Genomic DNA, 64999 nt, shown 5'->3' with positions numbered 1-64999 from the left:
TAGGATCAGCACAATCCAATCAATCAATCACTCACTTGGCCCTGTTACACAGACTGATTAATAGCAGTATGTTTAAGTCTAACCATAAATTCATAAATTAGAGCAAAGAAACTGTTACTATGTTTAAACTTGGTTTTATACAAGTCCTTGCCCAATGAAAACATGTAATCAAATACACATAATCCCACAAACAAACACATATAGATTTAAAATAGAGTCAGAGAGCTCCCGTCAACTGAACAGCTCCCCAGCATTTGGCGCACACTGCACACTGCACACTGCACACTGCACACTGCACACTGCACACTGCACACTGCACACTGCACACTGCACACTGCACACTGCACATGTAAAAACAAGCAGCCCCCTATTATCTGCACACAAACCAACACAAGCAATGCTAGCCGTAGAAAGAGTCTCTCTTGTGTCTTCTGAGCACTGCTTATATCCCCATCTGCTCCCGGTATGACATCCCGTGATTGGTCGCAATGCTCAGTCCAATTAGGGTTAATAAGAGCCAATTCAATCAGTGACAGAGCCGACTGGCTCATCACAGTACTACTATATTTACAGCATGACATAACAGCGCGGCGCTGGAGCGGGAAAGTGCGCTTCTTTTTGCACATCGTCTACATGCGCGAAAAGCCTGGACACTTGGGCTAAAAAAAAGACAAAAATAGAAAGTGTGAAATATGAACGTTAACATTGTAGCGCAAACATTGGGCTTCGAGCCACGTGTAACAGACAGTGCGATTCAGAACAAAGTCAAAAATAGCTTCTGCACAACAATACAACTCTTAGCTAGTAAATTCATGTGGAAAATGGACGCCCCGTCTACAGGGCTGCGGCAAGTCGTGGCCTATTTGTTGGGGAAGGATGTTGAGCTCGGTTTTCCAAACGAGCCGCTGCATATTGACCTATGTCTATTGTCTAAATGTCTATTTATTTATTGATGTATTCATTTATTTATTTCAACATGTATTGATTCATTGATGATTTTCTCTGTGTATTCATTTTTAATTCTGGCATGGATTATCCTGCATACAAAAGCAAAGGCCCGGGACAGTGCGAGCATGACTTATACAGCGCAGTGCAATCATGGTCGCTGCTTGACATCGTCCTGCAAATAAAAAAACATTGGCTGGATGTCAAGTCACACATTGCCGGGCCAGACCTCGAACCCGGATCCTCCGGATCGTCACCCTGCTGCTCTCCAGCTGAGCTACTCCGGCAACGGAGCATCGGCGCGGAAGGGCGCTATTAAGTGTGCGCTGTTTCTGCCGTCACTCATCTCCTGCAATGCCGTGTTTATGTGAGAGCTGTGACGCGCTGTAGCAGCAACTACATGTTTACTACATCTCATCTCCTCTGGGGTTTCAGTGTTTGTGAGACGGTGACACTAAACGCTGAAGTATAATGTCGGCCAATAAGCGCACTGGACACCGCCCACTGGCTGTGATTGACACAGCGGGCTTGTATGACGTCATTCACTGCTACAATGATCGAGCGCAGAAATACACCGTGGTCGTGCAAAAATGCTTTTTCTACTCTTGCGGTTTTTATTTTACACTACAGGAATAAATAACTAAACCAATATTAAATACATAGATACATGTCCCTGCCGATTCATTGAACATGTAGCACTATTTGCACATGCATGTATTTATTGTCTCACATTAGAGATGAGATGTAGAAAACATGTAGTTGCTGCTACAGCGCGTCACAGCTCTCACATAAACACGGCATTGCACATGCCTGTAGCCAAAGTCCGTTTTTTTGTCTTCATTAAAATGATCCTTTACAGGAGTATTACATGCGAAGCCAAGGCCGGCCCTATCGGAATAGGCAAATGCTAGGGGCGCCCGAAAGAGTGAACATTTGTACGGAGGTTTGTTGCACTCAGTGCTTGTTATTGTGTGGAACCAAGTCACAGCAATTCCTGGTTATTAGCCAATAGGATGTGAGTGTTAATATGGGATGTCCTGTATAGAGCTGCTGTTAGGGAGTCAGTCAGTGAGTTGACTGCGCGCAGATTCCCTGCTCTCTCTGCACTGGGCAACAGCGGCACTTTGTACTGTCAAAAACAACACAAACACAGCTATTGGGTTTTGCTGATTTCTATACATAAGCAGCTAAAATTGGACATTGTCAACCTCGCCTCTAAAATATAAAAGTGCGCACACGACCGGGGGTCACGGTGCCATAGCTTGTGTTCACCTAGAAACTCGTCCGGCAGCGGCGGACGCAGCGGATTTCAGTGCAGACGCGTTTCAGGAGCGACACGTTTCCATCACACCCACCGGCACCGCGTCCAGTTTGCATATATAATGTTGCTTGATATGGGATTTTCCGCTGCTGATGTGTGGTTGTGAAGCAAAGATATGTTTGAGTCCAAATCTGCCTGATTTCATGGAGATTTTGAGCTGTTTTTTGACTTGTCTCCAGTTGTTAACATCTTCCCCAGAACCCGCACCCTGAATTACTCAATCGTCTTCGCCCTCATTTTTCAACACTAATTTTGTGCAGTGCACAGTGGGACAAAGGGAAATGGTACAGACTTGAATCTAATAAGACACAAAATGCTTGAAAGTTTCTATTATGTTTATCTATATGACTACAATAATCTTTAACAAATTAAAATGTAAGTGGTCTGAAACCGTTTTAATACAAATATATACATTTATTTAACCAGTTGATTTTTGTACTTTGTGAAATGAATGTACTAAATATAAGCAACGGGGTAAATGACTAATTCACAGATTTAGTCCATGTCTGGACCTTGACTATACCTTGACCAAGAAATGTGGACCCTGACACAACATAATTGACTACCCCTGCTGTAGAACATTGCTACATTATGCATGTTGCACTAAGGTGTCTGTAATATCGTTTTTTCGTGCAATACTTTTTTAATACTGTATTTATAATTCATTTTATGTCACTTGTTTCTTTAATACTGTTTTTATACTGTTTGTGTGGGGGTTTTGTTTCTAAAATAAAGAAGATCTCAAAGACATAAAGCTATGCAGTCTGTGAGTGTATGAACACAATGACCCTGCGATGCAGGGGGCACCACTTAAAATCTTGCCTAGGGCACCAAATTGGCCCTGTGCGCAGCAACTGACGTTATGCAAACGACATCAAGCTGGATAGTGAGTATGGGGTGAAAAGAGCAGGAGAGACGGGAGAGAAAGCAGGCAGCAGCGTCATTGTCGCAGAATATTGAACATATGTTCAAAAACACTGCCAAACAGGGTAAGGTTGTTATATTTACTACCTAATCTAACAGTTGAGATAGATAACGCTAACTACGTGCTAGCAAACAGTCGTCAACTCCACGCAGAAGGTAGCTAATGTTTTTACTCGTGTGTGTCTGTGTCTGTCAGATTACACAAAAACTACAAGACCGATTTTCACGAAACTCAGTGGAGGGGTGTAGCATGGGTCAAGGAAGAACACAGTAAATTCTGACCATTATCCATCCAGTGGGACTAGCTAGCTACAGTGACCGATTCAGAAGATTTTTACCCTGAATATGTGTGATGTGTCGGCGCTCCATTCACGTGTGTGTGTGTGTGTGTGTGTGTGTGTGTGCGCATGTGTCTGTGTGTCTGCGTGCGTGCATGCGTGTGTTTGGACTGAAAAAGGTGGTACATGATCTTGGTAAGCAATTTGACAACATTGTAGTAAATATTTTCGGTGCATCAAAAAGCGTCCTCGTTAAGATACCAGCAGACAAGCTAATCCAGCACAAATTAGTGCATAAAAAGTAACCAAAATGAAGTATTTAAACCTCATAATTGAATACAAAATGAGGGGAAAAACTGCAAAAAGGTCCACTTTTTGAAAAAAAGAACCCCCCTTCCACTAGGCTGGCTACGGGCCTGTTGCAGGAGATGAGTGACAGCAGAAACAGCGCACAGTTAATAGCGCTCTTCCGGGTCTTTCCGGAGTTGCCCGAGTAGCTCAGTCGGGAGCGCGTCAGACTGAAGGTATGAAGCCCCAGGTCCGATCCTTGGCTCTGGCAATGAGCTACACTGTTTCCACTTCCACACTTTTACTCTGCACAACAATCTGACGCAGAGCAACCATGATTTTACAGCAAAGTGAAATCATGGTCACTCTGCTTCAGATTGTTCTGCAAAGTAAAAGCTTTCATTTCATGTTGTGTAAAAAAAGTGCAAAAGTCCAAAAGTGTCTTGACAAGTGTTGAAATTAAAGCTAGACCCACGCTAACGCGATTCTTTAAATCCCAGACGATATTTAAAATGGTGGGCTGCTCACATTTAACGACAGGCAGGATTTCACGGAATTTAGGTCTTTTGCATCATGATGCCCCAAAACAACTATTGTTATTTGAGGTATTTGAATCAATACTTATGAAAGTCAAAATCAAAAACTCAAAATAATGTAACTTGTTTTCGTGGATGTGCTCGACTCTCATTGGCTGCTGCCGGTCTCGGACCCGAGTCGCATCTTTAATATGAATCGTGTTGGATCTGCTCGCCTGCCTGGCGAGCTGCAGGTTTGAGCAGAGGGCAGCGGCTCATCGGTTAGGCCCCGACCTGCTGCTTTCTGTTCAACCGGACACTCAATGACTCCATTGAATGAACAACCGGCTTAGATTGTACTTTTCAAATTGTGTAAAAAATAGTTGGTTCTTTAATATGTTATTCATACAATTCTATGCTTAACTTAAACCCTCTACAGTTAAAAATAATGAAAATGCTCTGATTAAGGTTCAATTAAGCAATCGAGAGCTCTGTTGGAACAGATACCACAGGCAGTGCCCATCTTGCCCATCTTGCCAAAGACTATCAACATCAATATTATTAGCATTAGTAATGTAACTATTCTCAATTTCCCAGCTGAGCTCACAGACACTTTCACTGACCCCCCCTCCTTCCTGGGGGGTGAATCCCTTCCTAATTGATAGGGTATTTCTGTTAGTGAAAGGACTATTTCCATACAATATCATGCCTTTAGACTTTAAACTATATCTCATTCAATGATTTATTTATTTTACATTAAGTTATACCTTCAGTAACTTCCTTATTTTCCCTCATATTCCATTCAACCACCTTCACAACTCTCATGCTGAAAGTGGCAGCACATGTCTTTCACACATATCAAACTCCCTTTTTCCAGCTTCCCAAGCCTTATCAACTCTTAAACCCCTCGTCAACTTCCTCAAACCTTCCTCAACATCGCTCAGACCCACTAAATTGCTCTGTATCCTAAAAGCTGTTCTTTCTCCTTTTCCTAATTTCTTACAAGAAAATTCAAGTTATATTTATTGACATGTATTATTACTATTTATACACACATTTCACTCCATTATTTTAACTAAAATATTTACTTAACAAAATATCTTTTAGAAAATAAGCCTTTTAATTGATTTCAATAATGATTCCCAGGTACCTCAGGAAAACAAAGTTTCAAAAAATGTGTCCAGTCAATGATTTCCCCAATGAAGAGTTTGCGTGGGCACTAAGACTGTCCACCTGCGCGGCTCATATGTCCTTATTGTGTCAACTTCCTCCTATTGAAGTCCAATCTACACCGGTACATGTTCAGAAGAACTGTTCCCGAAACTAGGTTGAACTGATCAATAGTTAATTTCTTACCTACACATTGTATTTAGGGATCTTATATCTGGGAATTTCAAAAACTCTTCATTGTGGAACTCACAGCTACAAAACGACCCTTTAATTTCCTGGAGTATCTGGTTATCTATTGAAGACTCTGTATAGGAAGTTGAAGAAAGTGTTTTGTGATAATTATATAATGTTTTATATTAATACTAGCATTAGAAGTAGTTTGTATACAGACTGAGCAGATTAGATTTAGCAGCACAAGTAAAGGGTCAACAAGGTTGATTTGTTAGAAACTCCTGTCAGAAATGAAAGATCACCCAGTGCCGAAATAGCCTACAGATGTCTGCTGAGAATTTGTTTATGACTTAATCGTTTCTCCAGATAGGCAGGAATTGTTTCTGTTAACGAGCGATTGACACTAGGTAAATGACGACCGTGGGATCGCATCTTCCTAGTGCACATCAAAGACGGACATCTGCTTTGGATCCATCACCTCTTCACGGGAGGACAGATCATAAAACGGACCCGGACCTGTATCTTCTGATTGGATGAACGGCCATAAGATGTTACGTCATTTTCCTATAAAGCTGCACTCATGTTGGTAAACATTAAGTCTCACTGAAGGAATTATTCCTGACGTGGGGCTTCCGAGCGGCTTGATTAAAGTTCTATTTGCTTTATCTCCACGATTTCTCCACTGATTTCCGAGACGGTTCTACATCTATGTATTCATATCTTCACCATATTTTACTGTTTCCTCAGATTCCCATTTCAGAAATTAGCTCAAATTCAATTTTCAACATTTTATTTTGTATTTCTGGGTTGTAAAATAGTATTTTATTTTTATTTTCTCCTTTAAATGGTTCAATGTTAATTTAGCTCACTTCTTCAATGCTTGTCATTTTATATTTCTATAGTATCCTTCAAATTCGTACCCTTTGACTACTTCACTCATCTTAAATCCAAGGTCTAATTTATTTCAGGTATTTTATGCTGGCCCCAAACATTTTCTGAAAATAAGACTATAATATATCACTATTCTGTTTACATTCTCCTGCCTGGATTTTACATCAGGCTGTCAGGGCTGCACCAGAGTGCTGCTCCTGTGGATGTCAGCCTTTCATTTCCCTTTAATTTGACTTTATAGAATTTGTCCATAATATGATTTTTAACAAACAAATCCTTGTCCTTCTGGGTCTTAGACGACACCATTACTATTTATTTACTTTATTATTACTTTATTTTTATTATTTAGTGTATATTGTGTATTACTTTAACATTATTCTCATAATAGAATATATAATTTATTTATAATTTGTGATGCCTTATGCACTCTATATGCACTCTATATACAGTTAAATGTTTAGATCCAGCCTGGAGCTGAACCTCTGGAGCCACTGGGGAGCTGTTCAGTTGACGGGAGCTCTCTGACTCTATTTTAAATCTATATGTGTTTGTTTGTGGGATTATGTGTATTTGATTACATGTTTTCATTGTTTAAACTTGGTTTTATACAAGTCCTTGCCAATAGTAACAATGTCTTTGCTTTAATTTATGAATTTATGGTTAGACTTAAACATACTGCTATTAATCAGTCTGTGTAACAGGGCCAAGTGAGTGATTGATTGATTGGATTTTGCTGATCCTATTAGCTATATTCCAATCAATTGATCTAAAACAGCAATTAACCCGTTTTTTTTTTTTTTTTTTTGGCTTGTTGTGAATTTTGGCTTTACATTGAAGAGTTTGTATTGTGTTCTTTTTTTAGTTGAAATTGCTGTTGGAAGATCGTATTTTTTTTTCGCCACACTGCTCGGCCGCACCACTCACACTGACTGAATGTTGTGTTGAGGTGTGTGTGCTGCACCAAACGGGAGCACCGGGACAATGTCATCATACGCAGCACATCAACACAACATTCATACTTTTATTCTGTCTTTTTTTTTTTTTTGGCTTGTTGTGAATTTTGGCTTTACATTGAAGAGTTTGTATTGTGTCCTTTTTTAGTTGAAATTGCTGTTGTAATTGTGGTAACTTATATTGGTGTGTTTATTGTATGGTTTATCTGATGTTTATATTGTGGTTTCTTTTCACTTACATTGGTGTTTATTGTATGGTTTATTTTAGTATTTCTTTAATGAAGGTCAATTGCGGTTTTATTATAATAATTGGTCGTATGTATTTGAGGGAGAAATTAACTTAACTGTTTAATGGATATTGACTTTTTATGGATTGTTTAGTGATACTGTGATTGTTATTCTATTTGCCTAAATTGCACATTGTGTACCCAGCGTATTAAATTGGTTATTAAAAAGACTTGGTTATATACTTCCTCTTGGCTTTTCACTCTCCCTTTACATCACTAATTTTAGCTTCCAGGGTTATTCGACCGGACCGTCCGGTAAACCAAAGGTGGTGGCAGCTACACGCTCCTCTGTCAAATCCAGTTAGGACACGACCTTACTAGGACAGGTTTCGTTTCAGTACATATTGATGATCCTGTACTGTTATCCTAACCAACAAAGGCAGATGTGACAAATTAATGCATAACAATAATATTAGTAAATTGGGTTTGATGTATAAGGTGTTGTAGATTATGCAATAGATCTCAACGTAATTTACTGACAGACATCACTCTTTATCACTTTCACTTTTGAAGGAACTGCTTTGTATTCTGTGTATTGTTTTATTGTAGTGCTGCTTCCTTTCTTGGCCAGGTTTTACTTGCAAACGTGATTTTATTCTCAATGTAAGCTCAAAGTCAAATAGTTTAAATAAGAAAACAATGTATTGAAATGAGAACATCATGAACCTGTGTAATTGTGCTGAAGGACAAGCACTGAAAGCAGAGAGAATTTTGTGTTTGGCATTGAATAGCCTTAAAGAAAACTATGCCGTTTTTGGAAACTTTCATATTTAAGTTGAATGTAGGCAAAAACATTCCAGTCACTCTGAAGAGAGAATACAGTTTACTGTTCGAATAAGTAGCCCCTGAATTGAAGATAAAAATCAAAAGTGCTGTTCGTAATTAGTTTACACTTTTACATCAGATGTCTTGTTTTTGCGTTCCAAATTGAGGAGTTGTGGCATATAATGTAAATGAAGTTACTTCACTAGTAGTGCGATTTCTACGTTGTGTATGTGTGTTTGTATATATGAACTCATACATTTTTTAAAGATTGTATTTGGAAAACAAATTCAGGTATAGCACGTGTCCCCCTTTTGAATGGGTTCTATATATAACATTTTAAAACGAATGGTTCTGTATAGAACGCTATGTTTGGGGGTTCTTCATGTAACCCCTTTGAAGGGGTTCTACATAGAACCATAAAGGGATCCACCAGAGCGATTACTCGAGGAACCCTTTATGGTTCTGTGCAGAACAATATCTTCTAAGAGTGTGGAGTGTCGCCACACAATTTCTCTCAGAGGGCTTTTGACCAATGGCAATCCAATCCTGAATGACATCACCACTATCCTGTTGTACTTTATGCGAGAGATGTATTAAGTAGTTTATAATGAGAAGAATAACAATAATCACCTGTTTTTCATAGTTGCCTATAGGTTTTGTATCCATTGTCTCCTTCATATTAGGAAAGGAAGTTGATCCATAGCCTACTCAGAGACAACTGAGAGTTGGTCTCTGAGCAGCAGCACAAAGGGGTCGAGTCTCTCAATGTCCGTGTGTTGGAGATATTCCACCATATTGGTCCCAGCCTTTAAAACAATGTTAATGAAAGGTACTCACAGTCATTTTAAATATTACATCCTGTAGTGTTTCCTTTCAAAATATAATCTTATTATGACTTGAACTAAATAAATCCTTTGACCCACTAATACCAAATTACAGTTAGGGGGGCCACAGGTGTGATTTGAAAATACGATCTTCCATGTCTTTCTGTTGTGTTTTGACCTGGGGATCTGTAATTGTCCAAGTGGCTACTGCACATGTACTTATTTAATATTAAATGTGTTATTTAATTAGGCTTGGTTCTGGTGAGCATGTACAAGACGTCAGCTTTTTAAATAACTGTGTGTATTGGATCATACACATTTTAGAAATACTCTCTCAAACTTCCCGCATTGGTACCTCACCAGGGAGGTAGAAAAAAGCAATAGCATTGAAAAAGTGTGATTGTAGTTCTGCTCTTCTGCAATATATTTCTACAAGATCAAGAACGGGCTCTGAAAACACTGAGGGTACAGGACGAGGACAGCGAAGCAATGAGCAACACTTGATACAGGATAAGAGCAACGGATACTTAGAATTTATAGGTGTAGGCCCCGTAGTAAAATATTCCCATCCGTTTTCATGGTACAATACTTTGATAATGACCCCCAATAGTCTTTCAAATGCCTGAATATCTGAAAAACATTTTTTTTTTCTGAATTGAAAACCCTAGCTGGCTATGCATTCGTTTGGCACCATCTAACATTTCGGAATCTGTGCATTCTTTACCCTTCCACAGGCGGTACACACTGGCAGCAAAACATAAATTGTTACCTTGGTTTATGTCTATTATTTTACAAAATAAAATACCTTTTAAGCGCCTCCGCGCACCACCACCACCTTGCATATTTCTAATCACAGTGACCGTTATTCGCAAACTCAAATGTGATAGAATTTTGTTGTGACTTTGTAGTAAATTAGCTATGCTCTCTAAGAAATCCGCAGCGTCCAGCTCCCCCACATTTCGACTCCTCGATTAGAAAGGATTATGTAATGACCCCGAGCTCGGTCTCAGCTGTACAAAATCATTAGGACCCACATTGTGTGATATTTCATTTAGCAATCCTTGCACAGCTCCATGCACAATACGGACAGCATTCATATAAGATTGTACCAGATCCAGGTTCACAAACCTGAATTCTTCATAAAACTCCATACCCCGAAACCTATTAATTTCTCGGTCATAGCGACGAATAATCTCCAAAAACCCCCGAGGAGGGTCCCCGCCAACGCCACCCTCAGCCATTTGTTCATCATTTTCATTATTCATCTCTAACATTGCAGCATCACCACCCCCGATCTGATTATCATTGTTATTAGCTACCGATGCTAGTTCCTTAGATACATCCTGATCTATATATTCCTGAATTTCCAAGTTTACCGGATGGCCTCCCGTCTGGAGAGTGTGCAACAGTGTCTGTGACCGTGCTAATTGTGACACATTTGTTCTAAATTTAAGCCTACGCAGCATTCTTTTCGCAGCATTAATTTTATTTCGCATTACCCCCCTAATTACACAAGCAGACTGACAGATTTTGTGCTTCTCCTTTTTCATTGTTTGTCAATTGTTGTTTTCAGAATTGGTTGTTTTTTGTAACAACCCTTCTCGATCTTGCAGAGACTGATTGATTCACAGTGTGAATTACAGATTCATCAAACTCTCATCAGAAACGGGGCAATTCCCTATTTGTTTTAACAAATTTGTCAAAACATGTATTATGCACTGAGCGGTGTTTAACGCCTCCACAAGCTGACTGCATATCTTGCTAAACACCAGGGCCCTACAATCACCAGGGGTCTGTATGTCAACACAGGGTGATTGATCACATTTCATCTCAGTATCCCCACTAGTGGTGGCTTTAACCGTGCTTTTACCCCGTTTACCTCTTTTTACAGTAGCGGAGCTCGGTCGGTTCACTTTCACACATTGCACCCCCACATCGGTGGTGTCGTGTGCCACCCGGTTTGTCTTACTCAGGGCTTTTCTGGGCGCTGTGTTTCCCCTTTGTGTGACTGGTGGCTGTCTCCCCCGCTGTAGAACGGACCTCCCTTTATCAGCACGATCGGATCTCTTCACCTGTTTTCCACTTGACAAGCCTCTCAAGCAGGGCAATGCAGGCTGTGCCGCATTTTTAGCTATAATAAAACAAACATGTCAATTACACTTTATACAGTGACTTTTCACTACATTTCGAACAAATACAAAATATAATATTATTATTATTATTATTATTATTATTATTAATAACATTGGTAAAAACGGTGAATGTTACACACCTCCATTCAAAGTTTGCTCTGTGACTTGGGGTGGGTGGGGGAGTGCTTAGTTATGTGGGTTAAACAACTGTCAAATCAAAAAACAAACATTGGTCCCATAAATGTACACAATATAATGTTTTAGAAGATGTAATTAATTTATAATATGTAACAACTTGTTCTATGGCATACCATGAAATCTGAATAAAACTGGCCATTAAACACATTGCTTTGGCCCACCTTCAGAACACGTGTCTCCTGCGGTTTGGAAGGCGCTGTTCGGGACGTAGGCATTGGGGGTTGCGAGTTCCACTCTCCGTGGTCCCCTGCGGGGTGCTCGGCCCGACAGTCTCGGCTCTGTTATTCTGTGCTGTAATATCTCGGTTCTCTCTCACCTTAAATTATACAAACCATGAACTATGCATGATATACTAACACTTTTAAACCAAACTCTATTACTATAAAAAACATTCTTACCATCAATACATGATAACGCATTTACTAGCTCTTCCTCATCAAATGGACCCCAGTCAGATGCCATTATGAAGAGTGTGTCCCTTCATATATTATATTGGATGTGTAAAATTAACTGCTTGGAGCGGCTTATTTATGGGGGGGCAAAATGGTATTTCATAATTTTTCTAAGAATCACACAAAATTGTATTCCACATAACATACCAGGAAACCGCCAAAAATGTTGTTCTTATTACAGAATTCAGTTGGGGCGGTATGTTGGGGTGTCTATTTCACTCCGATAAAGTTGATCTCCAACAGACATCTGTATCTATGCGTGCTATGGTCATGGTCTCACGTTCAAAACAACGTGTACACACTGGGTGAGGTGACCATTTGGAGAGATAAATTGTTATCACATATTTGTTATGGACACGAGCCTAATGGGTACAAATGACTGTACCCACGTGGCACCCATACACGCACCCAACTCCGCCCACACTCCTCCTCCTCTGTAGAGCCACTGCCCCCCATTTACCCACGTGTCCCCACACACGCCCCCAACCCCACCCACACCACGCCTCCTCTGTAGAGCCGCCGGCCACCATTTACAGTATAAAGAGCATGCTGGTAAACACAGAAAACATGTCACCCGTTCGGGACAGAACAGGTCTGCGGTAACTGGTGGAAACCCCCATAGCGCACTATGGCTACACCAGCTAAGAAGACACCCCCTAGCGACCACGCTGCTGATGAAGATGCGGGGGCACCTAACACAAAATTAAGATGGTCGGAAGACAGGGACCCAAAAGAGGTAACACTTTATTTTACTTTAAAAACGTGTTTAGAATATTATTATTAATTTTAAACGTATGCCGGTGTTTACATGCTGTTAGGCCGTATGTGTGTATATATAAATTTCAATGCAAAGTGAATTTAAATGCATGTTTTCTTCTTTGTATGTTTATCAAAAGAATAGTGTCAGCGCTCCTCCTCCGAGCCCCAGGGATGCTCTCCCAATGTCTGATGAAGACGAAGGTGTCAACACTGGTGATGAGTCTGAAGATGATGACAAGGACCATGAACATGGCAGGGAGGATAAAACCTCAGACACTGATGATGGAGTTGGACCATCAATGGAAAGAGAGGTAAATATAGAGGTCCTACAACTGTGTATAGTTGTGTACTTCTTTACTGACCGACACACATTACAGTTTTAAGTGTTATTTTCTTTTCTCTTCATTAGAATAGTGGAGTACCAGACACCAGTGATATGGATTCCTCTGTCAACTCTTTAAGACCCCGAACAAGATTGAACATTGCATGCTTCTGTTCTTGCCTTGCTAGAACCCACAAGAGTTTTGATTCAGACAGGGAAGTTCCGAGATATAATTGTAAAAACTATGATGATCATGTAACACTAGTGATGACACACACCATAAAGGGCATTATTGCGCTAGTGTTACAACATTGTATTGGCCGTGAATTAGTTGATAAGTGTGAGGCCTGTCTGATAGGTGACCCCAGCCAAGCACAGCATCTCTGTCTAACTTTAGATCACGAGCAAGGGAGTGTCTGGAGTAGTGTCGCTCTTATATGTAACAAAATAAGTGTCACCCACTTTCTAAATGTTGTGTTATGTGTTGCACGTGCCCTATGTGGGCTATGCATCACCAGACAGACTGAGAAAGAAGTGAAATCTCTTTTGCATAGCTTAGAAACATGCACTCTACCTTCGAGATGGTTAAGTGACTTGTTGGAAAGTGTAGATGAGTAAGTGATACAATTAATTGAGAAGGTTATAAATAACAAGCCTTATAAGATGTTTTACAAATTTGTTTTGCAATAAGACATTATATATATTTTTTCCAGAGAAAGAAAACTCCTGCTGCCGTGGGTTTATGTATACGTATGTTTGAGGAATCTCTGCTTGAAGATGCCATCCTCACTCTAATAGCTCACAAGTTTGGTGATTTGTATGACACTAGTAATCCTAATGTGACATTGCTGGTTGAGGATATTGTGAAAACAGTGGATGCCCTCCCCAACATGCTCAAGAGAATGCTGTATAAAGATCCACGTCCTGGTGTACCTGCTTTTACAGCTGTTCAAAAAGTTCTCCAGAGTTCTTTTGGAAACACCATCCCTATCATGACCAAGTCCAATATATATGTGTGTATTTAAAACTTGTATTTTTTAATTTACTAAAACAGTATCATAAGACAATATAACCTTAAAAACACAGTTTATGCTATAAAACATTACACCTCCACACAAGCAGGGTGAGGTACACTCGGACCCTCACCATGATGGATGTCACCCTAGCAAAATGGCTACCATCTTACCAAATGACCTATGACCTTACAAATGGTAACAAAATGGCTCCCATCTTACCAGATGACCTATGACCTTACAAATGGCTGACATCCAATATGGCCGATATCATCCAAGATGGCTGACAAGGGAGGGTAAAAGGGTAACCCTGGGGGTGATGGGAAGGAGAGAGAAGTTCCGGTTCAAAGGTGGGGGTAACCGGAAGGTGAGGTGGGCCTTCCGGTCTATGGTACGTAGGGAGGGCGGGACTTCCGGCTGTCAAAATTGTAAGTGATGCTGCCATCATACCGTTTGACATTGTCTCCAAGGTTCTCATCGTGAATAACAAACAAAATTCAAACTACCTTCTGGCCTGACCTTCTAGCTTGACCTAATCTTTCTTAAGTATACAAGAGAGAAAAACAGGTGTGAGAAAAGAATTTCTAACTTTCCTTCCATACATACATACATACATACATACATACATACATACATACATACATACATACGGAAAATAAATAATAGAATTTTGAATCACAATAAGATGTTATCAAGTACAGAAAAAGAAAATGTAATAAAATGTGATCTTAAATACATACAAATAAAGAAAATTGGTTTACTATTTCCAGATTCCTTTTTTGAAATACAATGACATGCATTACAAATGAGTATTTACATTATATTTACAGCCGGTGCTCGTGTGTCACTGTGTCCCTCAGGCTGTGGTAGGCGCTGACATATTGGGCAGCCAGGGTGGCTGTGTGTCCCTCCCCCAGGAGGACTGACCGTTTTTCTTTTTTCTAAGTTTTGTCACAGGTTGGGTGGGCATCCATTATGTTGTTACAGAATGTGTCCCTTATTTTGGGCTAAAGCTTTCCGTGGAGGGGAACGTGGATCAGTTTGTACCATTTTTGGGAAGATCTGCCTTGTTGGGGCGGAGCTGTGATCCAGGTGAACAGCAGATCGGGCATAGGTGGGCATGTGGGCAGAGGAGTAGGAAGGCCGGTCAAGCAAATAAGCTTGCTAAGGTACGCAGCAGCAGCAAGCAGCCCCCCCATCCAGCCAGCCAGCCAGTCTGGCTAGCAGTGACTGAGTGGTTGACAGACGGCAAGCAACGGAATGTACGTGCTCTGTGATGTCATAGCAGTCAGCTGAGAGAGGCTCGTGATGTCATCGCTGAGCTGTCTGTCTGTCTGTCTGTCTCTCTCTCTCTCTCTCTCTCTCTCTCTCTTCCTCTCAATTCAATTCATTTGTATTGTCAAAGCAATTGGACATACATACATACATACATACATACATATATATATATATATATATATATACATACATACAAACATCCATACATGCTAGAAAGTCATTACTATGTTATCTTAAAGGCTAACTAAGCAGAACATATATCATTATAGAACAGAGTTCATAGGTCAACACATGGTTTTAGGGAACAGGCTCGTAGGTCATACCGTTTGACATTGTCTCCAAGGTTCTCATCGTAAATAACAAACAGAAATCAAACTATCTTCTGGGCTGATCTTCTAGTTTGACCGTATCTTTCTTAAGTATACAAGAGAGAAAAACAGGTGTAAGAAAATAATTTCTAATTTTCCTTCTACACATATATACATACATACATACATATGTAGCGTTATGTTGGGTGTATTTGGATAAGAGCATTTGGGCTCTGAGCTGAAGCACGGATCTAAAGAAGACCTCTCCCCCCCCCAAAGTTATCAGATTTCCTTAGCTCATCAGCTTGGAACTGGTTTGCATCAACGTGACAGTTTTGGGGAGGATGGCACCGAGAAGAGGCCAAATAGTTTGGAATTCTGCTATGAGATGTCTGGAGAAAGGGGCCTGTAGGTGATAAAAACTCTTTGAAGTGGACGAGAGCCGAAATCCCGACATAGAGCTACGAACCCGGGCCAACCGGCATTTCCAAAAGATGGCATGGATTGACATCAGTCATAAATCAAGCCCCCCTCCAATAGGACACTGGGGGCTGAAACCGAAATCCAATCTCAAGAACTCAGGGACCAATCACCTACTGATCTGACAGACTTTAAGGAACAGCGGACAGTCTTTCTCTCTCTCTTTCTCTCACCTGAACCAGAAACTCGCTGCCACAGCTCAACCTGTAGCTCTGTTGCCAGAACCGGAATCAGAAACCAACCAAGTCTTTGCCGGCAACAGAAGAGTTAAACTGGGAGAAGGAGATTGAGCCGTACGAAGAATTCTTTTAAAGGACTTTATTAAATAAATAACTTTACAGACCCACCTGATCAGTGGAGTTTTACAGCTGGACAATTGACTAAGTCGACTGAATACGAAAGTGTCAGTCACTTAAATAGCTATTTGAGTCTTAAGAAACTTGACCCTTGGAATAAACAGGGCCCTGCTTTCCTCAAAGACTTTGTCTTCAAGTAACTACGGTGGAACCCTGCTTACAAAGAAGATTTTGTGCACAACCTTGGAGCATTCAAACCAGTGGAAAATCTGTTTGGAAAAGACTCTACATTCCCGAAACCCCAACTTACAGGTGCATCGACTGAGTGGAAGTTCTTGGACAAAGCCGAACCGGACTGCCTTTGTTCCAAACCACACGGACCTCGTGCCGAGTGCTGTTATCTGAGCCCGAAGGCAGAGAGGCCTCTCTGCGACGAAGTTCACATAAGTTTAACAGTTTGGAGTTTGTGATTCATGACATTTGAGAAATCAATTAGAAATGTTAATCTGTGATTCATAACTCTAGAATGTGTAATATCATTTAGTTTTCTTAAATATAAATGTGTGTTGCATTAAACTGTTTTGTTGATAATTTTAGAAATAAAATCTGTCAACCCCGAGAAATATCTTCTCATTCCTGTTTAACTGTTTAGTCTGAAATTGACACAAGTTAATAGACATTAGATTATTGGTGGCCCTGCCTATCCTTAATCATTGAATAATAATCAGTTAAGGGAAATTGTGGTAACAAATAGGATCTTTCTCGGCACCTAAACGTAAATGAGACTGATATATATATAACGAGAAGTTACCCGACATAAAAACGAACCTGCGTAGTTATTTAATGTCTGACTAATAATACTAACGAGAGACTCACCTTCGTCTTACTAACCGGTATTGTAGTCAATGTGTTTATAACCTTTTTTGTTTAACGATTTGTTAAACGGAATGTACGTGCTCTGTGCTGTCATAGCAGTAAGCTGAGAGAGGCTCGTCATGTCATCGCTGAGCTGGCTGGCTGGCTGGCTCTCTGTGTGTGTGTGTGTGTGTGTGTGTGTGTATGTGTGTCTCTCTGTCTGTCTGTCTGTCTGTCTCTCTCTCTCTCTCTCTCCCTCTCAATTCAATTCATTTGTATTGTCAAAGCAATTGGACATGCATACATACATACATACATATATATGGAAAATAAACAATATGTGTACATCTCTTTCGGCATTAGTGGTGCCCTCACAGATGTGCAAGTTACATGACAGACAGACAGACAGACACACACACACTTTCACACACAGACAGACAGACAGACAGACAGACACACGCATATTATGGGTCTTTGTTGGGTAGTGAAATGGGTAGCATCAGTCGCAGTGTGGGTAATGTCAGGGAGCCAATCATAGTCCCCGTTATTTGCATATCGTGGCGCAAAGCATTCTGGGAAAAGCAACTAAACACGTTTAGTCATGTATTTGTCCATAGTTTACACATGAGATGAACGAGACAGTATGACGTATTGAGCACCTAGGATTCCTCATGTGTATGTGAGGGGCAGAGGAACCGGATCCCAAGTGTGCGTCCCTGGTGCTATAGGTTTCAAAGCATGCAGGGGAATAGGCACCCCACCCTGACACCTACAGAAGACTGGATAGGGAGATATAAATAGCAATGGGGAGACTCTTGTACTTGGTGTGGCTCTATCCATATAGTGGGGCCAGCAGCCACTTAGCAGGTGCAGCAATAGAAGCTCAGCCTGGGGAGACTGGATTTAGCATTTCCTCTCCATTTTGATAACTATCCATAATCATTTCTGCAAAATACTTCTATGATACCTATGTATGTTTTTTACTTGTACTATATTATACTATCAAGTATCAGTGTACACATACAATGTGACCTGTTACATTAATACAGAGGCCACGGAAGGCCAGATCACTAATAGCCACTGTCCCCTGATATTACACTTTTTCACAATCACTTTGGCACTCATTTCAGAACCTTGATGTCATTTTTCAAAACTCTAGACACTAAACTCACACCCGATGATCAAAATGCACATTTTTCAAAACTCTAACACTTTTTTACAATTGCTTGGATACAATACACATCAACCTCAGATCATTTGTTCATTGAACTAAAATGACACAACTTACATCAAAGTATTACCATTTCAAAATGCAATTCACACATTACATCTGAGATCACTGTCTATTCATTTCATTACAGAGATCTAACTATCAATTGATACAGCTGCTCAAAATGATAAGTGACTGTTGCATTACTCTTAATGCATAGTTTTATGGAAACTGACAAACAGTATTCCATGTTTCGATCATGAAAGTTTCAGGATAATGAGATCCATTGACACCAATAACCGAGGAGCATGGTTTCTTAGGGTTACCATAGACTTGACTGTGTCTTCTTGTTTGTGAAGGAACAGGACTGTGTTTTCCTGTCTGGGTTCCCGCAGGCTTAAGTGGGTTTGACCTACTATTAGAAAAAAAAAAAAAAAAAGGAGCGCTAATTAATTGTTCAATATCTGATACGCCGGTAATAATATAAAATAACGTGTTTATAGTTTATAGAAGTTTATAGTGTTTATGGTAAATGAAGAAAAGTCATTAAGTTATATACAAGTTCTATAAATGCAAACATTGAAAAGCATGTTTGTTGTTATTCCTATATAGGATTTAGTATTATTTGTGTTTTCTTGTTTTTTGCTATGTTTTCTCCCCTGTCGTTTATTGTTATTTTGCGGGCTTGCACGCCTTGGTTGTTGTGTACAAAACGATACATAGAAAATGGGAAAACGTGTTACTGTGTGGGAACAGCTCTAGTAAGACGGGCGACCCGCCACTTAAAGGTACACATGTAAGGTACATGTATGATAACTATGGAGTGAAGCGGTGCGTTTGACTGGACAATAGGTGACAGAAAATTAAGGTTTCCAAAAGATGGGACTTTTGATTCAGATAGACTTGAGCACCTAAAAACGGTTTTGCAAAATAGGAATACAAAGCATTAAGAAATGAGAAACCAAAGCTAGCTATCTTAAAACATTTGTTAGAGAAAAGAAAGAAAAGACAACAGGCATAATTCAATCTGAATGCCCCGAAGACAAATTAAAAATATATATATATATATGTTTTTCAGTATAAATGACAGTCCTCAAGATACTGAAGGAAAATTACTAGATAAGTAATAAATAAGGGTAGTTTGAGACACTGCAGGTCAATATAACATGCCAACCAAAACCATGGTATCTGAATTTACTATGGATATACATTAATATGTGTCTCTTTGTATGTTTGTACGTTTTCAGTTTGCGCAAGGTAAATGTCCATATTTTGACTTTTTCATGTACTGTATAGTCCAGAATATGACTAAGAGAGTCATAAGTCACAAATAGTTACAGAATGATAGCTAAAAAACGCCAGTTAAATATGTTGTAATAACAGACCTACAAGAAAGTCAGCATTTAACTGTACACAGAATGCTATTGCAAACAGAAATAATAATACAAAATTAAGTTATTTAAATAGGTCTTACGAATACAGAAGTTAAAAGTAACATGTTAGAAATGGAATTAGAGCCAAATTTAGAAATAGGAATCCGAGGCAACCACAAACATTCGGTGAAGGTTTCTTACATATTGATAAATAGATAACCAGATACTCCAGGAAATTAACGATGTGCTCATTTGGAAGCTATGAGTTCCACAATGAAGAGTTTTTAAATCCCTAGTAATAGATCCCTAAATACAATGTGTAGGTAAGAAATTAACTATTGATCAGTTCAATCTGGATTCGGGAACAGTTCTTCTGAACCTGTACTGGTGTAGATTGGACTTCAATAGGAGGAAGTGACACAATAAAGACATGAGCCGCGCAGGAGGACAGTCTTAGTGCCCACGCAGGTTCTTAGTTGGGGAAATCATTGACTGGACACATTTTTTGAAAATGTGCTTTCCTGAAGTACCTGGACATCATTATTGAGATCAATGAAAAGGCTTATTTTCCAAAGATTAAATACATTCATTAACTACAATAATGTAGTGAAATGTATATAAATAGTAATAATACAAATCGATCAAATATAACTTGCATTTTCTTGTAAGAAATTAGGAATAGGAGAAAGAACAGCTGTTGGGATGCAGTGCGATGTTATCCAAAATTGAAAGCGGTTGAGAAAGGAGAGTTTGTTCTGTGTGAGACAAATGTACTGCCACGAGAGACTCTGATGGTGATTGACTGGAATATGAGGGAAAATAATGAAGTTACTACAGGTATAACTAAAGGTGTAACATAACTAATTTAATGAAACATAGTCATGGCAAGTTATAAAACTGTTTGGAAATAGTCCTTTCACAAACAGAAATACCCTATCAATTAGGAAGAGGGGGGCAGGGGGCAAGGGCCGTATGTGCTCCTCTGCTCCCCCTGTTCGCCTGAGCAGACAAGCAGCCTGAGATGAGAGAGAGAGAGAGAGAGAGAGAGAGAGAGAGAGAAGTCAGAGACAAGGCAGAGACTGTAAGTACGTGTAAGGGTTCATAACTTATTACAAACAGAGCAAGAGTGTAATGAATGGTAATTTACACTGCTTGTATTAATAATGATAATAATATTGATGTTGATACAGACGAATACATCACATACTAGATGACAACCGCATAAAACTAATAATAATGAAAATAGGAATAATAGGAGTATGGAAATAATTTCAAATTATGGTTTATTGGTAAAAAATGAATTGAGAAACAAAGATTAATAACTGCCATCATTTACCCAACTACTATTAACTATGGTGTTGAAGGAGCTGCTGTAATAGTTATTGTAATGTTCTCAGGTATTTAAGTTAGATAAAAGGACAAAGATAAGCACATTGTTTTGAAACTTTGACAACTCCACACAAAAAGAGTATCTACACTAGGAAGTAAAGCTGATTCAATAAACACAGGAGATATGATGCTGCTGACGACAGCTGAGTGCTGTACTGAAATAATTTGATAAATGAGATAAATTGGAATCAAGATTATTATTATTTTGAATTGTCCCTTTACTAGAAACCTTATAGATTGTGCGAATGTCAACTAATGTGATAGAGATGCCTTTTATAAGGACGATCTCTGATGTTGTGTGAACCACACATTGTGTCTTCAGACTGATTTATTCCACATGGCAGATATGCATATTATGAATCGTGTCCTGAAGGAACCGATGTCTGACCCATATGGAGAAGATGCTGGTGTTCTTGTTGAGACACAGTAGGCCGAGGGCGCGGCTTTAAAGACAGCCTCACAGCAACTTGAACAGACCAATGCTGAGGTCCACTACGCTGAAGTGATGCTTGACTCAGTGGAGAAATAAGTTAAAATACTATAATTAAAGGTTTTCCAGATTATAGGAATCTACAATATATTGTGAAACTGCTCAGATGACGTCCGCAGTAGCACATATTCTTCTATTGATAGTTTAATTTATAATGTACTATTAGTGGAGATGTCACATTATTCAAATGAATAGAATGACAGCCATGAAGTCAGAATCAGTCCATTGCCCTTCACTTAAGATTTGTACAATGTATAATGTTTATAAATCAAAACGCAACAAATATATGTACAATACAGTTTACAAACTGAATTTGTAAAAAAGAATGTTTTGCTGACTTTTGTATTCTCTTTGAAGCAACAAAATGTATGTGTTATGTATGTCGTAACTAGGGTTTGACTTTTATGACCTGGGGCTGGATGAAATTTAATTTGAGATGCACTGTAAAAGCTCCAGGAAATTGCAACTGGCCACTGCACCTTCCATAAGAGAGCTCAAACATTTGCTAATGCATTGGTTGCCTCACAGGCACTCTTTCCCTGGTTTGCCCATGTGGCGCATGGTGTTGGCCACACGGGCAAAGGGGGGATGTGTGCATCAGTCTTTTAAATTGGTTTGCCCCAGGTTTTATAGTAACAGCTTAGCAATATTGTAGAACTTGCCACATTTGTCAAGCTCATAATCCTGCAATATGCAAATAGATTGTGTTCAAAAGCTTAAATGTTGTGGATATGAATATATACTTGTAATAATATATAGGTGTTCTAAATGGGTTGAAGCCTATCCCGTAGGAAGGCTGAAGTAGTAAAAGTAGCAAAAATACAGTTAAGGGATGTTATATGTAGATTTCGCATTCCAGGGAAATTTCCAGTGATAGGAACACTCACTTCACTGGGACAATAGTGCAGGAACTATGCAAAGCCCTGCGAGGTAAACAACATTTTCACTGCCCCATCAGGCTCAGTCAGCTGGAGCAGTGGAGAAACAAAATGGGATATTAAAGAATAAGCTGTCTAATATATGCAAACAAACAGGACTCAAACGTCCAGATCCCCTTCCTATAGTCCTAATGACAATGAAATCGTCAGCAAATTGAGAAAAACAGGTCTTTCTCCGTGTGAGATTATTATGGGATGACTTATGAGACTCTCCATCACTCCTCCATTGTCTGTAAGGGAAATGGACATCCACTTGATGGATGATGCTATGTTGTCTTTTTGTATGGGACTAACACGTGCTTTCGAAGCTGTCCATTCACAGATGAAAGCCGCCCAGACTGAACCATCCCAGCAGGTTTACCACCCCTTCCAGCAAGATGACTGTGTATATCAAAGCACACAAGAGAAAGTCCTCCCAACAGCCCAGGTGGACAGGGCCCTACCAGGTGCTCCTGACCACCCACACAGCTGTGAAGTGCCTAGGAACGACGACATGGATCCACTCCTCACACTGCAAACTTGCCAATCGAGGCGATCAGCACAACCCTGGTGGAGAACAGAGGGATAAAGGAATTGTTCTTCCACATCAGATTTGACATTACTGTATGTATGCAGGCCCTTGTAATTGCTTTTCCAATACTGCCAACTGGTTATTGATGATTGATTTCACATTGTGGTACGAGTATCGAGTGAAATGCGTGCTATCCACCTCAACAACACAGCGATAACATGGAGCCGGCAGGTGATCCAGGTCACAATAGAGGTCAAGCAGTGGGAGGAGGAAGACGTGGTGGTCAAAGGTGTAGCGTAAGGTACACTTATAAAATTCAATTAAAGAAGTGAATTTATAGTATCACCTTATCACGAATCCTGGAATCTTGTAGAACTCATTTTCTGTAATAATTGGATGCAGACACCAATTCCAAAGATATAAATTGTCAAATTTATTCAAAAACAAAGACTAAATGTAGCACTACACTAATTATACAAAAGGGAAAAACTAATTAAAATTCAACTCTAGATCAACAAATCAAAGACAAATCACTTCCGTGACCAAATCAAAGACCATGGGATCGCATATGATAACACACAAATCATTAAACAAAAAAGGTTATAAACACATTGACTACAATACCGGTTAGTAAGACGAAGGTGAGTCTCTCATTAGTATTGTTAGTCAGACATTCAATAACTACGCAGGTTAGTATTTATGTCAGGTAACTTCTCGTTATATATATATCAGTCTCATTAACGTTTAGGTGGAGAGAAAGATCCTATCATTACTTGTTACCACAATTTCCCTTAACTGATTATTATTCAATGATTAAGGATAGGCAGGGCCACCTATAATCTGGTGTCTATTAACTTGTGTCAATTTCAGACTAAACAGTTAAACAGGAATGAGAAGATATTTCTCGGCGTTGTCAGATTTTATTTCTAAAATTATCAACAAAACAGTTGAATGCAACACACATTTATATTTAAGAAAACTAAATGATATTACACATTCTAGAGTTATGAATCACAGATTAACATTTCTAATTGATTTCTCAAATGTCATGAATCATGAACTCCAAACTGTTAAACTTATGTGAACTTCGTCGCAGAGAGGCCTCTCTGGCTTCGGGCTCAGATAACAGCACACGGCACGAGGTCCGTGTGGTTTGGAACAAAGGCAGTCCGGTTCGGCTTTGTCCAAGAACTTCCACTCAGTCGATGCACCTGGAAGTTGGGGTTTCGCGAATGTAGAGTCTTTTCCAAACAGATTTTCCACTGGTTTGAAGGCTCCAAGGTAGTGCACAAAATCTTCTTTGTAAGCAGGGTTCCACCGTAGTTACTTGAAGACAAAGTCTTTGAGGAAAGCAGGGCCCTGTTTATTCCAAGGGTCAAGTTTCTTAAGACTCAAATAGCTATTTAAGTGACTGACACTTTCGTATTCAGTCGACTTAGTCAATTGTCCAGCTGTAAAACTCCACTGATCAGGTGGGTCTGTGAAGTTATTTATTTAATAAAGTCCTTTAAAATAATTCTTCGCTCAATCTCCTTCTCCCAGTTTAACTCTTCTGTTGCCGGCAAAGACTTGGTTGGTTTCTGATTCCGGTTCTGGCAACAGAGCTACAGGTTGAGCTGTGGCAGCGAGATTCTGGTTCAGGTGAGAGAGAGAGAGAGAGAAAGACTGTCCGCTGTTCCTTATAGTCTGTCAGATCAGTAGGTGATTGGTCCCTGAGTTCTTGAGATTCGATTTCGGTTTCAGCCCCAAGTGTCCTATTGGAGGGAGGCTTTATTTATGACTGATGTCAATCCATGCCATCTTTTGGAAATGCCGGTTGGCCTGGGTTCGTAGCTCTATGTCGGGATTTCGGCTCTCATCCACTTCAAAGAGTTTTTATCACCTACAGGCCCCTTTCTCCAGACATCTCATAGCAGAATTCCAAACTATTTGGCCTCTTCTCGGTGCCATCCTCCCCAAAACTGTCACTTTGATGCAAACCAGTTCCAAGCTGATGAGCTAAGGAAATCTGATAACTTTGGGGGGGGAGAGGTCTTCTTTAGATCAGTGCTTCAGCTCAGAGCCCAAATGCTCTTATCAAAATACACCCAACATAACGCTACATATGTATGTATGTATGTATATATGTGTAGAAGGAAAATTAGAAATTATTTTCTTACACCTGTTTTTCTCTCTTGTATACTTAAGAAAGATACGGTCAAGCTAGAAGGTCAGCCCAGAAGATAGTTTGATTTCTGTTTGTTATTTACGATGAGAACCTTGGAGACATTGTCAAACGGTATGACCTACGTGCCTGTTCCCTAAAACCATGTGTTGACCTATGAACTCTGTTCTATAATGATATATGTTCTGCTTAGTTAGCCTTTAAGATAACATTGTAATGACTTTCTAGCATGTATAGATGTATATATGTATGTATATATATATATATATATATATATGTATGTATGTATGTCCAATTGCTTTGACAATACAAATGAATTGAATTGAGAGGAAGAGAGAGAGAGAGAGAGAGAGAGAAAGAGAGAGAGAGAGACAGACAGACAGACAGACAGACAGCTCAGCGATGACATCACGAGCCTCTCTCAGCTGACTGCTATGACATCACAGAGCACGTACATTCCGATGCTTGTCGTCTGTCAACCACTCAGTCACTGCTAGCCAGACTGTCCCTAAGACAAAGTGTACAATACTTCAATTATATCTCCTCCAGACTGAAAGAGAGTATTACGAGCTACGATGAAGTTACCCAAGAGACGTATAAAGCTTGCAGCACCTGGTATTTCCAGGAGGTCACCCATCCAAGTACTGACCAGGACCTGCCCCGTTCAGCTTACGCGATCTGACGAGATCGAGCGCGTTCAGGACGGTGTGGACACAAGCCGAGAGGCCTGGCTGCATGATGTCTCTTAATGGTTGGCGGGTATTGACGGAACTTCCAGCAAAAAAAAAAAAAAAGAAAAACGGAGGGAAAAATATCAGTGCAGCAAAGGATGTTGAAAGTAGCCAGGTACGTGTACAATACTTCAATTATATCTCCTCCAGACAGAAAGAGAGTATTAAGAGCTACGATATAGTTACCCAGGAGACGTAAAAAGCTTGCAGCACCAGGTTTTTCTAGGAGGTCTCACATTCAAGTACTGACCAGGTCCTGCCCCGTTTAGCTTCCGAGATCTGATGAGATCGGGCGCATTCAGGACAATGTGTCCGCATGCCAAGAGGCCTGGCTACATGATGTCTCTTAAAGGCTGGAGGATATTGACGGAACTTCCAGCAAAATAATGAAGAAAAAAGAAAAATGGAGGGAAAAATATCAGTGCAGCAAAGGGTGTTGAAAGTAACCGGGTACGTGTACAATATTTCAATTATATCTCCTCCAGACTGAAAGAGAGTATTAAGAGCTACGATAAAGTTACCCAGCAGACGTAAAAAGCTGGCAGCACCTGGTATTTCCAGGAGATCTCCCATCCAAGTACTGACCAGGTCCTGCCCCGTTTCGTTTCCGAGATCTGACGAGATCGGGCGCGTTCAGGTCTGTGTGTCCGCAAGCCGAGATGCCTGGTTGCATGATGTCTCTTAAAGGCTGGCGGATATTGATGGAACTTCCAGAAAAAAGAAAAAATAAAAAGAAAAATGGCGGGAAAAATATCAGTGCAGCAAAGGGTGTTGAAAGTAGCCGGGTACGTGTACAATTCTTCAATTATATCTCCTCCAGACAGAAATAGAGTATTAAAAGCTACGATGAAGTTACCCAGGAGACGAAAAAGCTTGCAGCACCTGGTATTTCCAGGAGGTCACCCATCCAAGTACTGACGAGGCCCTGCACCGTTTAGCTTCCGAGATCTGATGAGATCGACCGCGTTCAGGACGGTGTGGCCGCAAGCCAAGCAGCCTGGCTGCATGATGTCTCTTAAAGGCTGGAGGGTATTGACGGAACTTCCGGCAAAAAAAAAAAGAAAAAAGAAAAATGGAGGAAAAAATATCAGTGCAGCAAAGGGTGTTGAAAGTAGCCGGGTATGTGTACAATTCTTCAATTATATCTCCTCCAGACTGAAAGAGAGTATTACGAGCTACGATGAAGTTACCCAAGAGACGTATAAAGCTTGCAGCACCTGGTATTTCCAGGAGGTCACCCATCCAAGTACTGACCAGGACCTGCCCCGTTCAGCTTACGCGATCTGACGAGATCGAGCGCGTTCAGGACGGTGTGGACACAAGCCGAGAGGCCTGGTTGCATGATGTCTCTTAATGGTTGGCGGGTATTGACGGAACTTCCAGCAAAAAAAAAAAAAAAGAAAAACGGAGGGAAAAATATCAGTGCAGCAAAGGATGTTGAAAGTAGCCAGGTACGTGTACAATACTTCAATTATATCTCCTCCAGACAGAAAGAGAGTATTAAGAGCTACGATATAGTTACCCAGGAGACGTAAAAAGCTTGCAGAACCAGGTATTTCCAGGAGGTCCCACATTCAAGTAATGACCAGGCCCTGCCCCGTTTAGCTTCCGAGATCTGACGAGATGGGGCGCGTTCAGGACGGTGTGGTTGCAAGCCAAGAGGCCTGGCTGTATGATGTCTCTTAAAGGCTGGAGGGTATTGATGGAACTTCCAGAAAAAAAAAAAAAAAAAGAAAAACGGAGGGAAAAATATCAGTGCAGCAAAGGGTGTTGAAAGTAGCCGGGTACGTGTACAATTCTTCAATTATATCTCCTCCAGACTGAAAGAGAGTATTAAGAGCTACGATGAAGTTACACAGGATACGTAAAAAGCTTGCATCACCTGGTATTTCCAGGAGGTCACCCATCCAAGTACTAACCAGGCCATGGCCCGTTTAGTTTCCAAGGTCTGACGAGATCGGGCGCGTTCAGGACGGTGTGGCCGCAAGCCAAGAGGCCTGGCTGCATGATGTCTCTAAATGGCTGGAGGATATTGACAGAACTTCCAGCAAAAAAAAATGAAAAAAGAAAAATGGAGGGAAAAATATCAGTGCAGCAAAGGGTGTTAAAAGTAGCCGGGTACGTGTACAATACTTCAATTATATCTCCTCCAGACAGAAAGAGAGTATTACGAGCTACGATGAAGTTACCCAAGAGACGTATAAAGCTTGTAGCACCTGGTATTTCCAGGAGGTCACCCATCCAAGTACTGACCAGGACCTGCCCCGTTCAGCTTACGCGATCTGACGAGATCGAGCGCGTTCAGGACGGTGTGGACACAAGCCGAGAGGCCTGGTTGCATGATGTCTCTTAATGGTTGGCGGGTATTGACGGAACTTCCAGCAAAAAAAAAAAAAAAGAAAAACGAAGGGAAAAATATCAGTGCAGCAAAGGATGTTGAAAGTAGCCAGGTACGTGTACAATACTTCAATTATATCTCCTCCAGACAGAAAGAGAGTATTAAGAGCTACGATATAGTTACCCAGGAGACGTAAAAAGCTTGCAGAACCAGGTATTTCCAGGAGGTCCCACATTCAAGTAATGACCAGGCCCTGCCCCGTTTAGCTTCCGAGATCTGACGAGATGGGGCGCGTTCAGGACGGTGTGGTTGCAAGCCAAGAGGCCTGGCTGTATGATGTCTCTTAAAGGCTGGAGGGTATTGATGGAACTTCCAGCAAAAAAAAAAAAAAAAAGAAAAACGGAGGGAAAAATATCAGTGCAGCAAAGGGTATTGAAAGTAGCTGGGTACGTGTACAATTCTTCAATTATATCTCCTCCAGACTGAAAGAGAGTATTAAGAGCTACGATGAAGTTACACAGGATACGTAAAAAGCTTGCATCACCTGGTATTTCCAGGAGGTTACCCATCCAAGTACTAACCAGGCCTTGGCCCGTTTAGTTTCCAAGGTCTGACGAGATCGGGCGCGTTCAGGACGGTGTGGCCGCAAGCCAAGAGGCCTGGCTGCATGATGTCTCTAAATGGTTGGAGGATATTGACAGAACTTCCAGCAAAAAAAAATGAAAAAAGAAAAATGGAGGGAAAAATATCAGTGCAGCAAAGGGTGTTAAAAGTAGCCGGGTACGTGTACAATACTTCAATTATATCTCCTCCAGACAGAAAGAGAGTATAAAGAGCTACGATGAAGTTACCCAGGAGATGTAAAAGCTTGCAGCACCAGGTTTTTCTAGGAGGTCTCACATTCAAGTACTGACCAGGTCCTGCCCCGTTTCGTTTCCGAGATCTGATGAGATCGGGCGCGTTCAGGTCTGTGTGTCCGCAAGCCGAGATGCCTGGTTGCATGATGTCTCTTAAAGGCTGGCGGATATTGATGGAACTTCCAGAAAAAATAAAAAATAAAAAGAAAAATGGCGGGAAAAATATCAGTGCAGCAAAGGGTGTTGAAAGTAGCCGGGTACGTGTACAATTCTTCAATTATATCTCCTCCAGACAGAAATAGAGTATTAAAAGCTACGATGAAGTTACCCAGGAGACGAAAAAGTTTGCAGCACCTGGTATTTCCAGGAGGTCACCCATCCAAGTACTGACGAGGCCCTGCACCGTTTAGCTTCCGAGATCTGAAGAGATCGACCGCGTTCAGGACGGTGTGGCCGCAAGCCAAGCAGCCTGGCTGCATGATGTCTCTTAAAGGCTGGAGGGTATTGACGGAACTTCCAGCAAAAAAAAAAAAGAAAAAAAAAAAATGGAGGGAAAAATATCTGTGCAGTAAAGGGTGTTGAAAGTAGCCGGGTACGTGTACAATTCTTCAATTAAATCTCCTCCAGACAGAAAGAGAGTATTAAAAGCTACGACGAAGTTCCCCAGGTGACGTAAAAAGCTTGCAGCACCTGGTACTTCCAGGAGGTCTCCCATCCAAGTACTGACCAGGTCCTGCCCCGTTTAGTTTCTGAGATCTGACGAGATCGGGCGCGTTCAGGACGGTGTGGCCACAAGCCGAGACGCCTGGCTGCATGATGTCTCTTAAAGGCTGGCGGGTATTGACGGAATTTCCAGCATAAAAAAAAAAAAAAAAATAGAAAAATGGAGGGAAAAATATCAGTGCAGGAAAGGGTGTTGAAAGTAGCCGGGTACGTGTACAATTCTTCAATTATATCTCCTCCAGACAGAAAGAGAGTATTAAGAGCTACGATAAAGTTACCCAGGAGAAGTAAAAAGCTTGCAGCACCTGGTATTTCCAGGAGGTCACCCATCCAAGTACTGACCAGGCCCTGCCCCGTTTAGCTTCCGAGATCTGACGAGATCGGGCGCATTCAGGACGGTGTGGCCGCAAGCCAAGAGGCCTGGCTGCATGATGTCTCTTAAAGGCTGGCGGGTATTGACGGAACTTCCAGCAAAAAAAAAAAAAAAAAATAGAAAAAGGGAGGGAAAAATATCAGTGCAGCAAAGGGTGTTGAAAGTAGCCGGGTACATGTACAATTCTTCAATTATATCTCCTCCAGACAGATAGAGAGTATTAAGAGCTACGATAAAGTTACCCAGGAGACGTAAAAGCTTGCAGCACTAGGTATTTCCAGGCGGTCTCACATTCATGTACTAACCAGGTCCTGCCCCGTTTAGCTTCCGAGATCTGACGAGATCGGGCGCGTTCAGTATGGTGTGGCCGCAAGCCGAGATGCCTGGCTGCATGATGTCTCTTAAAGGATGGCGGGTATTGACGGAATTTCCAGCAAAAAAAAAAAAGAAAAATAGAGGGAAAAATATCAGTGCAGCAAAGGGTGTTGAAAGTAGCCGGGTACGTGTACAATTCTTCAATTATATCTCCTCCAGACAGAAAAAGAGAATTAAGAGCTACGATGCAGTTACCCAGGAGACGTAAAAAGCTTGCAGCACCTGGTTTTCCAGGAGGTCACACATCCATGTACTGACCAGGCCCTGCCCCGTTTAGCTTCCGAAATCTGATATGATCGGGCGCATTCAGGACGGTGTGACTACAAGCCAAGAGGCCTGGCTGCATGATGTCTCTTAAAGGCTGGCGGATTTTGACGGAACTTCCAGCAAAAAAATAAAATAAAATGAAAAATGGAGGGAAAAATATCAGTGCAGCAAAGGGTGTTGAAAGTAGCCTAGTACGTGTACAATTCTTCAATTATATCTCCTGGAGACAGAAAGAGAGTATTAAGAGCTACGATGAAGTTACCCAGGAGACGTAAAAGGCTTGCAGCACCTGGTATTTCTAGGAGGTCTCCCATCCAAGTACTGACCAGGCCCTGCCCCGTTTAGCTTCCGAGATCTGACGAGATTGGGCGCATTCAGGACGGTGTGGCCACAAGCCGAAAGACCTGGCTGCATGATGTCTCTTAAAGGTTGGCGGGTATTGACGGAACTTCCAGCAAGAAAAAAAAAAAGAAAAATGGATGGAAAAATATCAGTGCAGCAAAGGGTGTTGACAGTAGCTGGGTACGTGTACAATTCTTCAATTAAATCTCCTGCAGACAGAAAGAGAGAGTTAAGAGCTACGATAAAGTTACCCAGGACACGTAAAAGCTTACAGCACCTGGTATTTCTAGGAGGTCTACCATCCAAGTACTAACCAGGCCCTGCCCCGTTTAGCTTCCGAGATCTGACGAGATCGGGCGCATTCAGGACGGTGTGGCCACAAGCCGAAAGGCCTGGCTGCATGATGTCTCTTAAAGGTTGGCGGGTATTGACGGAACTTCCAGCAAAAAATAAAAAGAAAAAAAGAAAAAAGAAAAATGGATGGAAAAATATCAGTGCAGCAAAGGGTGTTGAAAGTAGCCGGGTACGTGTACAATACTTCAATTATATCTCCTCCAGACAGAGAGAGAGTATTAAGAGCTACAATAAAGTTACCCAGGAGACGTAAAAGCTTGCAGCACTAGGTATTTCCAGGAGGTCTCACATTCATGTACTGACCAGGTCCTGCCCCGTTTAGCTTCCGAGATCTGACGAGATCGGGCGCGTTCAGGATGGTGTGGCCGCAAGCCGAGATGCCTGGCTACATGATGTCTCTTAAAGGCTGGCGGGTATTGACGGAACTGCCAGCAAAAAAAAAAAGAAAAATACAGGGAAATATACCAGTGCAGCAAAGGGTGTTGAAAGTAGCCGGGTACGTGTACAATTCTTCAATTATATCTCCTGGAGACAGAAAGAGAGTATTAAGAGCTACGATGAAGTTACCCAGGAGACGTAAAAAGCTTGCAGCACTGGTATTTCTAGGAGGTCTCCCATCCAAGTACTGACCAGACCCTGCCCCGTTCAGCTTCCGAGATCTGACGAGATCGGGCGCATTCAGGACGGTGTGGCCACAAGCCGAAAGGCCTGGCTGCATGATGTCCCTTAAAGGTTGGCGGGTATTGACGGAACTTCCAGCAAAAAAAAAAAAAAAAAAGAAAAATGGATGGAAAAATATCAGTGCAGCAAAGGGTGTTTACAGTAGCTGGGTACGTGTACAATACTTCAATTATATCTCCTCCAGACAGATAGAGAGTATTAAGAGCTACGATGAAGTTACCCAGGAGACGTAAAAGCTTGCAGCACCAGGTATTTCCAGGAGGTCTCACATTCATGTACTGACCAGGTCCTGCCCCGTTTAGCTTCCAAGATCTGACAAGATCGGGCGAGTTCAGGATGGTGTGGCCGCAAGCCGAGATGCCTGGCTGCATGATGTCTCTTAAAGGTTGGCGGGTATTGACGGAACTTCCAGCAAAAAAAATATATAAAAAAAGAAAAATGGATGGAAAAATATCAGTGCAGCAAAGGGTGTTGACAGTAACTGGATACGTATACAATACTTCAATTATATCTCCTCCAGATAGAGAGAGAGTATTAAGAGCTACGATAAAGTTACCCAGGAGACGTAAAAGCTTGCAGCACTAGGTATTTCCAGGAGGTCTCACATTCATGTACTGACCAGGTCCTGCCCCGTTTAGCTTCCGAGATCTCACGAGATCGGGCGCGTTCAGGATGGTGTGGCCGCAAGCCGAGATGCCTGGCTGCATGATGTCTCTTTAAGGCTGGCGGGTATTGACGGAACTTCCAGCAAAAAAAAAATATAAAAAAAGAAAAATAGAGGGAAATATACCAGTGCAGCAAAGGGTGTTGAAAGTAGCCGGGTACGTGTACAATTCTTCAATTATATCTCCTGGAGACAGAATGAGAGTATTAAGAGCTACGATGAAGTTACCCAGGAGACGTAAAAAGCTTGCAGCACCTGGTATTTCTAGGAGGTCTCCCATCCAAGTACAGACCAGGCCCTGTCTCGTTTAGCTTGCGAGATCTGACGAGATCGGGCGCATTCAGGACGGTGTGGCCACAAGCCGAAAGGCCTGGCTGCATGATGTCCCTTAAAGGCTGGCGGGTATTGACGGAACTGCCAGCAAAAAAAAAAAAAAAAAAAGAAAAATGGATGGAAAAATATCAGTGCAGCAAATAGTGTTGACAGTAGCTGGGTACGTGTACAATACTTCAATTATATCTCCTCCAGACAGATAGAGAGTATTAAGAGCTACGATGAAGTTACCCAGGAGACGTAAAAAGCTTGCAGCACCTGGTATTTCTAGGAGGTCTCCCATCCAAGTACTGACCAGGCCCTGCCCCGTTTAGCTTCCGAGATCTGACGAGATCGGGCGCATTCAGGACGGTGTGGCCACAAGCCGAAAGGCCTGGCTGCATGATGTCTCTTAAAGGTTGGCGGGTATTGACGGAACTTCCAGCAAAAAAAAAAAAAAAGAAAAATGGAGGGAAAAATATCAGTGCAGGAAAGGGTGTTGAAAGTAGCCGAGTACGTGTACAATTCTTCAATTATATCTCCTGGAGACAGAAAGAGAGTATTAAGAGCTACGATGAAGTTACCCAGGAGACGTAAAAAGCTTGCAGGACCTGGTATTTCCAGGAGGTCTCCCATCAAAGTACTGACCAGGCCCTGCCCCGTTCAGCTTCCGAGATCTGATGAGATCGGGCGCGTTCAGGACGGAGTGGCCACAAGCCGAAAGGCCTGGCTGCATGATGTCTCTTAAAGGTTGGCGGGTATTGACGGAACTTCCAGCAAAAAAAAAAATTAAAAAAAGAAAAAAGAAAAATAAATGGAAAAATATCAGTGCAGCAAAGGGTGTTGACAGTAGCTGGATACGTGTACAATACTTCAATTATATCTCCTCCAGACAGAGAGAGAGTATTAAGAGCTACGATAAAGTTACCCAGGAGACGTAAAAGCTTGCAGCACTAGGTATTTCCAGGAGGTCTCACTTTCATGTACTGACCAGGTCCTGCCCCGTTTAGCTTCCGAGATCTGACGAGATCGGGCGCGTTCAGGATGGTGTGGCCGCAAGCTGAGATGCCTGGCTGCATGATGTCTCTTAAAGGCTGGCGGGTATTGACGGAACTGCCAGCAAAAAAAAAAAAAAAAAAAGAAAAATGGATGGAAAAATATCAGTGCAGCAAATAGTGTTGACAGTAGCTGGGTACGTGTACAATACTTCAATTATATCTCCTCCAGACAGATAGAGAGTATTAAGAGCTACGATGAAGTTACCCAGGAGACGTAAAAAGCTTGCAGCACCTGGTATTTCTAGGAGGTCTCCCATCCAAGTACTGACCAGGCCCTGCCCCGTTTAGCTTCCGAGATCTGACGAGATCGGGCACGTTCAGGACGGTGTGGCCGAAAGCCAAGAGGCCCGGCTGCATGATGTCTCTTTAAGGCTGGCGGGTATTGACGGAACTTCAAGCAAAAAAAAAAAGAAAAAAGAAAAATGGAGGGAAAAATATCAGTGCAGCAAAGGGTTTTGAAAGTAGCCGGGTACGTGTACAATTCTTCAATAATATCTCCTACAGACTGAAAGAGAGTATTAAGAGCTATGATGAAGTTACCCAGGAGACGTAAAAAGCTTGCAGCACCTGGTATTTCCAGGAGGTCACCCATCCAAGTACTGACCAGGCCCTGCCCCGTTAGCTTCCGAGATCTGACGAGATCGGGCGCGTTCAGGACGGTGTGGCCGCAAGCCAAGAGGCCTGGCTGCATGATGTCTCTTAAAGGCTGGCGGGTATTGATGGAACTTCCAGCAAAAAAAAAAAAAAAAAAAAATGGAAAATGGAGGGAAAAATATCAGTGCAGCAAAGGCTGTTGAAAGTAGCCGGGTACGTGTACAATACTTCAATTATATCTCCTCCAGACAGATAGAGTATTAAGAGCTACGATGAAGTTTCCCAGGAGACGTAAAAAGCTTGCAGCACCAGGTATTTCCAGGAGGTCTCCCATCCAAGTACTGACCAGGCCCTGCCCCGCTTAGCTTCCGAGATCTGATGAGATCGGGCGTGTTCAGGACGGTGTGGCCGCAAGCCAAGAGGCCTGGCTGCATGATGTCTCTTAAAGGTTGGCGGGTATTGACGGAACTTCCAGCAAAAAAAAAAAAAAAAAAAAATAGAAAAATGGAGGGAAAAATATCAGTGCAGGAAAGGGTGTTGAAAGTAGCCGGGTACGTGTACAATTCTTCAATTATATCTCCTGCAGACTGAAAGAGAGTATTAAGAGCTACGATAAAGTTACCCAGGAGACGTAAAAGCTTGCAGCACCTGGTATTTCCAGGAGGTCTCACATTCAAGTACTGACCAGGTCCTGCCCGTTTAGCTTCCGAGATCTGACAATATCATGCGCGTTCAGGACGGTGTGGCCGAAAGCCAAGAGGCCCGGCTGCATGATGTCTCTTTAAGGCTGGCGGGTATTGACGGAACTTCAAGCAAAAAAAAAAAGAAAAAAGAAAAATGGAGGGAAAAATATCAGTGCAGCAAAGGGTTTTGAAAGTAGCCGGGTACGTGTACAATTCTTCAATAATATCTCCTACAGACTGAAAGAGAGTATTAAGAGCTATGATGAAGTTACCCAGGAGACGTAAAAAGCTTGCAGCACCTGGTATTTCCAGGAGGTCACCCATCCAAGTACTGACCAGGCCCTGCCCCGTTAGCTTCCGAGATCTGACGAGATCGGGCGCGTTCAGGACGGTGTGGCCGCAAGCCAAGAGGCCTGGCTGCATGATGTCTCTTAAAGGCTGGCGGGTATTGATGGAACTTCCAGCAAAAAAAAAAAAAAAAAAAAATGGAAAATGGAGGGAAAAATATCAGTGCAGCAAAGGCTGTTGAAAGTAGCCGGGTACGTGTACAATACTTCAATTATATCTCCTCCAGACAGATAGAGTATTAAGAGCTACGATGAAGTTTCCCAGGAGACGTAAAAAGCTTGCAGCACCAGGTATTTCCAGGAGGTCTCCCATCCAAGTACTGACCAGGCCCTGCCCCGCTTAGCTTCCGAGATCTGATGAGATCGGGCGTGTTCAGGACGGTGTGGCCGCAAGCCAAGAGGCCTGGCTGCATGATGTCTCTTAAAGGTTGGCGGGTATTGACGGAACTTCCAGCAAAAAAAAAAAAAAAAAAAAATAGAAAAATGGAGGGAAAAATATCAGTGCAGGAAAGGGTGTTGAAAGTAGCCGGGTACGTGTACAATTCTTCAATTATATCTCCTGCAGACTGAAAGAGAGTATTAAGAGCTACGATAAAGTTACCCAGGAGACGTAAAAGCTTGCAGCACCTGGTATTTCCAGGAGGTCTCACATTCAAGTACTGACCAGGTCCTGCCCGTTTAGCTTCCGAGATCTGACAATATCATGCGCGTTCAGGACGGTGTGGCCGAAAGCCAAGAGGCCCGGCTGCATGATGTCTCTTTAAGGCTGGCGGGTATTGACGGAACTTCAAGCAAAAAAAAAAAGAAAAAAGAAAAATGGAGGGAAAAATATCAGTGCAGCAAAGGGTTTTGAAAGTAGCCGGGTACGTGTACAATTCTTCAATAATATCTCCTACAGACTGAAAGAGAGTATTAAGAGCTATGATGAAGTTACCCAGGAGACGTAAAAAGCTTGCAGCACCTGGTATTTCCAGGAGGTCACCCATCCAAGTACTGACCAGGCCCTGCCCCGTTAGCTTCCGAGATCTGACGAGATCGGGCGCGTTCAGGACGGTGTGGCCGCAAGCCAAGAGGCCTGGCTGCATGATGTCTCTTAAAGGCTGGCGGGTATTGATGGAACTTCCAGCAAAAAAAAAAAAAAAAAAAAATGGAAAATGGAGGGAAAAATATCAGTGCAGCAAAGGCTGTTGAAAGTAGCCGGGTACGTGTACAATACTTCAATTATATCTCCTCCAGACAGATAGAGAGTATTAAGAGCTACGATGAAGTTTCCCAGGAGACGTAAAAAGCTTGCAGCACCAGGTATTTCCAGGAGGTCTCCCATCCAAGTACTGACCAGGCCCTGCCCCGCTTAGCTTCCGAGATCTGATGAGATCGGGCGTGTTCAGGACGGTGTGGCCGCAAGCCAAGAGGCCTGGCTGCATGATGTCTCTTAAAGGCTGGCGGGTATTGACGGAACTTCCAGCAAAAAATAAAAAATAAATAAATAGAAAAATGGAGGGAAAAATATCAGTGCAGGACAGGGTGTTGAAAGTAGCCGGGTACATGTACAATTCTTCAATTATATCTCCTCCAGACTGAATGAGAGTATTAAGAGCTACGCTGAAGTTACCCAGGAGATGTAAAAAGCTTTCAGCACCTGGTATTTCCAGGAGGTCAACCATCCAATTACTGACCAGGCCCTGCCCAGTTTTTCTTCCGAGATCTGACGAGATCTTGCGTCTTCAGGACGGTGTGGCCTCAAGCCAAGAGGCCTGGCTGCATGATGTCTCTTAAAGGCTGGAGGGTATTGATGGAACTTCCAGCAAGAAACAAAAGAAAAAAGAAAAATGGAGGGAAAAATATCAGTGCAGCAAAGCGTGTTGAAGGTAGCCGGGTACGTGTACAATTCTTCAATTATATCTCCTCCAGACAGATAGAGAGTATTAAGAGCTACGATAAAGTTACCCAGGAGACGTAAAAGCTTGCAGCACCAGGTATTTCCAGGAGGTCTCAAATTCAAGTACTGACCAGGTCCTGCCCCGTTTAGCTTCCGAGAACTGACGAGATCGGGCGCGTTCAGGACGGTGTGGCCACAAGCCGAGAGGCCTGGCTGCATGATGTCTCTTAAAGGTTGGCGGGTATTGACGGAACTTCCTGCAAAAAAAAAAAAAAAAAGAAAAATGGATGGAAAAATATCAGTGCAGCAAATGGTGTTGACAGTAGCTGGGTACGTGTACAATACTTCAATTATATCTCCTCCAGACAGATAGAGAGTATTAAGAGCTACGATAAAGTTACCCAGGAGACGTAAAAGCTTGCAGCACCAGGTATTTCCAGGAGGTCTCACATTCATGTACTGACCAGGTCCTGCCCCGTTTAGCTTCCGAGATCTGACTTGATCGGGCGCGTTCAGGATGGTGTGGCCGCAAGCCAAGATGCCTGGCTGCATGATGTCTCTTAAAGGCTGGCGGGTATTGACGGAATTTCCAGAAAAAAAAAAAAAAATTGAAAAATGGCGAGAAAAATATCAGTGCAGGAAAGGGTGTTGAAAGTAGCCGGGTACGTGTACAATTCTTCAATTATATCTCCTGGAGACAGAAAGAGAGTATTAAGAGCTACGATGAAGTTACCCAGGAGATGTAAAAAGCTTGCAGCACCTGGTATTTCTAGGAAGTCTCCCATCCAAGTACCGACCAGGCCGTGCCCCGTTTAGCTTCCGAGATCTGACGATATCATGCGCGTTCAGGACGGTGTGGCCGAAAGCCGAGAGGCCCGGCTGCATGATGTCTCTTAAAGGTTGGCGGGTATTGACGGAACTTCCAGCAAAAAAAAAAAAAAAAAAAAAGAAAAATGGATGGAAAAATATCAGTGCAGCAAAGGGTGTTGACAGTAGCTGGGTACGTGTACAATTCTTCAATTATATCTCCTCCAGACAGAAAGAGAGAACTAAGAGCTACGATAAAGTTACCCAGGAGACGTAAAATCTTGCAGCACCAGGTATTTCCTGGAGGTCTCCCATCCAAGTACTGACCAGGTCCTGCCCCGTTTAGCTTCCGAGATCTTCCGAGATCGGGCACGTTCAGGACGATGTGGCCGCAAGCCGAGAGGCCTGGCTGCATGATGTCTCTTAAAGGTTGGCGGGTATTGACGGAACTTCCAGCAAAAAAAAAAAAAAAAAAAAGAAAAATGGATGGAAAAATATCAGTGCAGCAAAGGGTGTTGACAGTAGCTGGGTACGTGTACAATTCTTCAATTATATCTCCTCCAGACAGAAAGAGAGAACTAAGAGCTACGATGAAGTTACCCAGGAGACGTAAAAAGCTTGCAGCACCTGGTATTTCTAGGAGGTCTCCCATCCAAGTACTGACCAGGCCCTGCCCCGTTTAGCTTCCGAGATCTTACGAGATCGGGCGCATTCAGGACGGTGTGGCCACAAGCCGAAAGGCCTGGCTGCATGATGTCTCTTAAAGGTTGGCGGGTATTGACGGAACTTCCAGCAAAAAGAAAAAAAAAAAAAAATAGAAAAATGGAAGGAAAAATATCAGTGCAGGAAAGGGTGTTGAAAGTAGCCGGGTACGTGTACAATTCTTCAATTATATCTCCTGCAGACTGAAAGAGAGTATTAAGAGCTACGATAAAGTTACCCAGGAGACGTAAAAGCTTGCAGCACCTGGTATTTCCAGGAGGTCTCACATTCAAGTACTGACCAGGTCCTGCCCCGTTTAGCTTCCGAGATCTGACGATATCATGCGCATTCAGGACGGTGTGGCCGAAAGCCAAGAGGCCCAGCTGCATGATGTCTCTTTAAGGCTGGCGGGTATTGACGGAACTTCCAGCAAAAAAAAAAAGAAAAAAGAAAAATGGAGGGAAAAATATCAGTGCAGCAAAAGGTTTTGAAAGTAGCCGGGTACGTGTACAATTCTTCAATAATATCTCCTACAGACTGAAAGAGAGTATTAAGAGCTATGATGAAGTTACCCAGGAGACGTAAAAAGCTTGCAGCACCTGGTATTTCTAGGAGGTCTCCCATCCAAGTACTGACCAGGCCCTGCCCCGTTTAGCTTCCGAGATCTGACGAGATCGGGCGCATTCAGGACGGTGTGGCCACAAGCCGAAAGGCCTGGCTGCATGATGTCTCTTAAAGGTTGGCGGGTATTGACGGAACTTCCAGCAAAAAAAAAAAAGAAAAAAAGAAAAAAGAAAAATGGATGGAAAAATATCAGTGCAGCAAAGGGTGTTGACAGTAGCTGGATACGTGTACAATACTTCAATTATATCTCCTCCAGACAGAGAGAGAGTATTAAGAGCTACGATAAAGTTACCCAGGAGACGTAAAAGCTTGCAGCACTAGGTATTTCCAGGAGGTCTCACTTTCATGTACTGACCAGGTCCTGCCGCGTTTAGCTTCCGAGATCTGACGAGATCGGGCGCGTTCAGGATGGTGTGGCCGCAAGCCGAGATGCCTGGCTGCACGATGTCTCTTAAAGGCCGGCGGGTATTGACGGAACTGCCAGCAAAAAAAAAAAGAAAAATAGAGGGAAATATACCAGTGCAGCAAAGGGTGTTGAAAGTAGCCGGGTACGTGTACAATTCTTCAATTATATCTCCTGGAGACAGAAAGAGAGTATTAAGAGCTACGATGAAGTTACCCAGGAGACGTAAAAAGCTTGCAGCACCTGGTATTTCCAGGAGGTCTCCCATCCAAGTACTGACCAGGCCCTGCCCCGTTTAGCTTCCGAGATGTAACGAGATCGGGCGCATTCAGGACGGTGTGGCCACAAGCCGAAAGGCCTGGCTGCATGATGTCTCTTAAAGGTTGGCGGGTATTGACGGAACTTCCAGCAAAAAAAAAAAAAAAAAAAGAAAAATGGATGGAAAAATATCAGTGCAGCAAATGGTGTTGACAGTAGCTGGGTACGTGTACAATACTTCAATTATATCTCCTACAGACAGAGAGAGAGTATTAAGAGCTACGATAAAGTTACCCAGGAGACGTAAAAGCTTGCAGAACTAGGTATTTCCAGGAGGTCTCACTTTCATGTACTGACCAGGTCCTGCCCCGTTTAGCTTCCGAGATCTGACGAGATCGGGCGCGTTCAAGATGGTGTGGCCGCAAGCCGAGATGCCTGGCTGCATGATGTCTCTTAAAGGCTGGCGGGTATTGACGGAACTGCCAGCAAAAAAAAAAAAGAAAAATAGAGGAAAATATACCAGTGCAGCAAAGGGTGTTGAAAGTAGCCGGGTACGTGTACAATTCTTCAATTATATCTCCTGGAGACAGAAAGAGAGTATTAAGAGCTACGATGAAGTTACCCAGGAGACGTAAAAAGCTTGCAGCACCTGGTATTTCCAGGAGGTCACCCATCCAAGTACTGACGAGTCCCTGCCCCGTTTAGCTTCCGAGATCTGACGAAATCGGGCGTGTTCAGGACGGTGTTGCCACAAGCCAAAAAGCCGGGCTGCATGATGTCTCTTAAAGGCTGGCGGGTATTGACAGAACTTCCAGCAAAAAATAAAAAATAAATAAATAGAAAAATGGAGAGAAAAATATCAGTGCAGGACAGGGTGTTGAAAGTAGCCGGGTACATGTACAATTCTTCAATTATATCTCCTCCAGACTGAATGAGAGTATTAAGAGCTACGCTGAAGTTACCCAGGAGATGTAAAAAGCTTTCAGCACCTGGTATTTCCAGGAGGTCACCGATCCAATTACTGACCAGGCCCTGCCCAGTTTTTCTTCCGAGATCTGACGAGATCTTGCGTCTTCAGGACGGTGTGGCCGCAAGCCGAGATGCCTGGCTGCATGATGTCTCTTAAAGGTTGGCGGGTATTGACGGAACTTCCAGCAAAAAAAAAATATAAAAAAAGAAAAAAGAAAAATGGATGGAAAAATATCAGTGCAGCAAAGGGTGTTGACAGTAGCTGGATACGTGTACAATACTTCAATTATATCTCCTCCAGACAGAGAGAGAGTATTAAGAGCTACGATGAAGTTACCCAGGGACGTAAAAAGCTTGCAGCACCTGGTATTTCTAGGAGGTCTCCCATCCAAGTACTGACCAGGCCCTGCACCGTTTAGCTTCCGAGATCTGACGAGATCGGGCGCATTCAGGACGGTGTGGCCACAAGCCGAAAGGCCTGGCTGCATGATGTCTCTTAAAGGTTGGCGGGTATTGACGGAACTGCCAGCCAAAAAAAAAAAGAAAAATAGAGGGATATATACCAGTGCAGCAAAGGGTGTTGAAAGTAGCCGGGTACGTGTACAATTCTTCAATTATATCTCCTGGAGACAGAAAGAGAGTATTAAGAGCTACGATGAAGTTACCCAGGAGACGTAAAAAGCTTGCAGCACCTAGTATTTCTAGGAGGTCTCCCATCCAAGTACTGACCAGGCCCTGCCCCGTTTAGCTTCCGAGATCTGACGAGATCGGGCGCATTCAGGACGGTGTGGCCACAAGCTGAAAGGCCTGGCTGCATGATGTCTCTTAAAGGTTGGCGGGTATTGACGGAACTTCCAGCAAGAAGAAAAAAAAAAAAAAATAGAAAAATGGAGGGAAAAATATCAGTGCAGGAAAGGGTGTTGAAAGTAGCCGGGTACGTGTACAATTCTTCAATTATATCTCCTGCAGACTGAAAGAGAGTATTAAGAGCTATGATGAAGTTACCCAGGAGACGTAAAAAGCTTGCAGCACCTGGTATTTCCAGGAGGTCACACATCCAAGTACTGACCAGGCCCTGCCCCGTTAAGCTTCCGAAATCTGATATGATCGGGCGCGTTCAGGACGGTGTGACTACAAGCCAAGAGGCCTGGCTGCATGATGTCTCTTAAAGGCTGTCGGATATTGACGGAACTTTCAGCAAAAAAAAAAAAAAATGGATGGAAAAATATCAGTGCAACAAAGGGTGTTGACAGTAGCTGGGTACGTGTACAATACTTCAATTATATCTCCTCCAGACAGATAGAGAGCATTAAGAGCTACGATAAAGTTACCCAGGAGACGTAAAAGCTTGCAGCACGAGGTATTTCCAGGAGGTCTCACATTCATGTACTGACCAGGTCCTGCCCTGTTTAGCTTCCGAGATCTGACAAGATCGGGCGCGTTCAGGACGGTGTGGCCGCAAGCCGAGATGTCTGGCTGCATGATGTCTCTTAAAGGCTGGCGGGTATTGACGGAATTTCCAGCAAAAAAAAAAAAAAAAAAAAAGAAAAATGGAGGGAAAAATATCAGTGCAGGAAAGGGTGTTGAAAGTAGCCGGGTACGTGTACAATTCTTCAATTATATCTCCTGGAGACAGAAAGAGAGTATTAAGAGCTACGATGAAGTTACCCAGGAGACGTAAAAAGCTTGCAGGACCTGGTATTTCCAGGAGGTCTCCCATCAAAGTACTGACCAGGCCCTGCCCCGTTTAGCTTCCGAGATCTGATGAGATCGGGCGCGTTCAGGACGGAGTGGCCACAAGCCGAAAGGCCTGGCTGCATGATGTCTCTTAAAGGTTGGCGGGTATTGACGGAACTTCCAGCAAAAAAAAAAATTAAAAAAAGAAAAAAGAAAAATAAATGGAAAAATATCAGTGCAGCAAAGGGTGTTGACAGTAGCTGGATACGTGTACAATACTTCAATTATATCTCCTCCAGACAGAGAGAGAGTATTAAGAGCTACGATAAAGTTACCCAGGAGACGTAAAAGCTTGCAGCACGAGGTATTTCCAGGAGGTCTCACTTTCATGTACTGACCAGGTCCTGCCCCGTTTAGCTTCCGAGATCTGACGAGATCGGGCGCGTTCAGGATGGTGTGGCCGCAAGCTGAGATGCCTGGCTGCATGATGTCTCTTAAAGGCTGGCGGGTATTGACGGAACTGCCAGAAAAAAAAAAAAAAAAAAAAGAAAAATGGATGGAAAAATATCAGTGCAGCAAATAGTGTTGACAGTAGCTGGGTACGTGTACAATACTTCAATTATATCTCCTCCAGACAGATAGAGAGTATTAAGAGCTACGATGAAGTTACCCAGGAGACGTAAAAAGCTTGCAGCACCTGGTATTTCTAGGAGGTCTCCCATCCAAGTACTGACCAGGCCCTGCCCCGTTTAGCTTCCGAGATCTGACGAGATCGGGCGCATTCAGGACGGTGTGGCCACAAGCCGAAAGGCCTGGCTGCATGATGTCTCTTAAAGGTTGGCGGGTATTGACGGAACTTCCAGCAAAAAAAAAAAAAAAAAAAATAGAAAAATGGAGGGAAAAATATCAGTGCAGGAAAGGGTGTTGAAAGTAGCCGGGTACGTGTACAATTCTTCAATTATATCTCCTGCAGACTGAAAGAGAGTATTAAGAGCTACGATAAAGTTACCCAGGAGACGTAAAAGCTTGCAGCACCTGGTATTTCCAGGAGGTCTCACATTCAAGTACTGACCAGGTCCTGCCCGTTTAGCTTCCGCGATCTGACAATATCATGCGCGTTCAGGACGGTGTGGCCGAAAGCCAAGAGGCCCGGCTGCATGATGTCTCTTTAAGGCTGGCGGGTATTGACGGAACTTCAAGCAAAAAAAAAAAGAAAAAAGAAAAATGGAGGGAAAAATATCAGTGCAGCAAAGGGTTTTGAAAGTAGCCGGGTACGTGTACAATTCTTCAATAATATCTCCTACAGACTGAAAGAGAGTATTAAGAGCTATGATGAAGTTACCCAGGAGACGTAAAAAGCTTGCAGCACCTGGTATTTCCAGGAGGTCACCCATCCAAGTACTGACCAGGCCCTGCCCCGTTAGCTTCCGAGATCTGACGAGATCGGGCGCGTTCAGGACGGTGTGGCCGCAAGCCAAGAGGCCTGGCTGCATGATGTCTCTTAAAGGCTGGCGGGTATTGATGGAACTTCCAGCAAAAAAAAAAAAAAAAAAAAATGGAAAATGGAGGGAAAAATATCAGTGCAGCAAAGGCTGTTGAAAGTAGCCGGGTACGTATACAATACTTCAATTATATCTCCTCCAGACAGATAGAGAGTATTAAGAGCTACGATGAAGTTTCCCAGGAGACGTAAAAAGCTTGCAGCACCAGGTATTTCCAGGAGGTCTCCCATCCAAGTACTGACCAGGCCCTGCCCCGCTTAGCTTCCGAGATCTGATGAGATCGGGCGTGTTCAGGACGGTGTGGCCGCAAGCCAAGAGGCCTGGCTGCATGATGTCTCTTAAAGGCTGGCGGGTATTGACGGAACTTCCAGCAAAAAATAAAAAATAAATAAATAGAAAAATGGAGGGAAAAATATCAGTGCAGGACAGGGTGTTGAAAGTAGCCGGGTACATGTACAATTCTTCAATTATATCTCCTCCAGACTGAATGAGAGTATTAAGAGCTACGCTGAAGTTACCCAGGAGATGTAAAAAGCTTTCAGCACCTGGTATTTCCAGGAGGTCAACCATCCAATTACTGACCAGGCCCTGCCCAGTTTTTCTTCCGAGATCTGACGAGATCTTGCGTCTTCAGGACGGTGTGGCCTCAAGCCAAGAGGCCTGGCTGCATGATGTCTCTTAAAGGCTGGAGGGTATTGATGGAACTTCCAGCAAGAAACAAAAGAAAAAAGAAAAATGGAGGGAAAAATATCAGTGCAGCAAAGCGTGTTGAAGGTAGCCGGGTACGTGTACAATTCTTCAATTATATCTCCTCCAGACAGATAGAGAGTATTAAGAGCTACGATAAAGTTACCCAGGAGACGTAAAAGCTTGCAGCACCAGGTATTTCCAGGAGGTCTCACATTCAAGTACTGACCAGGTCCTGCCCCGTTTAGCTTCCGAGATCTGACGAGATCGGGCGCGTTCAGGACGGTGTGGCCGCAAGCCGAGATGTCTGGCTGCATGATGTCTCTTAAAGGCTGGCGTGTATTGACGGAATTTCCAGCAAAAAAAAAAAAAAAAAAGAAAAATGGATGGAAAAATATCAGTGCAGGAAAGGGTGTTGAAAGTAGCCGGGTACGTGTACAATTCTTCAAATATATCTCCTCCAGACAGATAGAGAGTATTAAGAGCTACGATAAAGTTACCCAGGAGACGTAAAAGCTTGCAGCACCAGGTATTTCCAGGAGGTCTCACATTCATGTACTGACCAGGTCCTGCCCCTTTTAGCTTCCAAGATCTGACGAGATCGGGCGAGTTCAGGATGGTGTGGCCGCAAGCCGAGATGCCTGGCTGCATGATGTCTCTTAAAGGCTGGCGGGTATTGACGGAATTTCCAGCAAAAAAAAAAAAAAAAAAAATAGAAAACTGGAGGGAAAAATATCAGTGCAGGAAAGGGTGTTGAAAGTAGCCGGGTACGTGTACAATTCTTCAATTATATCTCCTGGAGACAGAAAGAGAGTATTAAGAGCTACGATGAAGTTACCCAGGAGACGTAAAAAGCTTGCAGCACCTGGTATTTCTAGAAGGTCTCCCATCCAAGTACTGACCAGGCCCTGCCCCGTTTAGCTTCCGAGATCTGACGAGATCGGGCGCATTCAGGACGGTGTGGCCACAAGCCGAAAGGCCTGGCTGCATGATGTCTCTTAAAGGTTGGCGGGTATTGACAGAACTTCCAGCAAAAAAAAAAAAAAAAAAAAAAAAAAAGAAAAATGGATGGAAAAATATCAGTGCAGCAAAGGGTGTTGACAGTAGCTGGGTACGTGTACAATTCTTCAATTATATCTCCTCCAGACAGAAAGAAAGAACTAAGAGCTACGATAAAGTTACCCAGGAGACGTAAAATCTTGCAGCACCAGGTATTTCCAGGAGGTCTCCCATTCAAGTACTGACCAGGTCCTGCCCCGTTTAGCTTCCGAGATCTTACGAGATCGGGCGCATTCAGGACGGTGTGGCCACAAGCCGAAAGGCCTGGCTGCATGATGTCTCTTAAAGGTTGGCGGGTATTGACGGAACTTCCAGCAAAAAAAAAAAAGAAAAAAAGAAAAAAGAAAAATGGATGGGAAAATATCAGTGCAGCAAAGGGTGTTGACAGTAGCTGGATACGTGTACAATACTTCAATTATATCTCCTCCAGACAGAGAGAGAGTATTGAGAGCTACGATAAAGTTACCCAGGAGACGTAAAAGCTTGCAGCACCTGGTATTTCTAGGAGGTCTCCCATCCAAGTACTGACCAGGCCCTGCCCCGTTTAGCTTCCGAGATCTGACGAGATCGGGCGCATTCAGGACGGTGTGGCCACAAGCCGAAAGGCCTGGCTGCATGATGTCTCTTAAAGGTTGGCGGGTATTGACAGAACTTCCAGCAAAAAAAAAAAAAAAAAAAAAAAAAAAGAAAAATGGATGGAAAAATATCAGTGCAGCAAAGGGTGTTGACAGTAGCTGGGTACGTGTACAATTCTTCAATTATATCTCCTCCAGACAGAAAGAAAGAACTAAGAGCTACGATAAAGTTACCTAGGAGACGTAAAATCTTGCAGCACCAGGTATTTCCAGGAGGTCTCCCATCCAAGTACTGACCAGGTCCTGCCCCGTTTAGCTGCCAAAATCTTACGAGATCGGGCGCAATCAGGACGGTGTGGCCACAAGCCGAAAGGCCTGGCTGCATGATGTCTCTTAAAGGTTGGCGGGTATTGACGGAACTTCCAGCAAAAAAAAAAAAGAAAAAAAGAAAAAAGAAAAATGGATGGAAAAATATCAGTGCAGCAAAGGGTGTTGACAGTAGCTGGATACGTGTACAATACTTCAATTATATCTCCTCCAGACAGAGAGAGAGTATTGAGAGCTACGATAAAGTTACCCAGGAGACGTAAAAGCTTGCAGCACTAGGTATTTCCAGGAGGTCTCACATTCAAGTACTGACCAGGTCCTGCCCGTTTAGCTTCCGAGATCTGACAATATCATGCGCGTTCAGGACGGTGTGGCCGAAAGCCAAGAGGCCCGGCTGCATGATGTCTCTTTAAGGCTGGCGGGTATTGACGGAACTTCAAGCAAAAAAAAAAAGAAAAAAGAAAAATGGAGGGAAAAATATCAGTGCAGCAAAGGGTTTTGAAAGTAGCCGGGTACGTGTACAATTCTTCAATAATATCTCCTACAGACTGAAAGAGAGTATTAAGAGCTATGATGAAGTTACCCAGGAGACGTAAAAAGCTTGCAGCACCTGGTATTTCCAGGAGGTCACCCATCCAAGTACTGACCAGGCCCTGCCCCGTTAGCTTCCGAGATCTGACGAGATCGGGCGCGTTCAGGACGGTGTGGTCGCAAGCCAAGAGGCCTGGCTGCATGATGTCTCTTAAAGGCTGGCGGGTATTGATGGAACTTCCAGCAAAAAAAAAAAAAAAAAAAAATGGAAAATGGAGGGAAAAATATCAGTGCAGCAAAGGCTGTTGAAAGTAGCCGGGTACGTGTACAATACTTCAATTATATCTCCTCCAGACAGATAGAGAGTATTAAGAGCTACGATGAAGTTTCCCAGGAGACGTAAAAAGCTTGCAGCACCAGGTATTTCCAGGAGGTCTCCCATCCAAGTACTGACCAGGCCCTGCCCCGCTTAGCTTCCGAGATCTGATGAGATCGGGCGTGTTCAGGACGGTGTGGCCGCAAGCCAAGAGGGCTGGCTGCATGATGTCTCTTAAAGGCTGGCGGGTATTGACGGAACTTCCAGCAAAAAATAAAAAATAAATAAATAGAAAAATGGAGGGAAAAATATCAGTGCAGGACAGGGTGTTGAAAGTAGCCGGGTACATGTACAATTCTTCAATTATATCTCCTCCAGACTGAATGAGAGTATTAAGAGCTACGCTGAAGTTACCCAGGAGATGTAAAAAGCTTTCAGCACCTGGTATTTCCAGGAGGTCAACCATCCAATTACTGACCAGGCCCTGCCCAGTTTTTCTTCCGAGATCTGACGAGATCTTGCGTCTTCAGGACGGTGTGGCCTCAAGCCAAGAGGCCTGGCTGCATGATGTCTCTTAAAGGCTGGAGGGTATTGATGGAACTTCCAGCAAGAAACAAAAGAAAAAAGAAAAATGGAGGGAAAAATATCAGTGCAGCAAAGCGTGTTGAAGGTAGCCGGGTACGTGTACAATTCTTCAATTATATCTCCTCCAGACAGATAGAGAGTATTAAGAGCTACGATAAAGTTACCCAGGAGACGTAAAAGCTTGCAGCACCAGGTATTTCCAGGAGGTCTCACATTCAAGTACTGACCAGGTCCTGCCCCGTTTAGCTTCCGAGATCTGATGAGATCGGGCGCGTTCAGGACGGTGTGGCCGCAAGCCGAGATGTCTGGCTGCATGATGTCTCTTAAAGGCTGGCGTGTATTGACGGAATTTCCAGCAAAAAAAAAAAAAAAAAAGAAAAATGGATGGAAAAATATCATTGCAGGAAAGGGTGTTGAAAGTAGCCGGGTACGTGTACAATTCTTCAATTATATCTCCTGGAGACAGAAAGAGAGTATTAAGAGCTACGATGAAGTTACCCAGGAGACGTAAAAAGCTTGCAGCACCTGGTATTTCTAGGAGGTCTCCCATCCAAGTACTGACCAGGCCCTGCCCCGTTTAGCTTCCGAGATCTGACGAGATCGGGCGCATTCAGGACGGTGTGGCCACAAGCCGAAAGGCCTGGCTGCATGATGTCTCTTAAACGTTGGCGGGTATTGACAGAACTTCCAGCAAAAAAAAAAAAAAAAAAAAAAAAAAGAAAAATGGATGGAAAAATATCAGTGCAGCAAAGGGTGTTGACAGTAGCTGGGTACGTGTACAATTCTTCAATTATATCTCCTCCAGACAGAAAGAAAGAACTAAGAGCTACGATAAAGTTACCCAGGAGACGTAAAATCTTGCAGCACCAGGTATTTCCAGGAGGTCTCCCATCCAAGTACTGACCAGGTCCTGCCCCGTTTAGCTTCCGAGATCTTACGAGATCGGGCGCATTCAGGACGGTGTGGCCACAAGCCGAAAGGCCTGGCTGCATGATGTCTCTTAAAGGTTGGCGGGTATTGACGGAACTTCCAGCAAAAAAAAAAAAGAAAAAAAGAAAAAAGAAAAATGGATGGAAAAATATCAGTGCAGCAAAGGGTGTTGACAGTAGCTGGATACGTGTACAATACTTCAATTATATCTCCTCCAGACAGAGAGAGAGTATTGAGAGCTACGATAAAGTTACCCAGGAGACGTAAAAGCTTGCAGCACCTGGTATTTCTAGGAGGTCTCCCATCCAAGTACTGACCAGGCCCTGCCCCGTTTAGCTTCCGAGATCTGATGAGATCGGGCGCATTCAGGACGGTGTGGCCACAAGCCGAAAGGCCTGGCTGCATGATGTCTCTTAAAGGTTGGCGGGTATTGACAGAACTTCCAGCAAAAAAAAAAAAGAAGAAAAGAAAAAAGAAAAATGGATGGAAAAATATCAGTGCAGCAAAGGGTGTTGACAGTAGCTGGATACGTGTACAATACTTCAATTATATCTCCTCCAGACAGAGAGAGAGTATTGAGAGCTACGATAAAGTTACCCAGGAGACGTAAAAGCTTGCAGCACTAGGTATTTCCAGGAGGTCTCACTTTCATGTACTGACCAGGTCCTGCCCCGTTTAGCTTCCGAGATCTGACGAGATCGGGCGCGTTCAGGATGGTGTGGCCGCAAGCCGAGATGCCTGGCTGCATGATGTCTCTAAAAGGCTGGCGGGTATTGACGGAACTGCCACCAAAAAAAAAAAAGAAAAATAGAGGGAAATATACCAGTGCAGCAAAGGGTGTTGAAAGTAGCCGGGTACGTGTACAATTCTTCAATTATATCTCCTGGAGACAGAAAGAGAGTATTAAGAGCTACGATGAAGTTACCCAGGAGACGTAAAAAGCTTGCAGCACCTGGTATTTCTAGGAGGTCTCCCATCCAAGTACTGACCAGGCCCTGCCCCGTTTAGCTTCCGAGATCTGACGAGATCGGGCGCATTCAGGATGGTGTGGCCGCAAGCCAAGAGGCCTGGCTGCATGATGTCTCTTAAAGGTTGGTGGGTATTGACGGAACTTCCAGCAAAAAAAAAAAGAAAAATAGAAGGAAATATACCAGTGCAGCAAAGGGTGTTGAAAGTAGCCGGGTACGTGGACAATTCTTCAATTATATCTCCTGGAGACAGAAAGAGAGTATTAAGAGCTACGATGAAGTTACCCAGGAGACGTAAAAAGCTTGCAGCACCTGGTATTTCTAGGAGGTCTCCCATCCAAGTACTGACAAGGCCCTGCCCCGTTTAGCTTCCGAGATCTGACGAGATCGGGCGCATTCAGGACGGTGTGGCCACAAGCCGAAAGGCCTGGCTGCATGATGTCTCTTAAAGGTTGGCGGGTATTGACGGAACTTCCAGCAAAAAAAAAAAAAGAAAAAAAGAAAAAAGAAAAATGGATGGAAAAATATCAGTGCAGCAAAGGGTGTTGACAGTAGCTGGATACGTGTACAATACTTCAATTATATCTCCTCCAGACAGAGAGAGAGTATTGAGAGCTACGATAAAGTTACCCAGGAGACGTAAAAGCTTGCAGCACTAGGTATTTCCAGGAGGTCTCACTTTCATGTACTGACCAGGTCCTGCCCCGTTTAGCTTCCGAGATCTGACGAGATCGGGCGCGTTCAGGATGGTGTGGCCGCAAGCCGAGATGCCTGGCTGCATGATGTCTCTTAAAGGCTGGCGGGTATTGACGGAACTGCCACCAAAAAAAAAAAAGAAAAATAGAGGGAAATATACCAGTGCAGCAAAGGGTGTTGAAAGTAGCCGGGTACGTGTACAATTCTTCAATTATATCTCCTGGAGACAGAAAGAGAGTATTAAGAGCTACGATGAAGTTACCCAGGAGACGTAAAAAGCTTGCAGCACCTGGTATTTCTAGGAGGTCTCCCATCCAAGTACTGACCAGGCCCTGCCCCATTTAGCTTCCGAGATCTGACGAGATCGGGCGCATTCAGGACGGTGTGGCCGCAAGCCAAGAGGCCTGGCTGCATGATGTCTCTTAAAGGTTGGCGGGTATTGACGGAACTTCCAGCAAAAAAAAAAAAAAAAAAGAAAAATGGATGGAAAAATATCAGTGCAGCAAATGGTGTTGACAGTAGCTGGGTACGTGTACAATACTTCAATTATATCTCCTCCAGACAGATAGAGAGTATTAAGAGCTACGATAAAGTTACCCAGGAGACGTAAAAGCTTGCAGCACCAGGTATTTCCAGGAGGTCTCACATTCATGTACTGACCAGGTCCTGCCCCGTTTAGCTTCCGAGATCTGACGAGATCGGGCGCGTTCAGGATGGTGTGGCCGCAAGCCGAGATGCCTGGCTGCATGATGTCTCTTAAAGGCTGGCGGGTATTGACGGAATTTCCAGCAAAAAAAAAAAAAAATATATAGAAAAATGGAGGGAAAAATATCAGTGCAGGAAAGGGTGTTGAAAGTAGCCGGGTACGTGTACAATTCTTCAATTATGTCTTCTCCAGACAGAAAGAGAGTATTAAGAGCTACGATGAAGTTCCCCAGGAGACGTAAAAAGCTGGCAGCACCTGGTATTTCCAGGAGATCTCCCATCGAAGTACTGACCAGGCCCTGCCCCGTTTAGTTTCCGAGATCTGACGAGATCGGGCGCGTTCAGGACTTTGTGTCCGCAAGCCGAGAGGCCTGGCTGCATGATGTCTCTTAAAGGTTGGCGGGTATTGACGGAACTTCCAGCAAAAAAAAAAAAAAGAAAAATGGAGGGAAAAATATCAGTGCAGCAAAGCGTGTTGAAGGTAGCCGGGTACGTGTACAATTCTTCAATTATATCTCCTGGAGACATAAAGAGAGTATTAAGAGCTACGATGAAGTTACCCAGGAGACGTAAAAAGCTTGCAGCACCTGGTATTTCTCGGAGGTCTCCCATCCAAGTACTGACCAGGCCCTGCCCCGTTTAACTTCCGAGATCTGACGAGATCTGGCGCATTCAGGACGGTGTGGCCGGAAGCCGAGAGGCCTGGCTGCATGATGTCTCTTAAAGGTTGGTGGGTATTGACGGAACTTCCAGCAAAAAAAAAAAGAAAAAAAAGAAAAATGGATGGAAAAATATCAGTGCAGCAAAGGGTGTTGAAAGTAGCCGGGTACGTGTACAATACTTCAATTATATCTCCTCCAGACAGAAAGAGAGTATTAAGAGCTACGATGAAGTTACCCAGGAGACAAAAAAGCTAGCAGCACCTGGTATTTCCAGGAGGTCACCCATCCAAGTACTGACCAGGACCTGCCCCGTTTTGCTTCCGAGATCTGACGAGATCGGGCGCGTTCAGGCCGGTGTGGCCTCAAGCCAAGAGGCCTGGCTGCATGATGTCTCTTAAAGGCTGGAGGTTATTGACGGAACTTCCAGCAAAATAAAAAAGAAAAAAGAAAAATGGAGGGAAAAATATCAGTGCAGCAAAGGGTGTTGAAAGTAGCCGGGTATGTGTACAATACTTCAATTATATCTCCTCCAGACAGAAAGAGAGTATTAAGAGCTACGATGAACTCACCTAAAGGATTATTAGGAACACCATACTAATACTGTGTTTGACCCTCTTTCGCCTTCAGAACTGCTTTAATTCTACATGGCATTGATTCAACAAGGTGCTGAAAGCATTCTTTAGAAATGTTGGCCCATATTGATAGGATAGCATCTTGCAGTTGATGGAGATTTGTGGGATGCACATCCAGGGCACGAAGCTCCCGTTCCACCACATCCCAAAGATGCTCTATTGGGTTGAGATCTGGTGACTGTGGGGGCCAGTTTAGTACAGTGAACTCATTGTCATGTTCAAGAAACCAATTTGAAATGATTCGACCTTTGTGACATGGTGCATTATCCTGCTGGAAGTAGCCATCAGAGGATGGGTACATGGTGGTCAAAAAGGGATGGACATGGTCAGAAACAATGCTCAGGTAGGCCGTAGCATTTAAACGATGCCCAATTGGCACTAAGGGGCCTAAAGTGTGCCAAGAAGACATCCCCCACACCATTACACCACCACCACCAGCCTGCACAGTGGTAACAAGACATGATGGATCCATGTTCTCATTCTGTTTACGCCAAATTCTGACTCTACCATCTGAATGTCTCACCTCTTTTTCCTATTTGTAGTGGAGATGAGTGGTACCCGGTGGGGTCTTCTGCTGTTGTAGCCCATCCGCCTCAAGGTTGTACGTGTTGTGGCTTCACAAATGCTTTGCTGCATACCTCGGTTGTAACGAGTGGTTATTTCAGTCAAAGTTGCTCTTCTATCAGCTTGAATCAGTCGGCCCATTCTCCTCTGACCTCTAGCATCAACAAGGCATTTTCGCCCACAGGACTGCCGCATACTGGATGTTTTTCCCTTTTCACACCATTCTTTGTAAACCCTAGAAATGGTTGTGCGTGAAAATCCCAGTAACTGAGCAGATTGTGAAATACTCAGACCGGCCCGTCTGGCACCAACAACCATGCCACGCTCAAAATTGCTTAAATCACCTTTCATTCCCATTCAGACATTCAGTTTGGAGTTCAGGAGATTGTCTTGACCAGGACCACACCCCTAAATGCATTGAAGCAACTGCCATGTGATTGGTTGATTAGATAATTGCATTAATGAGAAATTGAACAGGTGTTCCTAATAATCCTTTAGGTGAGTGTATATGTATGTATGTTTATGTATGTCCAATTGCTTTGACAATACAAATGAAATGAATTGAGAGAGAGAGAGAGAGAGAGAGAGAGGAATATGAGCTCCTAAAAAACATTTGTTTTTATACATAAGCGGATTTAATTTGTGATTTACAAATGAATATATAGCACTATAAACATACACAGAAGACATGGAATAGAAATTCAGAAGAAAAAGTATTCAAAAAATAATAATTTTAAGAGAAACACAAAAAGAAGAAAGCAGAGAGACAGTTCAGGAAGAAAAGTCAGAAAAGAAAAGCTGAAGACAAGAATTGGAGGTAAGAGACAAATAATTAAACAAAAAAATATGTATTAATAAAATAAATAAGCATTCTCAGTAGTTGACTCAGCCAATGAAAATGCAGAGCTCCGATTTGAATAGAGTGACAGTAGGAGAGAGCCCAACTGCCACTGAGACTGATAGAAATCTATCGAACAGCAGTCTGACTGCAGAGCTGCCTTTTGAAATCCGATACCCTGAAGACATTCGCTCTGCACAGGCTAAGAAGGACTACAAACAAGCTGTGATGAGAGCATCTCCTGAGACCCTCATCCTAGACTACACCGGTAATGGAGAAAACAGGGTCAAGAACAATCTACTGTTCTACACCGCCTTTCACAAAACCCTGTGCCAGACATACCCCAATAACAACAAGAGGGGCATTAGCAGAGGCAGGCAGATCTCAGTGCTGGTAGAGAAAGACACAGACAGTGTGATGCTCACTTTTAATGTATACCACAACGGGACCATCATGGTGCAGGGCAGCGAGAGCAGCCTGGACCAATTAGCTCTCGGCTTCCACACCTCAAAGCAGCAGACTGAGGTAGAGAAACAAGAGCCAGAGCCGGCCACCCTGCAGTCTGCCCCCAGCCACACGGAGCCAGACAGTGCCCCATCTCCCACAGACTGCCCCCCTGTCTCCCCAAAACTCTCCAGCAACATTAAAACACTAAAGGAATGCCTATCAGTGCTGGAGCTGGAGTTTGCGGAGTTCAGGGAGCAGACCTTGAGCACCCTGGCCCAGACCTCCTTGTGCGATCAGCTCCGGGATGAGATGCACAGACTAAAGATGCAGCACAAGGCTGAGATCCATGAGCTGAGAGCAGCAGTGAGAGACCTGGAGGAGCAGAGCCAAACCCTGAGGACGGAGCTGCGCAGAGCGAGGGAGGAGCTGACCAGGACACCCCAGCACAGCCAGCTAAGGAGCCTGCAGAGCCAGCTGGAGGAGCTAAGAGAGGAGCTACACATCACTGGAGCACAGAGACTGCACTGCACTGACCCCACAACACCTCCAACCCCTGACGCACCCACTGATCCACCCACACTCCCCACCACTCCTGACACACCCACTATCACCAGACCTGCCACTAATACACAACCCCCTGAAACGCCACTCCCCCAAAACACACCCGCTGCCCCCACCACTCCCGACGCAAACCCGGAGTGGCAGGTCAACGCAGAGGTGGTCATTCTGAGCGAATCCAATGGGAAGTTCCTGGTTGAGAGGCGCCTCTTCCCTGGGCGAAAAGTGAAAAAGCTTTGGTGCTCCACAGCACAGAGAGCCCTGGAGCTGCTCTCCAAGAGGAGGCTTTGCCAAGTCAAACACATCCTCATCCACACCGGCACTAACGACCTGAGTGCCCGCAGGGGCGATGTGGCCTCAGCCCTGAGACAGGTAGCAACGAAAGCCACAGAGGAATTCCCAACTGCCAAAATTTCCATCTCCACACTGCTGCCCCGCACAGACGTGCCCCTGCACATCATCCAGGCCATCAACGCAGAAGTGTCCCGAAGATGTGCCCTCCTCCCCAACGTCCACCTGGCACACCACTGAGACATCCAGCCACATCACCTGTATGACCACGTCCACCTCAACAAGACGGGTGTGAGGATCATCTCAAAGGTCCTCAAGGACACAACCCTGGGCCGAAACCCCACACACCCCCACCTCGAGACCAGGAGCAACCCCCCCAGCCCCCGGCCACATCCCCAGCCACCGGCTCCACCCCAGCCCCAGCCCCTGAGACCCCGCGGCCCCATTCCCCACCCCCCCATCCCCAGAGGGCCCGTCCAGCACAGCAGAGCGGACAGCCGGGGACCAGCACAGCCACACAGCCACGCAGCAGCGGCTTCCAGAGCCTGGAGGCCCGATGCTGCCCAGCTGGCCCAGATAAGGCAACTCCTCAGTGTCATCTGTACCACACTGCTGAGTTAACTGAGCCTCAACACACATATATATGGTTGTGGAGATGGAGAGTAAGAAAAAATGTGATTTAATTATTCTGATATTTTGATGCAAAGATAAAATCTTTGTGTGATTATTATGTATATCCATATATAATTATTAATAGTAATATAATATCAGTTGTAGACCACAAATTAAACTTTCTTATGTAGAAGAGACAAGTATAATAAAATATATTAACATGTCCTTTAAAATAAGCAGTTGGAATATGCAGGGTTTACGCTCCTCAACTTTTGGAATGAAGAGCACAGGCCCTGAACTGATCAACACTGTAAATAGTTCAGATGTTTTCATTCTTGTAGAGACTTGGTGCTGTGCAGATATGTCTATACACTGGATGGATACAATGGATACAGGGAGCTGATTGTGCCCTCCTATAAAAAACCCAAAGTCAGGTGTGGCAGGGCCTCGTGGGGGATTATCGTGTGGTACAGGGAGGAGCTCCGAGCAGCCCTATGCCCAGTACAGAGAGGAGACACACACCTGTGGATGAAAATCAGAAAAGACACCCTACAAAATAACACAGATATATACCTATGTGCAATTTATATGCCACCCGCAGACTCCCCCTACTATAATGAGGAAGGCTTTCATGAGCTTCAAAACGAAATCTGCCACTTCCAGACCCTGGGCTCTGTACTGCTGTGTGGCGATCTCAATGCCAGGACTGGCAGAGAGATGGACTACATCAATACAGAGGGGAACACACACCTGTTCGGAGACTCCCCGCTGTGCCACACACACACCTCCACACTGACACAGCCACGACAGCGTGGTAAACAAGAGCAGGAAGCAGGTAGTGCGCCTATGTAAAAGCCTGGGTCTATATATCATCAATGGCAGGACCAGGGGGTACTCTCTGGGGAGATTCACATACTGCTCGGCTCTGGGCAGCAGTGTGGTGGACTACGCCATAACTGACCTGGACCCACAAGCCAACAATGCGTTTGTAGTCAGACAACAATCTCCACTATCAGACCACAGCCAAATAACACTTTACCTAAAAAGATCAGCGCAGCCACAAGTCAGAGCCAAACTTCCCACAAAACTGGTCTCCCTGCCACCCAGTTAGAGATGGTCAGAGCCCAGCACAGAGAACTACACAAGAGCCCTGAATAGTGATGAGATTGAAAACATGTTAGACAGATATCAATCCTCACACTATCAAATAAACCAAAACGGAATAAACTCAGCCACCAAAACACTGAATGAAATATTTGAGAGACTGGCTTTAAAATCAAACATTAAAACAATTAAAAACCAAAATATGAAATCGTCTAAAAGAAAAAAAGAACAGTGGTGTGACCAGGAGTGTGAAACTTCTAGGAAACACCTGAGACATCTCTCCAACACTAAACACAGAGAGCCCGACAACCAGGAGGCTCGCCTCAGCTACTGCCAGGCCCTGCGGCACTACAAGCAACTCCTCAGTAAGAAAAAAGACCACTATATGGGCAGAATAAATACCCCAAAAACAAAAAATGAAATACCAATTCAAAATGGAGAAATCTGGAAAACACACTTTGAAAAACTTTACCAAAATGTTGAAAACAATCCAAAGCCAGAACAGGTTAAAATATTAAAAAACCTAAATAAATTGGAAGAAATCATTAAGAATAACCAAAATCCCTTAGATAACCCATTTACAATACAGGAACTAAAACATCAACTCAAAATCCTCAAACCCAGGAAAGTCAGCGGCCCCGACAGCATCAGCCCTGAGATGCTGAAGCACAGCAGCCCGCAGCTGCAGGAGGCTCTGCTCAAACTCTTTAACCTGGTGCTGAGAGCCGGGTGTTTCCCTGAGGTCGGGAATCAAGGATTGATCACCCCGATTTTTAAAAGTGGAGACAAATTAGACCCCAATAACTACTGGGGCAGCTGTGTGAGCAGTAACCTGGGGAAGGTGTTCTGCAGTATCATCAACGCCCAGATACTGGCCTTCCTTACCAAGCACAGTGTCCTGAATAAGAGTCAGATTGGCTTCCTACCAAAACACCGCACAACCGATCATATTTACACTCTACACACCCTCATAAATAAATATACCCAAAACAATAAAGGAAAAATATTTGCCTGTTTTGTAGACTTTAGAAAGGCATTTGACTCAATCTGGCACAAGGGATTATTTTATAAACTTCTACAGAGTGGTGTAGGGGGTAAAGTTTATGACATCATTAAATCAATGTATTCTAAAAACAAATGCGGAGTTCAAATTGGCAACTCAAGAACAGAGTTCCTCACTCAGGGGCGGGGAGTGAGACAGGGCTGCAGTCTGAGTCCAACACTGTTCAACATCTACATCATCGAGTTGGCCACAGTGTTGGAGCAGTCTGACGCCCGCAGCCTAACTCTCCATGACACAGAGATCAAGTTCCTGCTCTACGCAGACGACCTGGTGCTGCTGTCGCCCACAGAGCAGGGGCTTCAGCAGAACCTGGCGCTGCTAGAGCAGTACTGTCAGAAATGGGCCCTGGCAGTCAATCTGGACAAGACCAGAGTTATGGTTTTCCAGAAAAAAGCCCCATCTCAGGGAAACAGGTACCGCTTCACTCTGGGCAGCACTGGATTAGAGCACTGCACCAGATACAACTACCTTGGCCTGACCATCAGTGCGTCAGGGAGCTTCAGCCTGGCTATAAACGCATTAAAAGACAAGGCACGCCGGGCATTTTATGCCATAAAGACACAATTTGGGAAAACAACAATACCAATAACTATTTGGATTAAAATATTAAACTCCATCATCCAACCAATCCTGCTATATGGGAGCGAAGTGTGGGGTCCCCTCATGAACCTCAATAACAGCAATTGGGACAAAAGCCCCATGGAAATATTCCACCTAGAATTTAATAAAAACATCTTACACGTACACAGAAACGCCCCCACGGCTCTGAGGCTCACAGAGCCCGAACACACAATGACCAAAACAACTACAATTGGGAAAATTGACATGTACCTGAAAAGCAAATACACAAAAGATTAGAGACACGAATTAGAATTACAAAACAAATTGGAATGCTACCGGGCCCTGAATAGAAACATTACATTGGCTGAATACTTAAAAATCCAAAATATAAAAGAGAGACAAAATCTAACTAAATACAGGCTCAGTGACCACAGCCTCGCCATTGAAAAAGGCCGCTACAGAAAATTCTGGGTTGCCAGAGAAGAGCGGCTGTGCAGCCAGTGTGACCTAGGGGAGGTCGAAACACAGGCGCATTTCCTGCTGTCCTGCCCTAAATACACAAAAATCAGGGAGACATACTTTAAAATATTAAAAATGCATATCCCTGAGTTCAGCATGATCCCCGATTGCTGCAAACTCCCCGTCCTGCTGGGAGAGGAGGAGCGCACTGCCTTCTTAGCAGCGCAATATGTATCCACCTGCCACAGCCTGCGAGACAGTGTGTAGACACCAGCCTGTGGCACTCCATTTGCAAAACAAAATAAAAACAGTGATTTTTCTGATGTCATGACACAAATTTTGATACAAACAACAAATATGGTTTATATCCTACTTAATTTTATTTCAATGTGTACTATATTTGTTCCACTGAATCTTGTATTGCAATGTTTTGTCTTGATTGATAGAACATTTGTATCTGCTTTGGCAATATTGTGATAGATCATGCCAATAAAGCACCTTTGAATTGAATTGAAATGAATTGACAGACAGACAGACACACGCACACACACACACACACACACACACACACACACACACACACACAGAGCCAGCCAGCCAGACAGCCAGCCAGCTCAGCCATGACATCACGAGCCTCTCTCAGCTGACTGCTATGACATCACAGAGCACGTACATTCCGTTGCTTGCCGTCTGTCAACCACTCAGTCACTGCCAGCCAGACTGGCTGGCTGGCTGGATGGGGGGGCTGCTTGCTGCTGCTGCGTATCTTAGCAAGCTAATTTGCCTGACCGGCCTTCCTACTCCTATGCCCAAATGCCCACCTAAGCCTCGTTTGTAATGCATGTCATTGTATTTCAAAAAGGAATCTGGAAATAGTAAACCTATTTTCTTTATTTGAATGTATTAAAGATCACATTTTATTACATTTTCTTTTTCTGTACTTCATTACATTATATTGAGATTCATAATTCTATTATTTATTTTCCGTATGTATGTATGTATGTATTATTGTATGGAAGGAAAGTTAGAAATGATTTTCTCAAACCTGTTTTTCTCTCTTGTATACTTAAGAAAGATAAGGTCAAGCTAGAAGGTCAGGAGGCCATAAGGTAGTTTGATTTCTGTTTGTTATTTACGATGAGAACCTTGGAGACAATGTCAAACGGTATGACCTACGTGCCTGTTCCTTAAAACCATGTGTAGATCTATGAACTCTGTTCTATAATGAAATATGTTCTGCTTAGTTAGCCTTTAAGATAACATAGTAATGATTTTCTAGCATGTATGTATGTATGTATGTATGTCCAATTGCTTTGACAATACAAATGAATTGAATTGAGAGGGAGAGAGAGAGAGAGAGAGAGAGAGAGAGAGAGACAGAGAGAGAGACAGACAGACAGACAGACTGACAAACACAAACAGACACACACACACACACACACACACACACACACACACACACAGACACACACACAGCCAGCCAGCCAGCCAGCCAGCCAGCTCAGCGATGACATCACAAGCCTCTCTCAGCTGACTGCTATGACATCACAGAGCATGAACATTCCGTTGCTTGCCGTCTGTCAACCACTCAGTCACTGCTAGCCAGACTGGCTGGCTGGCTGGATGTGGGGGCTGCTTGCTGCTGCTGTGTACCTTAGCAAGCTTATTTGCTTGACCGGCCTTCCTACTCCTCTGCCCACATGCCCACCTATGCCCGATCTGCTGTTCACCTGGATCACAGCTCTGCCCCAACAAGGCAGATCCTCCCAAAAATGGTACAAAATGATCCACGTTCCCCTCCACAGAAAGCTTTAGCCCAAAATAAGGGACACATTCTGCCCAATATGTCAGCGCCAACCACAGCCTGAGGGACACAGTGACACACGAGCACCGGCTGTAAATATAATGTAAATACTCGTTTGTAATGCATGTCATTGTATTTCAAAAAAGGAATCTGGAAATGGTATACCTATTTTCTTTATTTGTATGTATTAAAGATCACATTTTATTACATTTTCTTTTTCTGTACTTCATTACATCTTATTGTGATTCATAATTCTATTATTTATTTTCCGTGTATATGTATGTATGTATGTATTGTGACAAACCAAGGGGCAGGGTCATACATGGCAGATATGTCAGGCCAGGTCTGCTGCAAGGTGTGTACTCTAGGGTAGAATACCGACCCTAGGCAACTACACTCCCCAGAAACCCTCAGGCAGCCATTCTAGCACCTAATGTGGTCACTTGGTGTTACTTCCTCAATTATTCACCAGGTATATAAGGCGGGCCTGAGAGAGAGAGAAGTGAGAGACAATAGGGTGAGTTAACTGGAAAACAGAGGTAGCTCATAAGGAGAAAGCCAAGACTTATTTATTCCAGACTTTGTTTAAAATAGAATGATTATGTAAGATTAGTTACAACTCCAGTGTGAGTTAGGTTTTGTTTTCAGATTTGTTTTGTTTGAAGTAAACATACAGGCACAGCCCTGTATTTGCAACCTCCTCCCTGGGTCATGACTGGTTTTTACTCCTAAGAAGATCACAGAGAAGACCCGCACATGTGTACAGCCAAGGCGTTTTGTCACATTTGGTGTAGAATGCGGGCAGCACCTCATGAAACCCAGACTGGCTGAGTGAATTTTTTTATCCAAAAAAAAAAAAACTACAGGCTGTAATAGCCCAACAGGAAGCGACCAGGGTGCAGCAGGTGGCTCACCAGGATGCTATGCGGATGCATCAGGAAGCACTGCAGGTCCAGCATGATACAAATAAAATGTTTAGAGAAGAGCAGGAAAAGGTGACTAAAGAGCTGAAAGAGAGTGTTGAAGCACTTGCAACCAGGATTGGGCCACAGGGGGCTGCAACCCATTCCACTCCCCGCACCAATCACTTTCTGCAGAAAATGACAAAACAGGACGATGTTGAGGCCTTCCTTATGACCTTTGAGAGGACAGCAGAGAGAGGGATGGCCAAAAGATTCCTGGGCAGGGCTTGTGGCACCTTATCTGGCAGGGGATGCACAGAAAGCGTACTTTGATCTGGAGCTGAAGGACGCCCAGGACTATGATAAATTGAAAGCGGAGATAATGACCCGATTGGGCGTGACCACCGCAGTGAGGGCACATCGGTTTCAGCAGTGGGCCTACCAACCAGGACAACCAATCCGAACGCAGATGTTTGATCTGATCCATCTGGCCAGGAAATGGCTACAGCCAGAGGTCCATTCATCAGCCGAGGTGGTGGAGGCCATAGTCCTTGACAACTACCAACGCTGTTTGCCCAAGGACGTTCGACGCTGGGTTGGCCAGAATGAGGTGCTGTCCGCTGACACCTTGGTGGCCATTGTAGAGCGGTTCTATACAGCCGGAGCAGCAGAGCATGTACCGGAGGTTAAAAACTCGTTCCCCAGGCCATGACGAACCAGCGGACCGGGTAAGATGGTTCCAAAGTACTCTGGGAAACATGACGCGCTGGACTGGAAGAAAAGAGCAAGACTGGGGGGGGCAAAGGTGGGGCCTAAAGCCGAGACTAAGGGTTATAGGGGGTCACCATCACAACCAATTGTCTGCTACAATTGTGACAAAGTAGGACATATTGCGGCCCACTGCCCAGGTAGAGAGGAACCAATGCAATGTAATGTGTGTGATATGGGGAAAGAGAAACCGGTATTTTATGCCTGCCCTGTTGGGACGGATGTTTTCATAGGCGGAGTACCTAATCCAAAACACATGTGTACAGTGATAGTCGATGAGAAAGAAGTGGCTGCTCTACTCGACTCTGGCAGTATGGTTACACTGGTCACAGAAAAATTAGTAGCGACCAACAAGCTGGATAGACATCAGGAGCTCAGTATCACATGCACACATGGTGACACACGCCCCTATCCCACAGCCCTTGTAAACATACAGACAGAGGCCGGGAAACTAGATTACGAAGTCGGTGTGGTACCCAACATGCCATATGATGTGATACTGGGACGATATTTTCCTAATTTTGGAAAACTAGATAGAAAACATAGTAAATTGGAAATGCACACTGAAAACTGTAAGCCAGAAGTTGCCTCGATCCCACAACTAGAGCTAAAAGTAGACCTGGTTCCAGTTGAGTCGACAGTGAAGGTTTTGGTTGGGGAAAATTAACTGAAAACATAGGGGTGGAATGTAGTGACGTAGATGACCCTATGGAGGGTGAGGAACCCAGCACTAGCAGGGTGGGTGAGAATCCATTCATAGAGACCCCTGAAGCTGACAATGTAGAAGTGTCAGTGTTAGAGGGACTCCCCACTGATTTTGGCAGCGCACAGGTGCGAGATCTCACTCTACACTATGCTAAAGAAAATGTGAAGGTAGTAAATGGGACCCCTATGACTACTGCAGACCCGCCAACAGCTTATCCTTATTTTATGGTAAAAAATGACCTATTGTACCGTGTAAATAAGATAGGGGTGGACATTGTGGAGCAATTGCTAGTTCCCACCCCATTCAGACGAACAGTTCTCAGTCTGGCACATGGGCATATCCTGGGGGGACATCTGGGGATGGACAAAACCAAGGATAGACTCCTGAGGAGGTTTTACTGGCCAGGCGTACATGCAGACGTGACAGAACATTGTAGCTCATGTCCTGAATGTCAACTACATGCTCCTAAACCAGCCTTCAGAAGCCCACTGGTCCCTTTGCCCATCATAGAGACCCCCTTTGCTAGGATAGCTATGGATGTGGTGGGACCTCTCCCAAAATCAGCCAGAGGGCATCAGTATATACTGGTTATTTTGGATTATGCCACCAGGTACCCAGAAGCCATTCCA

The 64999-nt window shown here is 43.6% G+C and overlaps 24 non-coding genes and 53 pseudogenes across 24 annotated transcripts; all 77 read right to left on the bottom strand.

Moving 5' to 3' along the window:
- Positions 1-26100: 26100 nt before the first annotated feature.
- On the bottom strand, positions 26101-26219 carry LOC136721808 (uncharacterized; annotated as a pseudogene).
- A 213-nt stretch (positions 26220-26432) lies between these two features.
- LOC136721817 (uncharacterized) lies at positions 26433-26551 on the bottom strand (annotated as a pseudogene).
- Positions 26552-26767: 216 nt separating this feature from the next.
- LOC136721824 (uncharacterized) lies at positions 26768-26886 on the bottom strand (annotated as a pseudogene).
- A 215-nt stretch (positions 26887-27101) lies between these two features.
- On the bottom strand, positions 27102-27220 carry LOC136721764 (uncharacterized; annotated as a pseudogene).
- A 216-nt stretch (positions 27221-27436) lies between these two features.
- On the bottom strand, positions 27437-27555 carry LOC136721806 (uncharacterized; annotated as a pseudogene).
- A 213-nt stretch (positions 27556-27768) lies between these two features.
- Positions 27769-27887, bottom strand: LOC136721832 (uncharacterized; annotated as a pseudogene).
- Positions 27888-28101: 214 nt separating this feature from the next.
- On the bottom strand, positions 28102-28220 carry LOC136721776 (uncharacterized; annotated as a pseudogene).
- A 215-nt stretch (positions 28221-28435) lies between these two features.
- LOC136721810 (uncharacterized) lies at positions 28436-28554 on the bottom strand (annotated as a pseudogene).
- A 213-nt stretch (positions 28555-28767) lies between these two features.
- Positions 28768-28886, bottom strand: LOC136721830 (uncharacterized; annotated as a pseudogene).
- Positions 28887-29101: 215 nt separating this feature from the next.
- LOC136721780 (uncharacterized) lies at positions 29102-29220 on the bottom strand (annotated as a pseudogene).
- A 214-nt stretch (positions 29221-29434) lies between these two features.
- LOC136721839 (uncharacterized) lies at positions 29435-29553 on the bottom strand (annotated as a pseudogene).
- Positions 29554-29768: 215 nt separating this feature from the next.
- On the bottom strand, positions 29769-29887 carry LOC136721802 (uncharacterized; annotated as a pseudogene).
- A 217-nt stretch (positions 29888-30104) lies between these two features.
- Positions 30105-30223, bottom strand: LOC136721761 (uncharacterized; annotated as a pseudogene).
- A 219-nt stretch (positions 30224-30442) lies between these two features.
- Positions 30443-30561, bottom strand: LOC136721759 (5S ribosomal RNA). Its single transcript, XR_010806146.1, has one exon. It is a non-coding gene; the product is annotated as a 5S ribosomal RNA (ribosomal RNA).
- Positions 30562-30778: 217 nt separating this feature from the next.
- Positions 30779-30897, bottom strand: LOC136721791 (uncharacterized; annotated as a pseudogene).
- Positions 30898-31107: 210 nt separating this feature from the next.
- Positions 31108-31225, bottom strand: LOC136721785 (uncharacterized; annotated as a pseudogene).
- A 216-nt stretch (positions 31226-31441) lies between these two features.
- Positions 31442-31560, bottom strand: LOC136721877 (5S ribosomal RNA). The gene has a single exon (XR_010806183.1). It is a non-coding gene; the product is annotated as a 5S ribosomal RNA (ribosomal RNA).
- A 211-nt stretch (positions 31561-31771) lies between these two features.
- LOC136721875 (5S ribosomal RNA) lies at positions 31772-31890 on the bottom strand. Its single transcript, XR_010806181.1, has one exon. It is a non-coding gene; the product is annotated as a 5S ribosomal RNA (ribosomal RNA).
- Positions 31891-32114: 224 nt separating this feature from the next.
- LOC136721775 (uncharacterized) lies at positions 32115-32233 on the bottom strand (annotated as a pseudogene).
- A 209-nt stretch (positions 32234-32442) lies between these two features.
- LOC136721778 (uncharacterized) lies at positions 32443-32560 on the bottom strand (annotated as a pseudogene).
- A 215-nt stretch (positions 32561-32775) lies between these two features.
- On the bottom strand, positions 32776-32894 carry LOC136721815 (uncharacterized; annotated as a pseudogene).
- A 217-nt stretch (positions 32895-33111) lies between these two features.
- LOC136721793 (uncharacterized) lies at positions 33112-33230 on the bottom strand (annotated as a pseudogene).
- A 218-nt stretch (positions 33231-33448) lies between these two features.
- LOC136721752 (uncharacterized) lies at positions 33449-33567 on the bottom strand (annotated as a pseudogene).
- A 217-nt stretch (positions 33568-33784) lies between these two features.
- Positions 33785-33903, bottom strand: LOC136721852 (5S ribosomal RNA). Its single transcript, XR_010806160.1, has one exon. It is a non-coding gene; the product is annotated as a 5S ribosomal RNA (ribosomal RNA).
- Positions 33904-34116: 213 nt separating this feature from the next.
- LOC136721760 (uncharacterized) lies at positions 34117-34235 on the bottom strand (annotated as a pseudogene).
- Positions 34236-34459: 224 nt separating this feature from the next.
- On the bottom strand, positions 34460-34578 carry LOC136721798 (uncharacterized; annotated as a pseudogene).
- A 217-nt stretch (positions 34579-34795) lies between these two features.
- Positions 34796-34914, bottom strand: LOC136721743 (uncharacterized; annotated as a pseudogene).
- Positions 34915-35130: 216 nt separating this feature from the next.
- Positions 35131-35248, bottom strand: LOC136721869 (5S ribosomal RNA). The gene has a single exon (XR_010806175.1). It is a non-coding gene; the product is annotated as a 5S ribosomal RNA (ribosomal RNA).
- Positions 35249-35466: 218 nt separating this feature from the next.
- Positions 35467-35585, bottom strand: LOC136721885 (5S ribosomal RNA). Its single transcript, XR_010806184.1, has one exon. It is a non-coding gene; the product is annotated as a 5S ribosomal RNA (ribosomal RNA).
- A 554-nt stretch (positions 35586-36139) lies between these two features.
- On the bottom strand, positions 36140-36257 carry LOC136721867 (5S ribosomal RNA). Its single transcript, XR_010806174.1, has one exon. It is a non-coding gene; the product is annotated as a 5S ribosomal RNA (ribosomal RNA).
- A 218-nt stretch (positions 36258-36475) lies between these two features.
- LOC136721873 (5S ribosomal RNA) lies at positions 36476-36594 on the bottom strand. Its single transcript, XR_010806179.1, has one exon. It is a non-coding gene; the product is annotated as a 5S ribosomal RNA (ribosomal RNA).
- Positions 36595-37148: 554 nt separating this feature from the next.
- Positions 37149-37266, bottom strand: LOC136721866 (5S ribosomal RNA). The gene has a single exon (XR_010806173.1). It is a non-coding gene; the product is annotated as a 5S ribosomal RNA (ribosomal RNA).
- A 220-nt stretch (positions 37267-37486) lies between these two features.
- Positions 37487-37605, bottom strand: LOC136721861 (5S ribosomal RNA). The gene has a single exon (XR_010806168.1). It is a non-coding gene; the product is annotated as a 5S ribosomal RNA (ribosomal RNA).
- Positions 37606-37826: 221 nt separating this feature from the next.
- Positions 37827-37945, bottom strand: LOC136721842 (uncharacterized; annotated as a pseudogene).
- Positions 37946-38160: 215 nt separating this feature from the next.
- Positions 38161-38279, bottom strand: LOC136721800 (uncharacterized; annotated as a pseudogene).
- Positions 38280-38493: 214 nt separating this feature from the next.
- Positions 38494-38612, bottom strand: LOC136721784 (uncharacterized; annotated as a pseudogene).
- A 551-nt stretch (positions 38613-39163) lies between these two features.
- LOC136721787 (uncharacterized) lies at positions 39164-39282 on the bottom strand (annotated as a pseudogene).
- Positions 39283-39500: 218 nt separating this feature from the next.
- Positions 39501-39619, bottom strand: LOC136721870 (5S ribosomal RNA). Its single transcript, XR_010806176.1, has one exon. It is a non-coding gene; the product is annotated as a 5S ribosomal RNA (ribosomal RNA).
- Positions 39620-39839: 220 nt separating this feature from the next.
- Positions 39840-39958, bottom strand: LOC136721837 (uncharacterized; annotated as a pseudogene).
- A 216-nt stretch (positions 39959-40174) lies between these two features.
- On the bottom strand, positions 40175-40293 carry LOC136721851 (5S ribosomal RNA). The gene has a single exon (XR_010806159.1). It is a non-coding gene; the product is annotated as a 5S ribosomal RNA (ribosomal RNA).
- Positions 40294-40517: 224 nt separating this feature from the next.
- LOC136721820 (uncharacterized) lies at positions 40518-40636 on the bottom strand (annotated as a pseudogene).
- Positions 40637-40845: 209 nt separating this feature from the next.
- Positions 40846-40964, bottom strand: LOC136721742 (uncharacterized; annotated as a pseudogene).
- A 216-nt stretch (positions 40965-41180) lies between these two features.
- LOC136721826 (uncharacterized) lies at positions 41181-41299 on the bottom strand (annotated as a pseudogene).
- A 210-nt stretch (positions 41300-41509) lies between these two features.
- Positions 41510-41628, bottom strand: LOC136721777 (uncharacterized; annotated as a pseudogene).
- Positions 41629-41849: 221 nt separating this feature from the next.
- LOC136721838 (uncharacterized) lies at positions 41850-41968 on the bottom strand (annotated as a pseudogene).
- A 224-nt stretch (positions 41969-42192) lies between these two features.
- LOC136721876 (5S ribosomal RNA) lies at positions 42193-42311 on the bottom strand. Its single transcript, XR_010806182.1, has one exon. It is a non-coding gene; the product is annotated as a 5S ribosomal RNA (ribosomal RNA).
- Positions 42312-42521: 210 nt separating this feature from the next.
- LOC136721871 (5S ribosomal RNA) lies at positions 42522-42640 on the bottom strand. The gene has a single exon (XR_010806177.1). It is a non-coding gene; the product is annotated as a 5S ribosomal RNA (ribosomal RNA).
- Positions 42641-42861: 221 nt separating this feature from the next.
- On the bottom strand, positions 42862-42980 carry LOC136721788 (uncharacterized; annotated as a pseudogene).
- A 206-nt stretch (positions 42981-43186) lies between these two features.
- LOC136721805 (uncharacterized) lies at positions 43187-43305 on the bottom strand (annotated as a pseudogene).
- A 219-nt stretch (positions 43306-43524) lies between these two features.
- On the bottom strand, positions 43525-43643 carry LOC136721881 (uncharacterized; annotated as a pseudogene).
- Positions 43644-43867: 224 nt separating this feature from the next.
- Positions 43868-43986, bottom strand: LOC136721804 (uncharacterized; annotated as a pseudogene).
- A 217-nt stretch (positions 43987-44203) lies between these two features.
- LOC136721850 (5S ribosomal RNA) lies at positions 44204-44322 on the bottom strand. Its single transcript, XR_010806158.1, has one exon. It is a non-coding gene; the product is annotated as a 5S ribosomal RNA (ribosomal RNA).
- A 553-nt stretch (positions 44323-44875) lies between these two features.
- On the bottom strand, positions 44876-44993 carry LOC136721865 (5S ribosomal RNA). The gene has a single exon (XR_010806172.1). It is a non-coding gene; the product is annotated as a 5S ribosomal RNA (ribosomal RNA).
- A 220-nt stretch (positions 44994-45213) lies between these two features.
- LOC136721849 (5S ribosomal RNA) lies at positions 45214-45332 on the bottom strand. Its single transcript, XR_010806157.1, has one exon. It is a non-coding gene; the product is annotated as a 5S ribosomal RNA (ribosomal RNA).
- Positions 45333-45553: 221 nt separating this feature from the next.
- Positions 45554-45672, bottom strand: LOC136721841 (uncharacterized; annotated as a pseudogene).
- A 215-nt stretch (positions 45673-45887) lies between these two features.
- LOC136721889 (uncharacterized) lies at positions 45888-46006 on the bottom strand (annotated as a pseudogene).
- A 215-nt stretch (positions 46007-46221) lies between these two features.
- On the bottom strand, positions 46222-46340 carry LOC136721816 (uncharacterized; annotated as a pseudogene).
- Positions 46341-46560: 220 nt separating this feature from the next.
- LOC136721860 (5S ribosomal RNA) lies at positions 46561-46679 on the bottom strand. The gene has a single exon (XR_010806167.1). It is a non-coding gene; the product is annotated as a 5S ribosomal RNA (ribosomal RNA).
- A 224-nt stretch (positions 46680-46903) lies between these two features.
- LOC136721744 (uncharacterized) lies at positions 46904-47022 on the bottom strand (annotated as a pseudogene).
- Positions 47023-47246: 224 nt separating this feature from the next.
- Positions 47247-47365, bottom strand: LOC136721845 (5S ribosomal RNA). Its single transcript, XR_010806154.1, has one exon. It is a non-coding gene; the product is annotated as a 5S ribosomal RNA (ribosomal RNA).
- A 224-nt stretch (positions 47366-47589) lies between these two features.
- LOC136721781 (uncharacterized) lies at positions 47590-47708 on the bottom strand (annotated as a pseudogene).
- Positions 47709-48266: 558 nt separating this feature from the next.
- On the bottom strand, positions 48267-48384 carry LOC136721883 (uncharacterized; annotated as a pseudogene).
- A 220-nt stretch (positions 48385-48604) lies between these two features.
- LOC136721740 (5S ribosomal RNA) lies at positions 48605-48723 on the bottom strand. Its single transcript, XR_010806144.1, has one exon. It is a non-coding gene; the product is annotated as a 5S ribosomal RNA (ribosomal RNA).
- A 221-nt stretch (positions 48724-48944) lies between these two features.
- On the bottom strand, positions 48945-49063 carry LOC136721840 (uncharacterized; annotated as a pseudogene).
- A 215-nt stretch (positions 49064-49278) lies between these two features.
- Positions 49279-49397, bottom strand: LOC136721880 (uncharacterized; annotated as a pseudogene).
- Positions 49398-49613: 216 nt separating this feature from the next.
- Positions 49614-49732, bottom strand: LOC136721844 (5S ribosomal RNA). Its single transcript, XR_010806153.1, has one exon. It is a non-coding gene; the product is annotated as a 5S ribosomal RNA (ribosomal RNA).
- Positions 49733-49955: 223 nt separating this feature from the next.
- On the bottom strand, positions 49956-50074 carry LOC136721887 (uncharacterized; annotated as a pseudogene).
- Positions 50075-50298: 224 nt separating this feature from the next.
- LOC136721831 (5S ribosomal RNA) lies at positions 50299-50417 on the bottom strand. The gene has a single exon (XR_010806152.1). It is a non-coding gene; the product is annotated as a 5S ribosomal RNA (ribosomal RNA).
- A 224-nt stretch (positions 50418-50641) lies between these two features.
- On the bottom strand, positions 50642-50760 carry LOC136721797 (uncharacterized; annotated as a pseudogene).
- Positions 50761-50970: 210 nt separating this feature from the next.
- LOC136721795 (5S ribosomal RNA) lies at positions 50971-51089 on the bottom strand. Its single transcript, XR_010806149.1, has one exon. It is a non-coding gene; the product is annotated as a 5S ribosomal RNA (ribosomal RNA).
- Positions 51090-51298: 209 nt separating this feature from the next.
- On the bottom strand, positions 51299-51417 carry LOC136721884 (uncharacterized; annotated as a pseudogene).
- A 225-nt stretch (positions 51418-51642) lies between these two features.
- LOC136721796 (uncharacterized) lies at positions 51643-51761 on the bottom strand (annotated as a pseudogene).
- A 210-nt stretch (positions 51762-51971) lies between these two features.
- LOC136721862 (5S ribosomal RNA) lies at positions 51972-52090 on the bottom strand. The gene has a single exon (XR_010806169.1). It is a non-coding gene; the product is annotated as a 5S ribosomal RNA (ribosomal RNA).
- A 215-nt stretch (positions 52091-52305) lies between these two features.
- LOC136721755 (uncharacterized) lies at positions 52306-52424 on the bottom strand (annotated as a pseudogene).
- A 219-nt stretch (positions 52425-52643) lies between these two features.
- Positions 52644-52762, bottom strand: LOC136721827 (uncharacterized; annotated as a pseudogene).
- Positions 52763-52974: 212 nt separating this feature from the next.
- LOC136721758 (uncharacterized) lies at positions 52975-53093 on the bottom strand (annotated as a pseudogene).
- Positions 53094-53310: 217 nt separating this feature from the next.
- LOC136721769 (uncharacterized) lies at positions 53311-53429 on the bottom strand (annotated as a pseudogene).
- Between the last annotated feature and the right edge of the window lie 11570 nt (positions 53430-64999).

The sequence above is a fragment of the Amia ocellicauda genome, unplaced genomic scaffold (genome assembly GCF_036373705.1).
Source record: "Amia ocellicauda isolate fAmiCal2 unplaced genomic scaffold, fAmiCal2.hap1 HAP1_SCAFFOLD_123, whole genome shotgun sequence".
In the NCBI taxonomy this organism is placed as follows: Eukaryota; Metazoa; Chordata; class Actinopteri; order Amiiformes; family Amiidae; genus Amia; species Amia ocellicauda.
The sequence above is the reverse complement of the archived record's forward strand: the minus strand, read 5'-3'. Positions and strand labels throughout refer to the sequence as shown.